The sequence below is a fragment of the Octopus bimaculoides genome, chromosome 2, assembly GCF_046866305.1.
Source record: "Octopus bimaculoides isolate indiv1 chromosome 2, ASM4686630v1, whole genome shotgun sequence".
In the NCBI taxonomy this organism is placed as follows: domain Eukaryota; kingdom Metazoa; phylum Mollusca; class Cephalopoda; order Octopoda; family Octopodidae; genus Octopus; species Octopus bimaculoides.
Window position 1 is genome coordinate 117,549,390 of NC_142929.1, and position 72,089 is coordinate 117,621,478.

At 37.1% G+C, this 72,089-nt stretch overlaps 1 protein-coding gene and 1 long non-coding RNA gene across 8 annotated transcripts in view; both read left to right on the top strand.

Moving 5' to 3' along the window:
- The first annotated feature begins 19,543 nt into the window (after positions 1–19,543).
- LOC106871499 (uncharacterized) lies at positions 19,544–56,489 on the top strand. Of its 7 annotated transcripts, none has more exons than XM_052965548.2 (4): positions 31,365–31,495; positions 44,286–44,381; positions 52,481–52,660; positions 53,661–56,489. In XM_052965548.2, exons 2-4 carry the CDS (start codon positions 44,375–44,377, stop codon positions 54,248–54,250), a joined length of 777 nt encoding a protein of 258 aa, XP_052821508.1. In that variant the 5' UTR covers positions 31,365–31,495; positions 44,286–44,374; the 3' UTR covers positions 54,251–56,489. The 7 variants fall into 7 exon arrangements, with proteins under 7 accessions (XP_014773474.1, XP_052821508.1, XP_014773473.1 ...); XM_052965546.2 differs by lacking the exon at positions 31,365–31,495 and adding an exon at positions 32,092–32,658; XM_014917988.3 differs by lacking the exons at positions 31,365–31,495; positions 44,286–44,381 and adding an exon at positions 19,544–19,715.
- A 9,343-nt stretch (positions 56,490–65,832) lies between these two features.
- LOC106871500 (uncharacterized) overlaps positions 65,833–72,089 on the top strand; it is a 17,167-nt gene continuing 10,910 nt past the window's right edge. The window contains exon 1 of the long non-coding RNA XR_001409662.3: positions 65,833–66,006. This is a non-coding gene — a long non-coding RNA (uncharacterized LOC106871500). The remainder of the gene's footprint in view (positions 66,007–72,089) is intronic.

Consider the following 72,089-nt stretch of genomic DNA (forward strand, 5'->3'; position numbering starts at 1 on the left):
CAAGACATCTATTATTACGTACTGATAAATGTCAAGTTGGAATTAATTACAAAGAATAAGTCTTATGCATGTCAAGTAGGAATTAATTCAGTATAAGCACACAAAGCAGTGAGTGTCTGTGTTTATCCCCCCCCCCCCACCTTCGCTTGATAACCTATACTGGTGTGTTTACGTCCCTGTAACTTAGCGGTTCAGCAAAACAGATCGATAGAATAAGTACTAGACTTACAAAGAATAAGTCCTGGGGTAAATTTCTTCGGCGGTGCTCTAACATGGCCGCAGTCAAAATGTATGAAACAAGTAAGAGAATAAAAGAATATTGACTGCTAAAACTTTAACTGAACATTGTATCATATCCTAGAGCAGGGGTTTTCAAACTTTTTGACTTGCGGAATCCTTTATATTTCAGGCTTTACCTTAGGGACCCTTATAAACGCTTATGAAATTTATACATAAATATTTGCTTAAAATAACATATATTTTTACATTTATTTATTTAACAGTATTTAACAAATAGGTTTATTGTCAATTAAAAGATTTCGATTAAAAAACATATATAAAATCAAATTGCCCATAAAAAGTATTTGCTGTCCACGGACACCCTGTCTTGTCCTTGCGGACCCCCTGTCTTGTCCTTGCGGACCCCCTGTCTTGTCCTTGCGGACCCCCTGTCTTGTCCTTGCGGACCCCCTGTCTTGTCATTGAGGACCCCCTGTGGTCCGCGGACCACAGTTTGAAAACCCCGGTCCTAGAGTATTGTAGAAAAATGATTTTGTAGGGTTCAGAGCCTTTTGAGTTTTGGGATTCTCATATAAATTGTCTGATGGAACCTGGGTGTTGTGTTTTCTTTTTCTTTGACAGTTTATGATGAGTAATTTTAGAAAAGTGTATTTTGACTGCCATTTCATAGTTTTTCATGTTGCTGTTGCTTGCACTTTAAATAGTGTTTCCCTGCTTCTTGTCTGGTTTATGTTGAGTAAACATATTTACTAGATTCTTGTTTTCCTTTGGTTTATTTATTTATTTACTTACTTATTCATTCATTCATTTCGTTAATTACCTGTTTACTTGCTTGAGACTGAACTTATTTCTATTCTGTGTATGGTGATTGCTGCGTTGTGTTTAAGCCTGTTCCTAGATATTATCATGGTGTCTATCATTCTTGTGTAATTAATATTGAATTGTTTCATTATTGGTTTTATTGTATGTATGTATGTATGTATGTATGTATGTATGTATGTATGTATGATAAAATATAAACATTTATTTTTAACCGTTTTCTGCACTCTAGTACGTGAATAGCATTCACTGCAGGAATTTGTCGCGCAGAACAAATTTCTCTCGGTAGATTTTGTGTGTGGAAGCATAACAAGCTCGAAACGACGTCAGCAGGCAATCAGATACGTTGTTTTCTGGCTTAATTTCGCCTTGTCAATGATAAATCATAAATCCCATCTCAATCTCTTTGTGCTAAACAAGAATTTATGCTTCTGTGTAGAAAACAGCATTTATTATTACGTACTGATAAATGTCAAGTTGGAATTAATTCAGTATAAGCACACAAAGCAGTGAGGGTCAACATGATGATGCGAACATATATTTTTAGCACGTTCTTGCACGCTAGAATACGAACCGGTAAATATTTTGTTTGCTGTTTTCTATGTAAGAGCATAAGTTCCTATTTAGCTCCAAATGAAAGCGGCGGTGTCTAATCATCGAAGACGCGAAATAGAGTCGAAACACTGTCCGCTGATGTTTTTCGGAACATGTTGTATAAAGATCAGGGGATGAGCGGAGGGAGGGTGAACATTTTTGGCAAAAGCAGAAATTGAAATTTCTGAGAGGAAACAAAATCCAACTTATACACCTATGTACCCACAAACAAATGCACACACATTCACAGATGATTACCGACACCTTGTGCCTCGTCGTTATCAATTGCATTTCTGACTTTCCGTCTCTGACTTCTCAAGATGTCTATTCAGTCCCGCTGCTTTGTAACTTTTTGGTTCCAGCTGGTTGGGTCATTGGACTTTTGATAGATGGAATGACAAATGACAAAGAAAGGCATCGTTAAGGGGCGTCTGTATGTCATTAGATTGTAGTGGTTATAGTGATAAGCACTTGTACAACGAAAGAACCACTCTCTGAGTCTCGTGACTAGCACTTAATGACAAGCCGAAGTAGGAGGACCAGTAATCACGTGAAACTGCATGCATGCATACATACTGTTGTGTCGACACCCCCAAGCGAAGAAGCAGGATCGCCCAAGACATATAAACAAAGGTAGTCTGGCCATGGTAGGAGTTGAGTAGCTCTTGGGTAGCAGTTGAGTAGAGATCATCCGAAGGTGCGAGATAGCAGTAGCTTGAGACATAACACATACTTACTTTCTGAGTAACATACATAGTTAATTTTATCCAGTTTATTTCAAAATATTTTGCCGTGTATATCAGCGTGACTAAATCGTCTTTTTAGGCGATTGAAACCGGTTTTGATAAAAATGCAAGTACTTTTTTTTTCTTTTATATACGATATAGTTCTGAAAACATTTTTATTTCATATATACATACATACATACATACATACATATATATATATATATATATATATATATATATATATATATATATATATATATATATATATATATATATATATATATGGATATGTATGTGTGTGTGAATATGTGTGTGTGTGAATATGTGCGCGTGTGTATGTATATGTATACACACATACCTACATACATGTATATTAATCTAAATCATCCTCCTAATTGGCTTTGCTGATATTAATTAGCAGCTTTTTAACTATTAATCTTGTTGTTTCTTCTCTCAGCCCCTCTTTCTTTCCGTTTGCTTTTTTTTTCTCTCTCTGTCTATTTATCTTTCTCTACCCTGCTCTCTCTCTCTTTCTCTCTCTCTCTCTCGCTAGATATTGTATGTGTATAACATATATAACATTATATATGCATATGTGTATGAGAGTGTATGTGTGTGTGTGTATTGTGTACTAATCTATGCGTGTGTGTGTGTGTGTGTGTGTGAGTGTGTAAAAAAATAGCACAAAAATAAACAAAGAAGATTAAAAAGAAACAATAGGAAAAATAAAATCTTGACAATTGCGTTTAAATCTCCATTGTCTGAGCCAATAACTACTTAACTCTTAATAATATTGCAATTATGAGGCCGGCCTTGAGCAGAGCATAACAGCAGAAAACGATGAAGGGTTAATCAATATTGGTAATAAGAAAAAACAGGTCAAGTCAACTGATGACTGGATCAATACTTGAAGATATGTTGTCCTTATAAGTAGTCATGAATACAATAAATGTTGTCAGGGTTATCTATGTATATGTGTGTGTGTGTGTGTGTGTGTGTGTGTGTGTGTGTGTGTGTGTGCACGCGCGTATGTGTAATGTATGTATGTATGTATGTATGTATGTATGTATGTATGTATGTAGGTAGGTAGGTAGATAGGTAGGTAGGTAGGTAGGTAGGTAGGTAGGTATACGGTAAACGAACGCTAAGAGAGTACTGAATACGTATAAAACTATACTGAGCGACTGGAACATTGTATAGTCTAGGTGTAGATGTACTAAAGAGAAGCGAAGAAAAAGACGAGGTTAAAGTGTTGCTTATGTTTTTACTCTGTTACAATTCAATATCACACACACACACACACACACACACACACACACACACACACACACACACACATACACACACACTTCGTTAGTGGGAATCTTTCAAGGTGGAACTCAGCACACAATACATAATGCAAATGTAGAATTTCAAGGAAAGACTTTATAGCATTCAAACCAAGAACACTAACTGAAGCTTACTGGTCATGCATAAACACAAACGCATGTACCTTTAATAAATCATGCAGTACTGGAGCGGTTATATATGAAGCAGAATTCATCTCCACCAAACCAAAGGGCTCCCTAAGGACATGCGTCAGCCTCAGACCCACGGCAGCGCTGTCTCTTCATTTTGCTCTTCCTATCGCTACTATAATGTTCTCTGTTCCTCGGCGTGTGGGTTGGGAATACTCTAGATATGTAGACTAGGAATACTTCAGTATTTCCAACTAACAAATCTCTATTCAACTCATCATCCTTCTTGTGCAGGACTCTCCCAAGTCCTGCACTAAAAACCACTCCCAGTCCTGCCTTTCCAGAACGTCGATCCTCTGGAATTCTTTCTGTTATTTCTCAACGCTACTCCTATCTAGCACCTTCGGATGATCTCTACTCAACCGCTACACAACTGCTACTCGACTGCTACTCAACTGCTACTCAACACATCTACTACGGCCAGACTACCTCTATTTATATGTCTTGGGAGATCCAACTTCTTCGCCTGGGGGCGTCGACACAACACTTTCCCTTTTCATCTTTCCCGCTAGTGTCGGTTTGCAATGGAAAGAGGAACATTATATACATCAATTTCACTGGTCTAGTGGTAACTATGGACGTTATGAGTACTGGCCCTATCTCAAGAGATAGCAAGTAAACTATAAAACCAAACCTTAATATTGTGAGTAAAGATTACTTAGATATATCGGAATGTAAATTTAAACAAGGATACTTCAATCCCTAAACTTCTTCAAGAAATTTAGAAAATAAGATTAGAACAAAACTATGAGTTGTGTCTTAAGCTTGGATGCTCATGTTATACATTTCAAAATCAAACAGAGGTTCCTTGAAAAGACTATGTAGAACTGGGACCAGTCTTTAAGAGAGAACGACAATATAGCTCTGAGAAGAGCATTAATTGTAATTAAGAACGTTTTGTTATCAGCACATCACCAGCTACCTGAATTGTCTGAATCCATTCCATTACCCTGTTTGAGCACACTCTCTATAATTATATATTGTCACACGTACGCACGCACGCACGCACGCTCGCACGCACGCACGCACACACATTCACTCCCTCTCTAACACACAAACTGATATATATATATATATATATATATACATACAAGAGGAGGTACTAAATAGTTTTAAGGGTGTCGCGAAAAGCCTGGCTGAAGGCCCAACCTTCCGAGTTCTTTTATAAGGATTAGAAAAACTGGAGAACCGCTGTAATAAGTATGTGAATCTGAGAGGGTAATAAGTTGGATAAAATCATAATTAACTGATCCTCCTGTATTTTCTTTTACCCAAAGCCAGGAACTTTTCAGCCACCATGTTGCATGTCTTGTTTCTCTGTTTTTTTTCGTTGTTCGAAAAAAAGTTCGTTTTCTATGTTTTTTGTTTTTATGTTTCCGTTTCTCATTGTGTTCAACGTTTTTTTGACGTCCTGTACCCATATATGCATGTATATATACATATATATGTAGGTATGTACACATATTTATGGATATATGCATATATTTATATACTATTTATATTATTATATACACAGCAGGAGTGGCTGTCTGGTAATGCTTACTTGTTCACGTTATTTTGAATTCTTCTGGTTCAAGAGGAGTGTCCCTAATATTTGCTTGTAACTTTGCAAATTTTTACATACAGATTTCAAATTTTGTCAGTGGGTGCTTTATATACTACTGGCTTATAGTTATGTAACTTAAGCTGATCTTGCTGAGTAAATTTCACTTTATGGGCAAGTAAATTTAATTAACAGGTGTAAAAGTAGCTTGCTTACCAACCACATGGTTCAGAGTTCAGTCCCACTACGTGGCACCTTGGGCAAGTGTCTTCTACTATAGCCTCGGGCCGACCAAAGCCTTGTGAGTGGATTTGGTAGACGGAAACTGAAAGAAGCCCGTCGTATATATGTATGTATATATATATATATATATATATATATATATATATATATATATATATATATATATATATATATATATATATATGTGTGTGTGTGTGTGTGTGTGTGTGTGTGTGTGTGTGTGTGTGTCTGTGTTTGTCCCCCCAACATCGCTTGACAACCGATGCTGATGTGTTTACGTCCTCGTAACTTAGCGGTTCGGCAAAAGAGACTGATAGAATAAGTACTAGGCTTACAAAGAATAAGTCCTGGGGTCGATTTGCTCGACAAAAGGCGGTGCTCCAGCATGGCCGCAGTCAAATGACTGAAACAAGTAAAAGAGTAAAAGAGATATATACACACAGAGGTGGGCACCATTAATCGAAAAGTTAATTTTGTCAATCTTTAATCTGTTAATTCTTCGAAAATGTAACGAAATTTTTCCCTTCTATCAATGTTCACAAAACACCTCAATACAACAAAGAATGAATAAAGAGGCAACTTTCATCATTAAATATCTTCCACAACTAAATATGAACACATAACATAATACAGAACACTACTAACCTTTCATTTAATATCACTAACCCCCATACATCCCATACACCATTCACATTACAGATCTAGATCTACCCAAATTGCACCAAATCCAGAACTACTTACCTCCCTTACACATAATCTTTTTACTCAGGGACTAGTAGACCTGACACCGTTCAGTATTCGGTGTGCATTCAAAGCAATGATTAGTAACATTATGATACCGGTACGCTTTTGAATCTCTTTAACAATTCACAATAATGACTTTTATTACTTTTATTCCTACCTCAATTCATCTAATTGTATATATCTATCGTTATTTTCATAAAAAACCTTTATTTTTTTAAAATTTCCAGTGTGCATTTTCGCTTATTTTTCTTCTTACTTTATAATATTCTTCTTACTTTCCCCCTATATATGTATATATATATATATATATATATATATATATATATATGTATATATATATATATATATATATATATATATATATATATATATATATATATATATATATATATATATATATATATATATATATATATATACACATATATATATATACACATATATATATACATACATGCATGCATGCATACATACATACATACATACATTCATACATATGCACGTTTGTGTGTGCGTGAGCAGATATTTATCGATGTAAACCATCATTAGTTTCTTCGAATTCTACTGTTCTACTGTTCTGTATAATATTCTAAATTATACTATACATTATACAACGAAGAGGTACCTAAAAGAAACCGAAATTTTCCAATATTATTTTATTCACTTAGTTTAACATGTTTACACTTGATATTATTCTCCATTTGAAGTAATGCATCGGTCCAGGCGCGTTTTCCTCTATTCGAAGCAGTGCTGGAATTCTTGCGAAATGATACCTTTTAACGTCTCCGTCGTTTTTTACTTCACCACTTCCACATTTGCAAATTCCGTAGCCCCAGCTTTCGTTACCAGTGATGACCTTCGAAAAAAGGTCCGGATCAACTTCCAACTGTTCTCTCAGTTCAGGACACGCATTTTGATATTCCCTGAGCAAGCGACGCACTCATATTTGCTGCAACTCTTTTCATTCGCAATTCCTCACTCAAAATTCGTTGGCAGGAATCCAGGACACATCAGTCATATCAACAAGTTCGTCATTTGTTCGGTGACGGTCCTCTAAGGTCAGTTCATGAATTTTCATGATGTTTTCATTCGTTCGGGGTGGGAGCTGGGAGTCGACGGTCGTCCTGAACGAAGTTGATCTTCAAGCGACAAGTGACCATTCCTAAAACGTGGAAACCACTCATAAGCTTGTGTTTTGCTCACGGCAGCGTCCTTGTAGGCTGTTTGAAGCGTGACAACTGTTTCGGTCGCCGTTTTCCCCAGCAGAGAACAGAATTTCACAGAAGCACTCTGTTCCTTCGTTTCAGTCATTGCAAAAATCGACGAACAAGGGAGAAGCACTACAAAACAAAGCACCACGTGGCAGTATGTCCTTAACCGAGGACACCAGTAGGCAGACTGATGATAGGGAGTCGTATCAAGCGGCAGAAGCCTGAACTACAACGGGTTTGTCCCACAGAGAACGTTTTTGGTTACTTTTGGGTACCCCCTCGTAAACCGCACTCAGCACAGCTATTTATTCTGAATAGCCCAGCCTACCGTATTGTACAAATGTATCATAAAATGCAAGCTCACTGTGTACTATTGATAAATATTTATTATCTTGAAGAGTTGAAGTCATACTCTCCCAAAGGAGAGGAATGAACTCCAAAACGCTGCCTTGCTTTTGAGACACAACATAGAGATAAAGTCATCAGTTTTGTCCCAATGACACACCATAGTGTTTATGATAAAGCTTGTGTTCTACGATAAGAATGTAAAAATATCTCTGGACACATTTGCTGTTTTTCACGTATCGTTTAGATTCCCTTGTATCAGATAACATTTATCTCCTCTCCTTATTCTTTCCCACTTCTCTTTCTCCTCTCTCTTTCTCTCTATTGACCTTTCACCTCCTTCAAGTGACCTTCAAGAGCCATTGCCGGTTATGATATGAATCTGTCAAATCTGCCCTTCATGTGTCGTAAGAAAGTCACTTCACACGAACAGGCAATAATATCACTTGCTGTATCACCACCTGTTTGGTACTGTGTCATTTTACAGTAAATACATATTAGCTAAGGTTAGATTCCAAACAACGCTTTCTAGAATAACAACTTCATTGGTGTTTGATTTTAGATAATTTAAAATTGAAATTGCTCAGTTTTCTGGCTTATTCTCCACCTTTTACTTTTTTTAAACATTTGTTTGTTGTTTATACTGTTGTGCAAGATTAAGCATAATTAAAACAAGACAAAAATTATATCTTAAAGTTCGTTTACAAAATTAGTTGTTTTATAAATAACTGTTTTACTGTTCTTCGCTTAGAGGTAATACAATACAACGTCCAGAAATTGGTTGTCTTTAGTTTGAGATTATAACTTGTCATTATAACAGAGCCGGTTGTCAACATATCAGGTTACGTTATAAGGCAACAGGTCTGTAGTTCGTATTACCATAATGGCGTTACCTGATACCTTAATAGTTATTTGTTGTTGTTGTTGTTGTTGTTGTTACCGTTTAGTCCCAGGTCAGCTTTAATCACGCAGGCTTATGAGTAAAGGCGTTCCAGTCATGACTATACCATCTTTTCAGACAGTTTATTTCAGACAACTGTAATCAATGCGTCCTTCGTCATTTTTAAAGACAGTAGAGTTTGATTTGAGAAATATTTAGCTACTAGGCGCAGGAGTAGCTGTGTGGTAAGTAGCTTGCTTACCAACCACATGGTTCCGGGTTCAGTCCCACTGCGTGACACTTTGGGCAAGTGTCTTCTACTATAGCCTTGGGCCGACCAAAGCCTTGTGAGTGGATTTGGTAGACGGAAACTGAAAGAAGCCCGTCGTATATATGTATATATATATATATATATATATATATATATATATATATATATATGTGTGTGTTTGTGTGTCTGTGTTTGTCCCCCCACCATCGCTTGACAACCGATGCTGGTGTGTTTACGTCCCCATAACTTAGCGGTTCGGCAAAAAGAGACCGATAGAATAAGTACTAGGCTTACATAAGAATAAGTCCTGGGGTCGATTTCCTCGACTAAAGGCGGTGCTCCAGCATGGCCGCAGTCAAATGACTGAAACAAGTAAGAGTAAGAGTAAGAGTACTATTTCCAGCAGGTCAAGCGATCACGTAGATGTTCTCTCATTAGCTCGTAATAGGTATTTAATATTTAAGAGTTCAGTTAGGCGGTGAGCTAGCAGAGTCGTCAGCCCGCGGGTAAAATGCTTAGCGGAATTTCGTCCGTCTATACGCTCTGAGTTCAAATTACACCCAAGCCGACTTTGCCCTTCATCCTTTCGAAGTCGACAAAACGAGTGCCAGTTGAAGACTTGTTGGCACTCCTTCGATTACGACGTCGAGGGTTCCAGTTGATTCGATCAACAGAACAGCCTACTCGTGAAATTAGCGTGCAAGTGGCTGAGCACTCCACAGACACGTGTACCCTTAACGTAGTTCTCGGGGATATTCAGCGTGACACAGTGTGACAAGGCTGACCCTTTGAATTACAGGCACAACAGAAACAGGAAGTAAGAGTGAGAGAAAGTTGTGGTGAAAGAGTACAGCATGGTTCGCCACCATCCCCTGACGGAGCCTCGTGGAACTTTAGGTGTTTTCGCTCAATAAACACTCACAACGCCAGGTCTGGGAATCGAAACCGCGATCCTATGACCGCGAGTCCGCTGCCCTAGCCACTGGGCCATTGCGCCTCCACCAGTTGAAGACTAGGATCAATGTAATCGATTTGCCCCCCCTCCCCCCGAACTTGCTGGCCTTGTGCCAAAATTTGAAACCCAAATTTAAGGGTTCAGTTGCATTAGTATGAAACCACGTACAAGTATACCTACTTATAAAGCAGCACCGTATCCCTATGGTAGAAACTGGCAGTAAAGGAAAAAATGTTGAATAATACGCTACCACGGATAAATATAAAGTCAATCCTCTCATTATTTATACCTCATTAACATAATTTTTCTCTCCATTTCGATCAACTCGAAATGACAAAATCTTGGCTGCAAAGCTAAGTAAAGTGTATTATGTTGTGGAGCTTCATCGGTCAAGCAGAAACCTTAACTATGGAGTAAAAGTTGACAAAAAAATAAATGTGTAAAATGGCAGAAAGCTCTAACTGAAAATATTCTAGTGTCGTATTCTGCATAAAAGGTTTGTTCTTTTCCATAACAACTGATGCTTCAAACAGCGGTACGAATTGTTTCCCAGTAATTCTTAGTTTCTTTCATTTTAAGAAAGAAGTGGAATATATGTTATTTGACTTTTACAGCGGTAGCAACGAATCATCAGAAATAACGAATCAACAACCACTACCTAAACTAGACACGTCAGGTCTGGATCTCAATAAAGTTTCTACATACACTGCTGACAAAATCAAGTGTAAACTATGGAAAACATAACAGAGTTTATTCAAACCTGAATATGGCTCAAAAGAACATTTTTCATAAAAATGGCTTAGCCTATATTTTGCAAAATACAAGATTTGCTACAGGAAAACTAGAATTTCATGTTGAAAATACTGTATACAACGTGTGTGGAGGCGCAATGGCCCAGTGGTTAGGGCAGCGGACTCGCGGTCATAGGATCGTGGTTTCGATTCCCAGACCAGTCATTGTGAGTGTTTATTGAGCGAATACACCTAAAGCTCCACGAAGCTCCGGCAGGGGATGGTGGCGAACCCTGCTGTACTCTACCACCACAACTTTCTCTCACTCTTACTTCCTGTTTCTGTTGTGCCTATAATTCAAAGGGTCAGCCTTGCCATACTGTGTCACGCTGAATCTCCCCGAGAACTACGTTAAGGGTACACGTGTCTGTGGAGTGCTCAGTCACTTGCACGTTATTTCACGAGCAGGCTGTTCCGTTGATCGGATCAATTGGAACCCTCGACGTCGTAAGCGACGGAGTGCCAACAATACAACGTGTACAACTATTTCAGCATCTTAACCTCCAGCACTCAGGCGCTCTACGCTCAACTCGTCTCCCCATCTTAGTATCCCTCGCTACATACACCTCCCTTTTTCAGTAACTATATCCAATCCTTCTTCCCCATAAGATCAGCTTCTTGCTCATGTCTTTCCTGCAAGCATTGACCTGCAACAGTTTAAATGGAACGGTAAAGTCACCAATTTTCCCAGTCTCGGAAGACTTGTAAGACCCATGAGTGCTACCTCTTCCTTTAGATTCAGCAAGTAAAAACGAAAAAGAAGCAAAAGGACTATACAGTTAAAGAATTTTGTGAATTTGCAGATATTGATAATTGTGATGTGTTACATCGTGTTGTAACGATCTCTCTCTCTCTCCCTCTCTCTCTCTCTCCCTCTCTCTCTCTCTCTCCCTCTCTCTCTCTCTCCCTCTCTCTCTCTCTCTCTCTCTCTCTCTCTCTCTCTCTCTCTCTCTCCCTTCCTTACTCACTTTCGCCATCTGTTGATGAAATACCTAAGTACTGAAAAGTACAAGAATGATATTTCCAAAGTCGAGTTGAAGAAAAGTCCCGAGGCGTTCTGAGAGTGATTTGGAAATGAAAGAAATGACGAATCGTCACAATCCTGTTTCTTTTTCCCCAGTCACACATTTAAATTGTTCTCAGACACCATTGAAGCTCTAGAAGCCGAGTCGTTCAGCGTAATTTTGCTATTTGAAATGTTTTAAGACAATGGCTAAACTGAAAAGCAAACCTGAGAGAATAATAAAGGACTCTAGTGTTTTTGGTGGTGATAGGCTTGGACTGAGCACCAAGGTTAGCCAGAGCTTGATCTTGATGTGTCTAAGAAGCGTGTTTTCTTTGAAAGAATCATGCAATATTTAGACTTTTCTGGAAACAACTTAACAAATCATTGAAGCTTAGCCAAACAAGCATCATCTCTTTTGGAGATTACTGCAATGCAGCCAAAGTTTGAAGCCTTCAGAATATTGGTATGTATGAATTATATGAAGATTATGTGTTTGCGGAGCCATTTATCAATACTCCTGAGATATTCGATAACAAAAGTGAAAGACGTCATTACTAATCAGTAAATTTCTTTTTCAAATCTGAAGGAGGTGAAGACATATATATTTTCTACTTAATGCAGTAATGCTCACTCAGAACAAGTTCTTTTTTCAATGATGACATTGGTGTGGAGTAACAAGAGAAACTGTATGCTAATTGGCACAGTAAAAAAACAAAGCTCCAAATGCATAATTTCTCAGAAGAGTTCTCAGTTATTTACAAGAAAATTCCTAAGAATGAGTAGAGAGCAAAAAATATAAATAAATAAATAAAAAATGATGATTGTAAAAAAAATTTCAGCTTCTCTTCAGTGAGCAGAAATTATTAAAAAAAGAGTGTAGAATGATGAATCTTTGAATAGGATAAGGCCTCTGGTGAAAATCTCTGAGAAATGATTAAAAGCCAGTTTGTTCCAGTTCACGAGTATCATTTGATAGAACTATTATGCAATAAAGCATAAATGATTTTAAAACCCCTCTTTTATGCTTATTCCGTTTTTATCTCATTTAAGCCTTTTAAAAATGCTTTTCAGAACAGCATTAAAAGTTTGGAGTGATTTATCCCCTTGTTGTATTCCTCTATCAACACTGATTTTTCATTCCCAATGTGAAGTCTTGTAGATGATGTTCACTAGTTATAATTTCTTTTTAATGATCACTATGTGAGTCTAATGTATTCTCTGATCAATAATAGCAAAGCAGAGCTAAAAATAAGTATGAAGAAGACGCAAATCATGTTTAACAACAAATAATATCAGCAGGAGTCACCTATGATACCATAACAACTAACAAATATATTTCACTTGGACAACTGGTAAAAGTGGAATGCGGTCATTTAGAGAAAGTAAAAAGACGAATCCACGCTTGGTGGGATGCTTTTGGTGAATAAAATGCCCTCTTGAAAAAAAACTGATGCAATTGTGTCTGAAGCACAAAGTATTTGACTAGTGAAACATGAGCAATAAGTAAAAACATAGCGTAATGTCTTAGAACAATCAAACGAAGTATGAAAAGATGCATGTTAGGAATCATTAAAAATGAAAGAAAATCATGTTTAAGGAGGTGAGAGTAAATGAAAGTAAAAACAAATTGAGAAGAGATACTGAGATGCGCGAGGCATGCAATCTGAACAAATAACGACAAATAGACAAAACTAGACACAGAATGAAGGGTAAAAGAGACAAGTTCATGCATTCAGAATAGATAGAAGAGAAGGCAGATGATGAGTTTATGGACGTTGCATGGATAAAAAAAAACGTACAGAATAGGACCAATTAGTACCACCTTGGAGAGGTTGGGATGCTGTGAGAAATTTTACTAGGCGGATCAAGATTGCTTTCAAACTCGGCGTGGGAGGGAGTCTCTTAAAACTCAAGGATGTTGTGGGGTGTTGCTTGGGAGGGATCCCGTATGATATTCACAAGTCTCTCTTTAGCTCTTTGAGAGGATTTCTCATTTCAGTGAGCAGATAACAGTTGAGAATGATAACAATGAAAGCCAGGTTTTTCTGAATCTATATAAGTTAAAATGGGTACTTTATTAGCATATTTATTCTTTTAAATAAAGTTAAATGTTATTTTTACAGTACTGTTTAAAATTGGTGAAAGCTCTCTGTCTGTCTGTCTCTGTCTGTCTGTCTCTGTCTGTCTGTCTCTGTCTGTCTGTCTCTGTCTGTCTGTCTCTGTCTGTCTGTCTCTGTCTGTCTGTCTCTGTCTGTCTGTCTCTGTCTGTCTCTGTCTGTCTGTCTTTGTCTCTCTCTCTCTCTGTACACACACATGCACAACACAACACATTTCTAAAACATATTTACATATGAACACACATACACATCCGGACATTTGTATGTGTATGTGACTGTGTGCACAGACGTTTATGGTACCCTATGGAGGCAGGTTTGAGATGTCCTCATTTTGGAAACTTGGTAACAGCCACCCTGATTATATAAGTTTAATCAGTTACACCATTTTAATCATTTACATATTTAATCAGTTACATATTTAATTAGTTACACACATATGGTCACATACCAAGATTAGCTATAAATAATTAATAGTGCAAATGCTTTTAAATATTGACCAGGTGTCACGAAATATGCTCACGTACATACGCGTACAGATAGTAAAACGTTTAAATACTGAACACACGAACGGGTGCTGAAATTTTCCTGGATTTTGGTAAAAGAAAGTACAGGAGGATCAGTTAATTATTATGTTATTCAACATATTTCCCTCTCAGATCCATACACTTATTACAGTGGTCCTTCAGTTTTTTTCTAAGCCCCGTAAAAGAACTCGGAAGTTTGGGCTTCCAATCAGACCTTTTGCGATACCCTTAAAGCCATGAACTTTTAAGCACTCCTTCGTATATGTTGAGAACTATGTTCATACATATACATGACTTAACCCGTCTCAGGCGTTGGTGGTTATAATTGTTTGCAGTGTAGTGTAGGCAAATATTTGTACATCAACACAATTTCATTCAGATGTCGATAGCTATGAAAAAATTTTAAATTGGCTTCAAATTTTGGCACAAGGTCTATAATTTAGGGAAATAGGGATAGTCGTTTACATTGACCCCAACGCTCAACTGGTACCTACGAAAGACAAAGTCAAAGCCGACCTCGATGGAATTTGAACTCAGATCGTAAAAACGGACGAAATTCCACAAAGCATTTTGCCTGATGCACTAACGATTCAGCCAGCTTTATTTAATATTAATTATAAAGAATAAAAAGTTTAGAATCGTATAACAATGCACTATAGAACAAAAAATGGACTATATACCTGTTGTAACTTGGTTATCTATAGTCCGATGATATTTCGGAATTACAATTCCTTCTTCAGATCTTATTTGCTGGAGTCTCATAAGATCTGAAGAAGAAGTTGTCATTCCGAAATATCATCGGACTATAGATAGCCAAGTTACAACAGGTATATAGTCCATTTTTTGTTCTATAGGGCATTGTTATACCATTCTGAACTTTTTATTCTTTACAAACAATACACAATGCTTCAAGCGAACTAAAATACTTTAATATTAATTAGTTACTTGTGCAAAATAGATCTAAATACAGATCACATATATAAAAGATAATTTCGCATATTTTGTCTCCATAATTATTCCATTCATATCTAGGAAGATTTAATGGAATATAAATCATCCAAAGTTTTTGAATGATTAGTTTATCGATTCTGGAAATTGAAAGGCAAAGTTGACGTCCTCGAGGTTTGAACTTAGAATGTAAAGTACCTTACTTCAGGTATTCTGTCCAGTGTTCTAACGATTCTGCAAGTTCAATGCAAAAATTGGACTTTCGTCGATTATGCAACGGAATGACAATTGTGGAGATTTAATATCGCTTAATTTGATTCCAATACCGGCGCTGTCTATCATTACTCTAAATAATCTAATGATTAGCCAGAACATAAACTGGAAGAATCCAAGGAAATGTCTGACAGGTCTGATACGTCTCAGATATTGAATACGATTTAGTGAAGTGATCTGACGGTGATGAGGTAGGCGATCTGTATGTAGTGGAAGTGACCATAATGTTCTTTTTTATCATTGTTTAGCCTCACAACTGACCTCTTAGAGCAAACCTACGATCAGAGATATTCCAGGAATGACACCTCAATAGTATATCACTAAGTGTATATTCTAAAGTATATATGTGATTTTTAAGGGAGATTTAGCTACTACTTCGAGCAGATTTAAAACTTGCGTAAAGGATCCTGTGTAGAATATAGTATATCGAGCATAACTAGTTACTGTTGGTATTTGTCTCGAACAGAAATATAATCAAAGCTATTTCATCCTTAACCATCCCATAATTTTTGTTGGATATAATATTTCTAGGAATTGTAATTTGGTGGGTGAATTTGGTGGCTAGCTCTTGCAGGCCGAGAGACTGATTGATTTCATTGCTGGTTCCGGAGAAATATAATTGTATGAAGTGACACAATGCTATCTCTATAATGGACATGAATTACTGCATAACTCACAGAATCATCAACTTTGGATTTCCAGTCAAATCGATATTATTTAACTTTTTCTGCTAAGCATAAATGTCACAACATCACAAATTCGATCTGAATGTTTGTTATGGAGTAAACTTATGATAAAGACGTCATCCAAGGTAGTCTAGCCTAAATGTTTGCTACCGTATTACAGAAATGGCACCGAAAGAAGTTAGTTTAGTCTGAATTCTTGTAGCGTAAACTCTGCTAAGGGCGTTATGAAAGTTTAGTTTTGAATGCTTGTTACAGAGAAAACTCTGTTAAAACCATCACCTAAGGTTGATACAAATAATTAGTTCGTTGAAGGTGATGCAATTACTCTTCATTTTGAATTGGTAAGCGATAGAAAGAAACTGAGTTTGTCGAATTCCCAAGATTTGGTTTCAATTCCTACCATCATAAATGCTCAAGTGTACGCCATGAACGTCATATTTCCTGTTTGAAACTACTTAGTGCAAATATAATCAATAACAAATCGATATTTAGTTTGAATTAAGGCAGCGAGCAGGCAGAATCGTTAGTATCTGGGCAAAATGCTTAGCGGCTTTTCGTCCGTCTTTTAGTTTTGAATTCAAATTCCGCCGAGATCGATTTCGCTTTCATCCTTTTGGGGTCGATAAAATAAGTACCAGTTGTGCACTGTAATCGGCTTACTCCTTCCTTGAACTTGCTGGCCTTGTGCCAAAATTTGAAATCAATATTTAATTTGAATTGTTTGTCTACTGACTTATCATAAACGGCAGATACCCGAGTTAATTAAATATTTTATCACATTTAGTTTCAGCTCTCTACATTCTGTCTGTCTCTCACCTTTCTCTATCTCCCTCTCTCTCTCTTTTTTCTCTCTCCTTCTCTCTCCTCCTGTCCCCCTATCTTTGTTTAAGTTTCTAGATAACAACACTCCTCGTACCTCATCGAATAATACTTTTAGATAATCGAATCAAAGAAAGAGAGAAAAGGAAAACAGAGGGAGTAAAAGAGAGAAAGAAACAGAGAAAAGGAAAACAGAGGGAGTAAGAGAGAGAAAGAAAGAGAGAAAGAAAGGACGGGAGGAAGAAAGAAAGGAAGGAAGGAAGGAAAGAGGAAAGGAAAGAAGGAAGAAAGGAAAGAAGGAACGAAGGAAAGAAGGAAGAAAGGAAAGGCAGGAAAGAAGGAAGGAAAGAAAGATGAAGGAAGGAAAAAAGAAGGAAGGAAAGAAAGGAAGGAAGGAAGGGGAAAAAAGGAAAGAAAGAAAGAAAGAAAGAAAGAAGTAAGGAAGCAAGGAAAGAAGGGAAAAGGAAGGAAAGAAGGGAGAGAAAGAATAAAGGAAAGAAAGAAGGAAGAAAGGAAAGGAAGAAGGAAAAAGGAAGGAAGGAAAGAAAGAAGAAAGAAAGGAAGAAAGGAAGGAAGAGAAGGAAGGTAGAAAAGAAGGAACGAACGAACGAACGAACGAACGAACGGAAGAAGGAAGGAAAGAAGGAGAAAGAAACTTAGATTCTACTGCTGTATAGGTTTTGATTCTTTGAATCACAAGTAAATACCTCATGATTTCATGACCCTTACAAGCCAATGAAAGAGCTTTTCCGTTTTCCTTCTATCGTCTAGAAACAGTGGCTAAATTTCCCTGAGATCGCGACCAACATGAAAAAACGGAACAATACATTCCTAAATGTCCGTTCGATCATGACTGATATGTCATGTTTTGGCACTCCGTCGCTTACGACGTCGAGGGTTCCAGTTGATCCGATCAACAGAACAGCCTGCTCGTGAAATTAACGTGCAAATGGCTGAGCACTCCACAGACACGTGTACCCTTAACGTAGTTCTCGGGGTAGATTCAGCGTGACACAGTGTGACAAGGCTGACCCTTTGAATTACAGGCACAACAGAAACAGGAAGTAAGAGTGAGAGAAAGTTGTGGTGAAAGAGTACAGCAGGGTTCGCCACCATCCTCTGCCGGAGCCTCGTGGAGCTTTAGGTGTTTTCGCTCAATAAACACACACAACACCCGGTCTGGGAATCGAAACCGCGATCCTATGACCGCGAGTCCGCTACCCTAACAACCACTGGGCCATTGCGCCTCCACCATGACTGGTATAAGGATAAACAAAAGCTACACCTATGCCACTTTTTATTTTCATTTATTATTTCTTTATGTGAAATCTACTTTTAGGTAGTCTTCGTGCTGTTCACTCTGTTACAGGCATTCGGAGCAATGCTGTGGTACCCCTCCTCTCCACGCGTTCCCCTGCAAATCTACAAAACCTACAAATGTTCGAACTGAACATTAACCAGCCAGGAAATACAAACGAAAGTCAAGGACATAGCTCTGTCTCCCGTCATCCAATTTCTGTAGGTAGGAGAGAAGACAGTAATCATGACCTTCTTCCTCGCTCCCACAAGTGGGAAAGAGGAGGAAGGTATCTCAAACCCAACTAGCCTGAATGCTTGCAAAGAAGTTAATTTGTACTTGGGGCACCCAAGGTGCTGGGTAACGATGTAAAACAGAGCGACGAATTAAGTCTACTGCCCAAGTTAATCGTAGCAGGAACTCGAAACACAGAGTTGGAATTTGTACCGTAAGGAATCTAGTCCAACATTTTAACAGTTCTACTAATCTGCTTGGTTGGTACATATCTATCGGCCTGGAAAGGACGAAAAGTAAATTTGAACTCAGATACGGGATTTCAACTCAGAGAGTCGGAACAAACATCACTCGGTATTCTATCCAACGATCTAATGACTTGGCCAATTAGAAACTAACGATTACCTCCAGCACGCCGTCCTTAATCTTAATAATAATAAAATCGCAATGGTCACCGTTTGAACGTTTTGAACCGTAGGTCTTTCATCAGAGCTCATCTAGAGGTCAGCAATAACAAAGGTGAACAAGAAAAGAGAAATAAAAGATTCAAAAAGAACACTGTACAACACACAAAAACAACGTTGAACAATAACAAAATAATAACTGATAAGATATTTTGAAGAATTAATAGCATTTGGTTGACACCTGCTGCTGTCGACACCGGGTATTGGCCGGTTTGGGGGAATGCAGTTTGGCTATGGGATAAGTAGTAGCGATAACACTGGAAGTAGCAGCAGCAGCAGCAGCAGCAGCAGCAGCAGCAGTAACAGTAGTAATAGTAGTGGTGGTGGTAGTGGTGCTAGTGGTATTTGTTGTAGTGGTAGTAGTAATGGAATATATCTGATTAGAGAAAATAGAAAAAGAATTGATAATATACTTAATTAGGTGTTCCAGGTATTATTGACGTTGATCAAGACTCACTTTTCACCTGTAAGTACAGCTCTATGTGTTCTAATGTACATACACACACACACACACACACACACACAAATACACACACACACACACACACACAAATACACACACACACACACACACACACACACACACGTATGCATTCATACAGACCACATGATTCAGAGTTCTATCCCACTGTTCGGCACTTTGGGCAACTGGCTTCTACTATAAACTCGGGAGATCTTCTTCCCGAGAGAAATTTAGTAGACGGAAGCTGTGCATGATTCCACAGTATATGTGTGTGTGTGTGCGCGCGCGCACACGTGTGGTGTTTGCGTATGTGCGGGCATCTGTGTTTAATTTTACAGTCTAAAACAGCTGTTCTTGGTTGTCTTTTCAAGTCTCGTAAATTAGCGGTCCGACAAATAGTGACGATAACAAGAATCTATTCTACTCTAGGCACAAGGCCCGAAATTTTGGGGGAGGGGGCCAGTCGATTAGATCGACTTCAGGATGCAACTGGTACTTAAATTATCGACCCCGAAAGGATGAGAGGCAAAGTCGACTCGGCGGAATTTGAAACTCAGAACGTAAAGACAGACGAAATACCGTTAAGCATTTCGCCCGGCGTGCTAACGTTTCTACCAGCTCGCCGCCTTTGAACGATAACCAGAAATGAAATAAGTATTGGGTTTGATGTGGTTTAGTAAACTCTTCAAGACAGTGTGCCAGTATGGCCATAGACCAATAATTGAAAGCTAAAAAAGTATATTAGCATATCGTTGCATACACTCGCACGCACGCGCACACGCATTGTTCGATGTTTTTATGTGTATATGCGTGGGGGAGTGGGGTGGTAAATGAGCAAAATCATTAAAGCGTTGGGATCGAGAGAAAGTGAGAGAAGGGGAGATAGATAGAGAGAGAGAGAGAGAAAAAGAGAGAGAGAGAGAGGGGGGAGCAGAGTGGGGATGGTTGGAATAAATATCCACACATGTATGTCCGTATTTCTATTAAAACGTATGTATTTCTATTAAAACGTTAAGCTAATAACGTTAACCTTTGTCCTTACTGTGTTCTCTATTTTTTCCTTGTTCTTTGTATTTACATCACCATATGTGTGTGTGTGCGTGTGTGTGTGTGTGTGTGTGTGTGTGTGTGTGTGTGTGTGTGTGTGTGAGTGTGTGTCTATGTGTGTGTTATAAAATTCGTTTTGACTGGGATATATATATTATTATTTTTTTTGCCTGGCCCCTTAGTACTGAGTTTTGCCATCTGTAAATGTTCTGTTATTGTTCTTAGAATTGCTTTAAAATAATAGTCTTAAATAATAATGATTTATCATTTTTACATCCAGTTCCAGTCTTGCGTGGGCTAGAAGGGCTCTTTCTTACAAGCCATCCGCCATTTGTTGCGTTCCTTAGTCATCTTCTTTGTAAGGTTCAGCATTCGAAAATCGGTCTTCACCCTTGGTCTTCCTCTTCTGCTGGTCTTCCTCTTCTGCTGGTCTTCCTCTTCTGTCATGGTCTTCCTCTTCTGCTGGTTGCGTATGCATGGATTTTCTAGCACTTCTACACTCACCTGACATCACCCATACGCATTACGTGTCCGTACAAGCTTAGCTGTCTGTCTTGTGCACGACGACTAATTCATTTTATAGCCAGCTTTTCTGTCAACTCTTCCGTATCTCGGCGTTCATGCACATTAACGTTGCTAATTCAATATTCATGTTCGCTCCGTTTCTTTCCAATCTTCGCAAATCTTCTGTATTCTCTGCCCACATCTCACTACCATGCAGCATCGCGTTTCGTACGCAAACATCGTACGATCCACCTTTGCTCGGAGAGAGAGAGAGGGGGGAGGAAGGAGAGCAAGAGAGAGAGGGAGGAATCCCTTTGTTGTCAGTAGATGTAATAAGCTCTCTGAAGTGTCTCCACTCTATTTTCATGCTGGCTTTTATGCTTTCAGAACAACCCTTTCCCTGCTAATTAAGTAGCTTAAGTAACAGAAGCCACCAACCATTTCACTAGGGTCTTCTGAGCATTGCAAGAAATACATTTGACTGGTGCCCTATTACTTGATTGACTGTGCAGGTGACTAACTTGAGCCCTACTTTTCAACATCGCGACTAAATCAAATGGACTGGTTACTTTCCTCAACCTCGTGTCCTTAATGACCATTTTGACTGTATTTCAGTTGCTGGTCCATCTGTTCTGGATACCTCGGGTAAGATCATCCTCCTCTAACAAATTTTCCACATCCAACAGTCTCTCGAAGTACCATTTCTAAACTTATTTCTACTCAGTCTCATTGAAAGACAGTGCGCCACCGTCGTCCCGAATACACTGGTCCCCAGTATCTTGGTTCACTCTGACACTACCATGCAATCCAGAACACATGTCACCTCATATCCCTCCAACACCGAACATAAGGAAACTTCCTTCTTTCGGCTTCCCTCCGTGCCATGAACTCTTGTCCAGCTTCTCTTCCTTCCACACACTACTGGTATTTGCTGCCCTTTTTCTTCCATTCTTTTCAAGCTGTCTTTCAGCTTTTATGGTATTGTCTACAGTTATATTCCACCTCCATATTACTCTTCATCAAGCTGAAGCCTTACTCCAGCCACAGCACTAGTCTTTAGCTTTCAGTGGGTTAACTTGTGAAAACTGCCAGTTGTCCCCTTCCTTCAGATTGTTTTTTGTCTCTTAGTCTAATTCTTATTCTGAAGTTTCTAATTAGTAGCCTATGTTGGGTGACATATATTCTTCACAAGAAAAAAAAACCCATTAGTCTATCTGGTTTGTAAGTTCACCTAACTGGAAGGTATCAAGCAGCTGGTCCGTTTCCTGTTGTTCGTGTTGCAGATGCCTTGATCCTCCTTCATGTCTTGAACCGTATCTCACAACACCATGTACAGTAGAGTAGCCATCAAATTGCTGCCGATCATGTCTATACAAGTCATTAACCATGATAATGATATCACTGTTATTTGTTATCGAGGCAGTTCACAAGAGAGCCTCGTAGAAGCAGCTCTTTCGTTCATCAGTTAGCCCCAATTGTAGTACGTAGGTAGAGGTAGCAGTTTCTGTTGCTTTACTTACAATTTGTCTAACCTTAATTAATCAGTCACATATTCTGGTTACTTCAATTTCATCATCTAGCATTTTTCAGCCACTAGTATCTAGACCATCTAAACCAGCATTGTTACCTACTCAGAAGAATAGTGTTTCTTTTGTTTGAGAAGTATCTGGTTGGCTTCCTTTGTAAAGTATCCTAGCAAAGATCTCAATGAAATGAATTCATTTTAAGAATAATAAAATAATGAAATTTAATGATGGCTGAAATGAAGGCCGCAAGATTGCTCAGTCAGTCTAAACAGTAACAGTAACGACAACAAAACAAATTTAAGATGAGCGAGAAAGCATGTAGGTATATGTCACTGTCTACACTTGGTTGATTGTTCCAGTATCCCCTTTCACTAACGGCTGCTCCATTCCGGACTCGCTACAGGGTCTCTGAGATGTACCTTCTTTGTGCTTCAACATACGCCTCCCAAAACAAATTGCAGCTTTATTGCTGGTTGTACCGGTATTGGGTGGAGACTGCAGTACATTTTTCAAACGAAGCCCTCTGCCTAAGGGCTGAACGGGTCTCTTGTTAGCCCACGCGACGGACGATGCGGTATGGTTATTTTTTCGAACCCTTTTCATATTGCAGGTTTTGGTGGTCTTATTCACGCCAAGCATCAAACTAGTATTTACACGCGAAATTCTCCAGTATTGAGGCATAGATTTCGCTCTAAGTGTCGGCGTCTCTTGTTTGTTATTTATGACTTGTTACATTCCTGCAACAGCTCAACTAAAGTTATTTCAATATTTCACCAGACAAATTTTTTCACGGTGCACTCCACGAAAACATTCTCAAGAACAACTATCTGTAATAGGTTTTAAATGATTTACTTTATATATTCATTTTTCTCCTTTTTTGTGTGAAAAATCTCGAAGTGTGGTCCATAACACTTAAAAAAAAAAAGAAAAGTTGGGGTGGGGGCATTCTATCCTTTTTTCAACATCTTCAGAAAGATAAGTAAGTAATAGTTGCACATATCAACATATATGCATCTGTTACACCCAAGAAGTATTATAGCCTTCTGTAGCTGTGTCAAGTTCCATGTCATGTCAGATGGAGGAAGAAAAAAATCTGCAACAGAAATATTAGTTTCCTTTCACTAGTTAATTATATGGATGTATTGCCGATCGAATTGAACTGAATATATTACCGATGGTTCTTTTATTGGCCCCCGGAGGAATAAAGACGAACGAAAAGTTGATACAGCAGTATTCAGGTCAGAATGTTGAGCAGCAATGCTAATTGCAACGAATATTTTATTATGCTGCTCCACCATTTTCGTAAACTTACCGCATTTTATTACCTAATGATTTCTAGCATGAGAACAGGGCTTCAAGTTTGGTGTGTGCTAAAAACGTTCGTTTCGCAATCACATTAGTTTCAGTTCGATCCAATTGCACAAAACTTTGATCAATTGTGTCCTATCATACCAATGCAGAATTGAGTAGATGGAAACTTTGCAAACCTGTCATTCTCTCTCTCTCTCTCTCTCTCTCTCTCTCTCTCTCTCTCTCTCTCTCTCACTCTCTCTCTATCTATCGATATATTTATCTATCTACCTACCTATCTATCTTTGTGTGAGTGCATATATGGGTACATTTGTGTGTGTGTGCATGTGGATGTGTTTGTGTGTGGATGTGCATGTGTGTGGATGTGCGTGTGTGTGTGTGCATGCGTGTGTGTATGTGCATGTAAGTTTGTGTGTGTGCGTACAAATATCATTGAGAAAGCTGAAAAATCTGTGCGATATTTGTTCTGCTCCGATTTCACAGATACTCCCTTGTCATGTTCGCTGTCAGAAATGCAATGAATAAGTGACTTGTTTGTAGGAAACCTTTAACCAATGACGTGATTGTTCACAAATTGTAAAATAATACATAAATTAAAATTATTAAATAATTAAAAAGAAGTCGATTATATTACCTTCAGTACTTTCATTTTATCTTTTAGTCAGAAGGCAAAGTAGTGGTCATGACCCGTTACAGGGTCTCCAGGACTTGTAGAATGGAGGAAGATATTCTCAAACCGGAGACCTGGCTCGTATGCTTGTATCAGAAGGAATTCTGTTAAAAGCACCAAAGGCGTCAGGTGGTGGTTTTAAACTGTGCAGCAGGTTAAGCTGCTCTTTAGTAGGTCTCTAGTGCGATTTGAGCTCATTACGCTAAGAATCGAAATGAACATCACTAAATATTAGGTCCAATGTGTTTACCTTGAAAGGGTAAAAGGCAAAATTAACTTTGGTGGCATTTGAACCTAGAACTCAGAGTGTCGAAGCAAATTCTACTAAGCATTCTGTCCAGCATTCTAATGATTTTTGCCAATTCACCGCCTTAATGGAGTTCTAGTTAGGGGGCCTGAAAGGATGAAAGACAAAGTTGGTTCCTGTGAGATTTTATTTTAGAATATAAAAAGATGTAACTTAATACAGCAAAGTATTTTGTGCCTCAGTTTACCGAGTGCTCATAACTGTAGCGAGTAGCTGCATGATTTCTAAGCCCGGATTCGCAACTGAATCAACATTTTCGTACAAGTTCTCTGCCTATTGTTCTCGCCTGTTGTACTAGGACATTTATGAGAATAAACTGATCTCTTAACCTTTTCGAGTCATACATGAGTGAAAACTGATAACAGCCTGATCTAGTTTGGTTAGAAAGGATATAAATAAGCAGCCTCAAATTGGTTCGCTCTCTTTGGTCCCTTGCCCGCTGGTCAAAGGACATCTCTCTTTCCCACTTCAAGTATGGCCTTTCATCAACATAACTCTTAATCTATCTCTTACTCTTTCTGTCTCTAGTAGTCACTCACAGATGAAGCTAACTATCATACAGAACAGACTAAAGAAGAAAAAAACTGGCATCCCATCTGTTACGACGACAAGGTTTCTAGTCGATCCGATCAACGGAACAGCCTACTCGTGAAATTAATGTGTAAGTGGCTGAGCATTCCACAGACCCATGCACCCTTAATGTAATTCTCAGGAAGATTCAGTGTAACACAGAATGTGATAAGGCTGGCTTTTTGAAATACAGATACTATTCATTTTTGCAACTGAATGGATCGCTGCAACGTGAAATAAAGTATCTTGCTCAAAAACACAATGCGCCGCCGGGGATCGAACCCACAACCTTTCGATTGCAACCGAATACCCTAAGCACTAAGCTACGCGCATTCACACTATATAATAACAAATAACCTGTGTTATAACTTACTTTGTAACGACGATAATAACGATATAAATAAAGGGCCATCTCAACAACCAGTTAAAACATTGTTCTCTCATATTTATTCGGTGTATATTACCACTACACATGATCGTTATAACTGGTGACCTCCGATGTTTATAAACTATTAAAATTAGATCTTACACTTAACTGCTACAAACAGGTGACTTCCGACGTTCATTGATCGTTATACTTAATCATTACATATCAATTTGGCACTCGACCAGTACAAAAGAATTTACTTTGTGTTGGTGCTCACCTGGAATGAGTTGAGCCCTAAGCAACCACTGAATCCACAGCATCGGGATCAGATGCCAACCACGCTCAGCGATGACAGACTTGCGACTTAGACAGCATCTTCCAGTCGCGATTCCAACAGCGAACACCTAAAATGCGAAAACCAGATATCGATTCAAGATGCCACTTGATTGTACTAATACACGTATCACCATCTTCGTCTTTCTAAAAGATATTCTAGTGCAATTGTGTCGCGGTTGAGTTCGTCCCGTAGACGATAGCGTATATAACCAAACAAATAGTGGTTTTTTTTTGTGTGCACGGAAGTAGTTTTTAAAGTACCGCATATATTACTAATGTGGAGGCGCAATGGTCCAGTGGTTAGGGCAGCGGACTCGCGGTTTCGAGTCCCAGACCGGGCGTTGAGTGTGTTTATTGAGCGAAAACACCTAAAGCTCCACGAGGCTCCGGCAGGGGATGGTGGTGACCCCTGTTGTACTCTTTCGCCCCAACTTTCTCTCACTCTTTCTTCCTGTTTCTTGAGTAACGCTGCGATGGACTGGCGTCCCGTCAGCTGGAGGGGGGGGGGGTCACATACGCCATAGAAACTGGGAAACCGGGCCCATGAGCCTGGCTAGGCTTTAAAAGAGCGCATAAATAAATAATAAATATATATTACTAACTCATTGTAACTGAATTATTGGAATAATTTGTAACATTGAGAATGTATGTGTGTGTGTGTGTGTGTGTGTGTGTGTGTGTGTGCGCGTGTGCGCGCGTGTGTATCAGTGGTGACTAGTGTATAGGCACTGCGGAACTGCAGCACCCCCTATTTCCACTCGATATTATTGATAACATCCAATATAATGAGTTCTTTTTTCTTTAATTCTTTCTTTATACTTGTATAATGTCAATAGCTTAATGTCAGTAGCAATCCCCTACAAAAATCCTTGTATAGAACTGTGTTTTTCACAGTGCCAGCGACGTGGTTTTCGGATGTTGTGCGCATGCTCACGTGTCCGAGATAGGAAGCTGCACGCTAGAGAGAGAGAGAGAGAGAGAGAGAGAGAGAGAGAGAGAGAGAGAGAAAGAGAGAGAGAGAGAGAGAGAGAGAGAGAGAGGAAAGAGAGAGAGAGAGAGAGAGAGAGAGAGAGAGAGAGAGAGAGAGAGAGAGAGCACGTACTGTGGTTCACGCAGTGTCGATCCTGGTGTGTTGGTGAAAGGTAGTGTTTCTTTTTTGATTCTGCGTGTGTTGTGCTTAAAAACGTATTTATATTCTTAAGTGTTATAAAGTGTAGAATTAGATTATTATCCAGCTTCCAGTTACAGTATTGTTGCCAGGATTTGACAAATAGACCAGATTTTCTTCCCTTATTTTGTGGCTTAGGGGAAATTTTTGAAAAACAAGGGGGAATTCGCGGCGATGTTCAGTAAACAAATTAAACACACTACTCAGCAGTGTCTAAAGCGCGAACTGATCTAGTTTATGTACAAATTTTCTTTTTATATGTTTGTTTCCTTTTACACAATATTAAAACAACAGCTAAAAATTTTCTGAAACAGTACCCCAGATCAGGCGTCTGGTAACTGACTTAGTAGACACCATAAGATTATCCAACAACCCTGTGTAGCTTTTTGAATTCCGTATGACAAACACTCGTGGACATGCTCACAAAATCAAAAAACAACACAGCACCTATGAATTTCGCAAACATTTTTTTCACACTCAGAATTGTTGAAGCATGGAATAAACTACCCGCATCAATCGTTAGTTGTCGAGACACTATATCCTTCAAAACTTCCATGCACCCTGAAATTCGCCAACAGTACATCTGATGTATCTTTTTTTTTCTTCTTAGTTGTAGTGCACATAAGCACTGTATACAAGAATTTCTTTTATTAAAAAACATTCCCTTCCATATCGGCTAACTCTGATGAGCGTAAAGTTATATAATCAGATTGTTACCTAATACTTCATTGTATTCTTAGTGCGAAACCGATTGGTAAGATCAACCGTGATGGATATATAATACTGTACATTTCATATATATATATATATATATATATATATATATATATAATGCAAGAGAGTTAGGGGTTGAGAATTCAACCCACTAAGGGATAGTATCTATCCAATATACTGCTGGGAGGGTACCCAATTATTGTTACACTAGTGTTATACCAAGTGTAATAAGTGGGAGCGGGTAAAAGAGGGGGTTGTTTTACCCTAAATTTATATATCAATTAGAAAATGGAGGATAGTGTGCTGTACCCAGCGACTTGCAGACAGTGTATCCCGTTGAATTCATTAACTTAATTTGTAACTAAAGTGACAAAAAACCACAAAGTACAAGTGTTTATGACAAACCATGTTATATTGACAACCGGGTTTACAAATAAAAGTACATAAGGAATTTGAGAATAAACATAAACTTTATTCTCAAATTCCTTATTTACTTTTATTTGTAAATCCGGTTGTCAATATAACATGGTTTGTTATAAACACTTGTACTTTGTGGTTTTTTGTCACTTTAGTTACAAATTAAGTTAATGAATTCAACGGGATACACTGTCTGCAAGTCGCTGGGTACAGCACACTATCCTCCATTTTCTAATTGATATATATATATATATATATATATATATATATATATATATATATATATATATATATATATATATGTATGTATGTATGTATGTATGTATGCGCACTTTAAAGGATAGAGACACTAAATATGATATGAAATGGGTAATTATAAGTTACTCTTTACCGTATACTATTGGTTATTCGAAATGTAATCTAATATTGGAAAAAATATTTCATATTTTTACCTCTTATTGCAGGTTACTAAATTGCGGAAACGAATTAACTCTAAAATGCGCTCATTCATTTAGAAAAGTATTTATTTTCTAAATAAGGATTTTTAATTCGAAATAACGTAGATAGAAATGCATATAAGTTAACCCAGTCAAATAATCGCAAATTTACTTCAGTTAGATTTTAATAAACTTACACTAAACCTCAAAACTTTGGTTAATTAAGAAAATATATGATTAGAATTTCAACTTAGCTTGTTCATCTAAATAAATACTAAACATATAATATTCCAAAAAAAAAAAAAATGTATAAAGCTTTTATTACTATGGACTGGTCTGATTTCTCAAACAGAAACGATATTTGCTTCCTCTTTCTTTGGAGCCCTTTTCAATCTCTCCATTTATCTTATATGGTATAATATTATTCTCATTATGTGAATGCATCCTGGCCTAATTAAAAAAAATTTCCCTTTTATTAAGTATATAAAATAGTCTGTTCCTTTAATATCGTGAAAGGCCATTCATTCTAAGTTTAAGTGATACCAGAACTATAATCATATTGTATTTCAACGCATACTCTATTGTCATATTCTCTGAAATTTTATGGTCCTTCACCTAGAATATACTTTAAGAATGACTGTTTAATACTTCGCACCACCCACCCGAATGGGTAAAACCACGAACAAAATTACATAGCATGCCTGCCTTGGATGAATATGTACTGCAAATGAATCAACTAAATGCACATAAGTGCAGAAACGCGTGGTAGATTGGAACTTAAAGAGAATAATAATGTTATAAATAATTTTTGAAGGTGTATGATTATCCATTCTTCCTTATGGTGCCTTGATTATATACTCTGTATGAAATCCAATGAACTGAACTCAGGATCTACGAATCTAATGAAGTACCATTTAATTGTTTATCTTAAGCAATTCTGTATGTTTCATATTCGATGAAGTTAGCCAGATCTGGACTTTATCAGAGTGCTAATAAGGTACTTGCCTGGATTCCAGATCTTTTTTTCTTTTACGTTATATCTCTTATGTTTTATCTTTTACTTGTTTCAGTCATTTGACTGTAGCTGTGCTGGGGAACCGTTTTGAAGGATTTATTTTAGTTGAACAAATTGACCCCAGCGCTTATTTTAAAGCCTGGCACTTATTCTATCAATTGCTTTTGCCGAACCGCTAGATTACAGGAACGTAAACACACCAACACTGGTTGTCAGGCAGTGGTGAGGGGACAAATACAGACACAAGGACGGACACACACACATGACTGTTTTCTTTCAGTTTCCGTCTACCAAATCCAATCCAAAGCTTTAGTAGGCTCGAGGATATTATAGGAGATACTTGCCCAAGGTACTACGCAGTGGGACTGAATCCGGAACCATGTGGTTGGGAAGCCAACTTCTTACCACATAGTCACGTCTGCACCTTTGTGTGTGTGTGTGTGTGTGCGTGTGCGTGTGCGTGTGCGTGTATGTACTTATGTATATATGTATGCACGTATGTAAGTTAGTACGTACATACATACATACACACATACATACCTACATACATACATAAATACATACATACATACATACATGCATACACATGTCTGAAGTTTTAAAATCATTAACACTTTCTATTGCTTTAAAATTTGTAAAATTTCATTCAAAAAATAATGTGTATGTATAATGTATTTTGGGGTGCTTTTTTAAGAAAAAAGAAGAAACAATTTTCAATCTTATACACAAATTATTTGGAAGGCATCTTTTGAGTGGACAATCTTGGAAAACGGGGAAAACAACATTCTAAAATATGAAACATGAGATTGGTGGAGGTAAAAAAAAAATGGCTGGAAATCACTGGTATAAATGCGTGTTAGCATGCACAATTTCAAGTGCGCACACAAATGTTTGGAACGTTTGAGTTATTAATCGATTAATCAATCAATACATATGTGTGTGTGTGTGTGTGCATGTGTATGTGTAGGTATATATATTCACACACATGTGCGGAGATATATTCATGCATACAATCACACGTATACACATACATACATATGTGTGTGTGTGTGTGTGTGTGTGTGTGTGTGTGTGTGTATCATTTTACAATAGACAAAGAGATTTGCTTTTATTAAAAAAGTAAAGTGTTTAGTAAAATAATTATATAAGCACAGATACGTACACATTCACATATCTTACTTTTAAATGGGGGTGTCTTCTAGTTCTAATTTATTCTATGAGCTTCGATGAGTTCAGCAGTAATTGAGCGTCATCGGTTGTGACGTCAGAAAAGCCAAGATGGACCAGAACAGGCACTGCCTCGTTGAAAGGAAACTGAATACACACGAGCAATGATATACAATATTCGCCATCATCTTCCTCCACCTAACTTGACATAATTTCAGTTTTTACAGGTCAGTTCCATATATCAAAATTTGTACTTTAACATGCGTGCCTGCTGAAATCACAATGATTTTATTATACATAGTAACTGTAAAGGTATCGGCTGTGATATTTTGAGAGGCTTCGTTATTGATGTTGATGTTTAAATCACCTTAGTGTACGTAGATTTCTTTAAACAACCTTGTCCCACTGATCTTTGATTTTTGTGTTAATAGCTGTGATGGTGGTGATTTTTTTACCCTTTCGTTTACAACGACAGTTGTCTAAAATTTCATTAGACTAATTTATCATCATTATCATCATCATCATCATCATTATTATTAATGTTCCGTTATCTAATTTTTATTGCGGGCGACTGTTACTGTTACCTTATCAATTGTGGAAAATACAATAAACATCCAAATTCACAAACACGCGCACATACAGACATACACAACAAGTCAGTATCTAAGTGTTTTGTACAACCAACCTTGTTTGTTACACAGATAACCTTGCACACCTCATGCATATAATAGACGACAACAGCATATTAAGTATTATGTTTTTCTACAAAAAAAATAAAATAAGAAAGTGTAAACATATTTGATATATATATTTGCATAAAGGTTGGAGTTTTTCTCCACACATAGTCACTTTGAGAATGTCACGCCTGTTGCAAATATAGTTGAAGTTTTACGCGTATGTAGCTACAATTGTATATGTATTGGAGTACGTATTTATCTCCTAATTACTATACACGTAATACACTGATTCAGAAAACTCTTTGTTTCATTGGTTGCTGAAAACCTTGCCCCACTTATTAACGTTTATAAGAAACTTTGTAATCTGGTGGTCACTTATTTTAAATTTTCATCGAAACTATTAACAGTATTATATTGAGGGTGAATTTAATTCCCTACACAAATCAGTCTTGTATCGCGACGAATGAAATCAAAAAATATATCGATTATTTAACCTTTTGTACATATATGTGTGTGTGGACCATACAAATTATCACAGAAGAGACAGAACTGGCTTAACACCGTTTGGCTTTTCTCTTTTTGGACACTAAAAAAGAAAAGAAAAGAAAGAAAGAAAAAAAGCGGAATATTCTGTTTTATAAATTTATACGTTTTCATCTTATATTCTTCCATTATGTCAGCTCTTGTTGACATTTCGAATTTTGTGGAACAAGGTTGGTGATGCTTTCGATTTCTTCACGTCTATCATCATCATCATCATCATCCATGCCGTCTTGATAGTCTTCATCCTATATCGATTTTTATTTTCATTTGCCAAGTTATGTAGCCTTGAATGACCAGACCTATGATCAACGACATTTCATCCGTAACCATCCTGCCTTTTTTTTTCTTTTTTTTTTTTCGGATAAGTGCATTCAATGCCTCTTTCTTTTTCTAAAGCAGTAGAAGGTAATGTTAGAAAGAGTTACCTACTTTTTCTAGCAAGTCAAGTGACTTTAATAAAGTTCTGTTTGGTGCTGGTAGTGGTGTTGCACTGAGATCAGTCGAGTAGATTCACCGTTCCAGAATATTTTTTATAAATACGTTTGAGTCTCACATTTCTAATATAGTGATAAGTTGAAAATCCCCGATGTGTTTCCCCTTCAACCATATTATATTACACGTATCCAAATTATTAGTAATTGCAAACTCCATTGTCCAAAAATACAGGTGAAATCTGCAATAGATACATTATTTTGTAGTTAAACAATATATTTAATGGAAATAACGTTTTTTTTTATCAACTGGAGATAACTTGTGATGATAATCTGGCGTCTTATTTAGACTGACTTTGTTGTTTAGCCCTTAGTGAACCCTGCTCATGTTCACATGCATTTCATTTGTGACTCTTTCCAAGTAATTTGTCTTGGCAAAATTAAACCAATCTTTTCTTCAGGTGCCAAACAAATTTTGGGTTTCTTTAAACCAAAATAAATAAAAATAATAATTTGCTAAGATCTCACAGTCGAATGAATATTTACACTTTGGACTAACAAAATTGTTATTCCATTTTTTTTTTTTTTGAGACTGTAAAATGTAATTTGAAAGTGATTTAACTGCTATTTTTGGAGAATCGAGCGGCTACAATGGCTCTTATCTAGGTGATAGAAGAGTATTATCTTTAAGTATCGTCTCTTTACGGATCAATGTATCGATAGGCAGAAGGGTTAAATATTCACCAACAGGAGAGATGGAAAGCCACATTGATTTCCTACTGATTTTCAATACAGAAGCATGAAGAATTTATCTAAATTTAAAGTACCTCTCTGTCTTTGCAAGAAAATGAAAGAAAAAGTCATGTATCTGTGTTAGCATGAGTTACATAGATTTTGAACCTGTTTTCATGTACGTTCAAGGGTTTGGGTGATTTACTAAATTTAGATATTTACAAATGAATTACTGTAAATTTGTTAGAATGAAACAGCGCATACCCCCACACACACACACATACACACAAATGAGGGCTTCTGCAAAGTTATTTGTAATTAATCAGTTACTGAATTTTTAAGAAAAATATTTTTTCTCCTAATTTCCAATAATTTTCAGTCATTCATTTAGCGACTTTGAGTTGTGTCCCTTTATAGCAAATTTTCTGGGCCATCGGATATAGTAAAAAAAGGAATAAATAATAAATGATGAGATCAATGCAATAACCTAAAAAGTCTGTTTGGATCCAATCACTGAACTTGTGAGAGTATAAAATTATGATGCTTTTTTTTTTTTTTTTTTTGTATTTTTGGTTTAAGCACCCTGTATAACCCCTCATAACTATCATTATTTTTTTTAGAATTTTCAGAAATTTTTTGCGAATTTGTTTCACACACGGGAATTCCCACGACTATAAAAAAAAAAAAAATGAAACGAAAAGAAATGTTGTGCGATTTAAGGGCGATTTAGCTGTTGTTTTCCGCACATCTCGTGACCACTCGATGCCTTTCTCGTTTCTTTGTCGCTCTGATATGTATTGATGTTTTTCAATATTTTCTCCCCATAGACACATTTAAGTAAAAAAAATTGGCATTCTATGTATTTTAAACGCCGATTAAAAAGAGGAAAAAGAAAATGGAACTTTTAGGGTTTATTGGTGGGGGAGGGGTTTAAAAATTTTTTTAAATCTTTTTTTTTTCCATAATGGTATGAATTCCTATGTGTAGAACACAAATTCGCTAAAAAATTTTGAAAATTCTAAAAACTAAAAAAGTTATGGAGTGCTTAAACCAGAATTCTCTCTTAAAAAAAAAATTTTTTAGCTCCAGTTTATTATTGACTGCGTTGTTCTATCATCATCGTTTAACGTCCGCTTTCCATGCTAGCATGGGTTGGACGATTTGACTGAGGACTGGTGAAACCAGATGGCTACACCAGGCTCCAATCTGATTTGGCAGAGTTTCTACAGTTGGATGCCCTTCCTAACGCCAACCACTCAAAGAGTGTAGTGGGTGCTTTTACGTGCCACCGGCACGAAGGCCAGTCAGGCGGTACTGGCAACAGCCATGCTCAAAATGGTGTGTTTTATGTGCCACCCGCACAAGAGCCAGTCCAGGGGCACTGGCAACGTTCTATGATCAAAAGTATTTCTGTTAGTACAGTGGCTCTAAGTCTGTTATTTGGTGTGTCCATTCTTAGCAACCCAGATTCGGCTACTGTTTCTAGCAGTTCAAGTTAGGTTCCGAAACTTTCCATGATTAATTGGATACAACTTACATGTATGTGTGAGGGCACACAAAGTGCATGCTGTCTGAGATGCTTTATTTGGACAGTTCACTCTACATTTTCTCAAAAATAAGGATTAGTCTACTTTTACTTGTGTAACTAAAGCATGAAAATAAGAACTATACATCTTTTAATGATTATTTCAAATTTTGGCTCACGGCCAGTCCAATGTACTAATGATTTTGTCAGCATTCTGCAGCTTACCTTATTTTGTTAAAAGCAGATTAGTTATCAATTAATCTGTTTTTATTTTCCGGATTATCACAAAGATTTATGAATCTAACGGGATTTTGGTGTTGTGTTTTTGTCATGGGAAATGTAAAGACATGATCCAGCTCGTTTCTTCACACAAAGTAGGTTGTGGCCAGTGTAGGCGACATGTAAAAGGCACCTGTATTAGTGATAGGTAAAGGACACCCAGTACACTCTGTAAAATGGATGGTGTTAGAAAGGGCATTCAACCATAGAAACCAAACCAAAACAGACGACTGGAGCCTGGTGCAGCTCTTTAGCTTACCAGCTCCAGTCAAACCATCTAACTCATGCCAGCATGGAAAACAGAAGCTGAATGATGATAATAATGAACACATGCACACATAATGATATACACATACCCTTACATCTACATACACATATTGACACATTACATACATATCTACTGACTAACGTTGCAAATTTGAACATACATACAAATATTTAGGGATGAATGCACATTGATATATAAGCCACACATACGCAGAGTTAAACATTCACTGGGATACCTAAAATATAATGTTGGGATTAAACTGAGTAACTTCTCTTCTTTAACAGGATTTGTTATGAGTACTATACCAACCCAAGTGATCATTTTTTTCAAATAGTCATGTCCCAGCTTGTACCCAATTGAAAAATCAATACAATTAACAAAGCAGTATAAGTTTGTGTTGTGAGAAAAGAAACCCAACATTTTGGTCAAGGTTCTTCATTGATGAAGAGTTGAGTTCTTGAATGAAGGGCCTTGCCTGAAACAGATCAGTGTTCATCTCGTGGTACACAAGCTTATCTTATTTCTTGACTTAATTCATTTTTCTTAAGATTGACTAGTTACCTTGGACTTCAGTGTTTTATTTTGAAGTAAAAGAATTCTCATACCTTAATACTTATTTTATGCTCAAACCTACCAGGAATTCGCAAGGTACTTGTTTTCTATGCTTAAAAGTTTCTTTTTATGCATGAAGAACTATCTCCTCTTAATTGACTTTATAAGCAATAAGCTGGTATCTTATGAAAGATTATTTCTCATTTCCATGCTGAATTATGTTATATAATGTTGTGTGACATATGAATGTGTTTATTTGTAAGAGTATAGGAGGTTGAAATGGATTTGGCAGTTATATTGTAATTTAGCCACTGGGTCAGTTCTGTTTGACTTGATCTACTTGTTTATTTTCACTCCTGACCCTCCTGTCTTTTCAGACATGGTGTATCTAATGTGATCCATATCAGATATATTGTCTACAATGTATCCTGGTATGATCTTAGGCAAATTCATTAGCTATTTCTTGCAGATCAAGCTGCTGCTTAGAACTTACCTCATTCACATTAACTACATTGAGCTGCTGAGTAGAAACTTCTCAGATTTGTGTTTTGTTTGTTGTTGATATTCTTTAAACAGTTGTGAGGCATGTTGCATATGTTGTAGCATTCTTCATTCATCAACTTGTCCATTGTTCCACAGAGCTATTGAAAATAGGCAATCCACTTCCTAAATATAACTAGCTTAATTTCTTAATTGTGCATAAACACTATTAATTTGTTATTCTTCCATTGTTTTTCTTTCTTTCCAGGCCATAAATAGACTTTCTTTACAATAGTAATTATTTACTTAGTCACTGGTTTTAGTTGTTTGTTATAATCGTTTTTCTTGTTTCAAACAAAATGCTTTTAATTTTGGTGTAAAAACTGTCAATGAAGTAGTTGTAGGTGGTATACTACATTGTAGTAAAATACAAGCAATGGATGCAGAGAACATACAGCACAAGGAGAGTAGTTGATTAGGATCAGCAAGATATGCAATTTAATTTTCTACTGATGGTTAATAAAGTGATTGCTCATCAGACATCAGTTCCTGTATGTAGGAGAGGAAACTGCATCGGTGCAGATGTGTAATGTAAATAAATGGTACATGAAAAAGTGCTGTAAGTTTTTGATATAGCTTGCAATGGAGTTGGACTATAAAAAGGTTTTCGTCTGCTCTATGAAAGTTTAGCCTGATGCAAGAGATGACTCATGATAAGACGTGGAGAAGAACACTGTATTATAGACTTAACCAATCCATACTAATATACAGGGTGTCCACAAAGTTTGGCTACATGGAGTAAATAAAATCATAACATAAACAGTTAAATATAAGAAGTAATAATTTCTTAAAGTATGTGTTAATCCTCATGTACCCAGACTTTGTGGACACCCTGTAGAACACCTTTCTCTCTTTTCTATCAGCCTCTCACTCTGGTTATCTCTCTTCTGTTTACCCTCTCGGTCATGATGAAACACTGACAATATAAGATAAGGAGAATTCTCCACTTTTACCTGAGACAAGACAACCTCTCAAGTGCTAGTGTCATGATGAAACGCACCAAATACATTCTGTAAAGAGACATCTCTGGTGCTGGTACCATGATAAAATGCATGTGGTTGGCACTGTAAAGTGCATGTTAGGATGGGCATCTAGCCATAGCAACCATCCTCAAAATGGAATGTGCAACTGAGCCTTGGTCTTTGATCCAACTAGGAGGACAGTAACTTCATATTAGAACTGACTTAGAGTGTGTGTCTTCCTTTTCAACCCATGATAATTATGGAAAAACTGGCACAAAATGATGATGATGTGTCATTTAGTTTATCTGTTTTCAATGTTGGCATCTTTAAATTACCACCTACTTCAGTGCCACATGGTAAATAAAAATATAAAAAGTTATAGCTGTTATTATTTAATCCCAGTCTGCCTTCAATCAAGGTGACATGAGTTTCCTCATTGATACTTTGATATGGCAGCTACTCAAACAACAGTTAGTGAGCTTTTACATCAGAATACACTGTTTTTTTTTTTGTTTTTTTTTTATCCCCCATGATTTGGCTTCAACACATGATTACGTGATACAAGCCACATATGAATGTTTGGTGCAGCCTAATGTTCTGACATTCTGTGAGAGGATCTGCAAATGATGCTAAACAAGTCTGAAACATATCTCACTTGTTTCTTCTTTTAATATATGTTCTTTTTTTATTTGTTCATGAAAATGTTTACACTTGTACAGGTGTTTTAATGCCAGCATATCACTTGGCATGAACTCTGTTAACTCAGCAAGTTACAATCCCACTCACCATACCATTTTTTACTTTTGTCTAGCACCACCACACTGTACATTCTGGTTATGTGGCATTGTAATATGATTGTTATACTGTAGTTCTTTTCATAGCCTCTGACAATGAATCCACATCACAAAAATTGACATAATATAGTTGGCTGTGCATACTAATTTGAATTTCTTACAAATAATGTCTGTTAGAGGATGGATTGATGTCCCCCCCCCCCCCCATCTATGCCTTTGTGGCAAATAAAATAAATTATTATTATTATTATTGCTGGCAGAATTGTTAGCATGCTGAACAAAATGCTTAGTGGTATTTTGCCTGTCGCTACATTCTGAGTTCAAATTCCACCAGGGTCACCTTTGCCTTTCATCATTTCAGGGTCGATAAATTAAGTACCAATTGAGTACTGGCGTCGATGTAATGGATTTGTCCCTCCCCCCAAATTTCAGGCCCTGTGCTTATGGTAGAAAGGATTATTATTATTATTATTATTCAACATTTGAATTTCAGGCTGATTTCTACTGCATCACCTGCTACAAATCCATGTTGCTGGTGTGTGTGTGCAGCATTGTGTATTCTTTGTTATTGGGAGAGTACAAACACTTCCTGGTATTATATTACATCAGACTGTATTGTTATGGGGTTTGGTTACAGTCTTTGTTGTATTGTGTGTTGTGTGTGTAATGCGAGCTGTGTTCTTCTGTTGGGTATCTGGCCTGTATATTACAGATAGTGGTTCATCATCATCATCAACATCACTTAACATCTGTTTTCCATGCTGGCATGGGTTGGATGGTTTGACTGAAAACTAGTAATGTGGAGCTGCACCATGTAGTTTGTTTCTGTTTTGTATTTTGTCACCTCCTTGTGTATAGAAGAAACTATGGACAATTTTTAGGCTTTTTTGTTCTGTGGTATTTTCAGTCCTCTGTGTATTGGAGATAATTTATTATTTGTTCATAGCATCTGTAACTCATGGTGGTTTCAATTAACAAGTTTGTTAGTGGGGCCAGAGCAAGGCAGAAAAGTAGAGGTGATAGTGAGTCTTCTTTGGAAATTCCTCTTCATATGGTTATAGGGTAGGTTTTAATGACTTGTCATACATTTTTCAATGTTATATTGGTTTTCCAATTTACCATTGCATGGTTGATATATTTTAGTTGTGTTGGAGCTACTTTGTTTGGAGAGATTCCAGTATCCATGAGTATGGAATACTGTCTAATGTTTTCTGGTAACCAATCCAAGTCATATTGAGGTTTGTCTTTCCCTTTTATTGTCCTCTATAGTGGCTCGATTTACTGGAAGCTGCTCTTTACAACCATACATCCTTCTCTGACACTCCTTTTGTTCTTCTGGTAAAAATTTGTTATTTTCCAGGTGTATTACAAGCCAGTTATTGACAACTGGTGTGAGGGTTTTGTAGGTTACTAATAGGCATGTTATTGGCCTATAATTTTGTGGGTATATAGTGTCTTTGTTTTTTGGATTTAGGGTGTTTTTCCCTTCTAGCATCCAGTTTGGTGCTATTAAACTAGCATAATTGTTGTTAGCATGCTGGGCATAATGTTTAGCAGTATTTTGTCTGTTGCTGCGTTCTGAGTTCAAATTCCACCGAGGTTAACTTTGCCTTTCATCCTTTTGGGGTCGATAAATTAAAAACCAGTCAAGTGCTGGGGTTGATGTAATTGACTAGTCCCCTCCCCCAAATTTCAGGCCTTGTGCTTATAATAGAAAGGATTATTATTATTATCATTGTTCAAATGCCGCTGGGGGCAACTTTGCCTTTCATCCTTTTGGGGTTGATAAATTAAGTACCAGTGAAACACCTGGGATCGATGTAATTGACTAGCCCCCTCCCCCAAAATTTCAGGCCTTGTGCCTTTAGTAGAAAGAATTATTATTATTATTAGTGATGAGGATGGAGGAGTCAAAAAAAGTGAAGGTACTTTAGCATAGCTAAAGTTCAGTGCTGTAATATTCTGAATTTGAAGTACACTGGATAAGGTCAGCTTAACTTCTCAATAAATAAAAACCATTAGACAGGAGGATTCAGTCAAGTGCTTTCCCTTACAACCATTTGCCTGCTGCCTTCAGAAAGAAATTATTATTATTATTATTGTTGCCATCTATTTTTATCTATAGCTGTGTAGGTGTGTCTTTGTTTTATGATTTATTGTATTGAGTGAAGCTGCTTTACCTTGGTAAGAAGTTAGTTGTTGTCGATAAACCAGCTGCATTAAAGATGGTTAGCTACAGGTTGTACGTACCTTGTCAGATTGTCTTGCTGCCAACCTTTAAATATATTTCTTATATATACAATAAGGAACTGGTGATGTGTGATTTTTAAAGGTAAGTTATTGCAGTTGATCTTCTTAACAATAAGTGATTTTTCTTTTAAAATTTGTAATCCTCTTATTCCTCTATACATTGAAAGCAAGATAATGTTCATGTTGTTAATGTATTGTTTACATGTTGTTGTTGTTCTGATGGACTATTGTTGGTGGATATGTATGTGTTTTTGATAGAGTATCCATATAATTAATAGCTTTTCAATCATGGTCACTCCTTCTTTTTTCTTGGCACAGTTCAATGTAAAAAGATAGTAAGGTGTGAATTGAAGTGGATTTGGCTGCTATTTCTTGCAAGTGAAGCGACAGCATTGAGACATTGTTTTGCTTGATGAAGGGAAAATGTTGTCATTCCGAAAGAACTCCTGCATGAGGAATTGGCTACTGGCACAAGAGCACGAGGATGACCTCATCTTCGTTTCAAAGACGTCTGTAAGAGGGATATGAAGTCACTGGATCTGGACGTCCTGAGATGGGAGGAGGTTGCAAATTAGTGCCCACACTGAAGGCAAATACTGTGAAAGGGAATGGAGAGAGTGGAAGAAAAGCAGGAACTCGCCATCAAAGAAAAGTGCACTCAGCGGAAGGAAAAATCAGTAGCGCCACCAGAGAGCTCCTTCAAATGCAGTTGCTGTATGCATGACTTCCACTCCTGTGTGGGCCTGTACAGCCACAACAGATGTTGCACCACCAGCTGTCTACTTAAAGTTATATATAGTTACGATACATCCACTCTTACAGTTTTCATCTCCAGTTTAGGACCCCCATCTTGTCCAGAATAAATATTGATCTACTGGAAGCTGTCCAGTGTTATGTAACCAGACAAATACACTCTTGTGGTCAATTACCATATCTTGAACATGTTGCACACTAAAATATCGACACATAGCAGCTGACCCACAATTTCCAACAATTTCGGCCTCCTTTTTGAATTCAGTACCTCTGCCACCCATGGATATGCTTATAAAATTGAAAAATGGTGCAGCACCCATGTTTTTTGGAGACATCTTTTTATCTGCTCAGAATTATCAATGTATAGAATAAACTACCTGTGTCAATTGTTAGCAGTCAGAACACTGCATCATTCAAAAATTCTATGCTTCCTGAAATTCACCAACACTAATCCTCATGTCCGTGCAACCTTTCTTCTTCATGGTTCTTTTATTGTTCACTTTCCTGTCTTTTTGTATTTTGTGTCCTGTGCTTGTCCTTCTGTCATTGCTGTCTTCCTTTATTCCACATATGGCTGCTCCCTGTCCCTTCTTTTCATCTTTTTTGACAATTTGTTGTGCATCTGAGCACTGTATACAATAAGCTCATTATTTTTATAGTATCAATACCAATCTCCCCTCTCTCATAAAGTATAGGCCAGTGCCAGTGTTAACTTTGTTTTTTTTTTGTTTTTTTTTGGTTGGAACTATTTTTTTAGTTCAGCAAACTAAAAGAAGCAGTTTGATGCCTTGCTTATTGAGACTACTTATAGCTGCAGTAGTTAGGCTGGAACTCATGGCATTGTGGTTAGTAGTCTACTACTTTGCCTCTACTATGTTAATTTTCATTCAATACACACTTTTTTTTTATACATAATATGCCTAAGAAACTATAGAAGTTTATCTTTGAATACAGTTCTGTATGCTAAACACTATGAGCAACACGTCTGTTAGCTTAATGTAACCTCCTTGTCTCGCTGCTTCACAGCAATGTTTGGACCAAGCATTCAGACTAAAGTTTATTCTCCTCTAATGACATTTGTAAAACTGTTCTGTCGTCTCATATATCATCACACGTCTGAAGTTTCTTATGGTTTTCCAAGTTATTGCAGATGTTGTCTTAGTTAATCATGATCCACTGCTGTACCATATCTTATATTTCATATAAGCATCATACAGTTGAACAAGAATGAAGACCTTTATAAAGTTGCTCAACCTTCTAGATATAGCAGCTGAAATCTCAAATGATACTACTGTCTTTAAAAAAAAAAAAAAACATAGAAAAAGCAGGCAAATTGGATAATGTAGAACAAAATATATTGTGTGAAAAATAAAATGAGATGGCACATCTGGAATGCTTTTAGTCATGGGTTACTTAATCATCTCAGGCCTTGGGCTAAGTAACAGCAGCAGCAACAGCAGCAGCAACAGCAACAACATAGTCTTCCCATTTGCTTCACTGACATTCATTACAAGTTCTCTGCTTTCCTAGACCAGTTTTCACTGGTGCAAATGTGTACCCATATGTATGTATTTGCACAGTTAGAGGTGTGTACATGAAGGCTGGTATGAATAAACACAAACATTTTTGTATGGGTTGTACATGTTTGTCTTTATGGAGAGAGAGAGAGACAGACAGACACTGGCTCACATACCTGAAACGAAGTGGGTTGAGAAGCTTTGATTAACTGAGATTATCTATACAGCCTCTGTCTAATGTTGATTAAATTTTAAAACAAGCAAAAGGGATAACTCCAATAAAATCAGTTAATTGAAATTTTGGAAAATACAGAAAATGCAGCAAAATTGTTGAAAACAATTGACATGATTTTAGCCTTAGACCTCCCATTAATTGATTCTATTGCAGTTATCTCTTGTAGCTACTTTTAGATTTTAAGCATTCCTACAGGGAAATTTTATCTATTAATCGCATGGATAATCTCAGTTAATTGAAGTTTTTCAAATTATCATGTTAATTGTGTGAGACCCTATTGTATTTAGTATGCAGTACTTTCCCTTGGGCCATATTGTTTATGCATGTGTGTATGTATAGATACACATGTGTGTAAGTAGACACACATATACACACACACACAGATATATGAAAAAAAGGGGTATTCAGCCAAAGAAAGTTGTCTGTGTGGATAAGTTGTATCTGCTCATAGGGTACATGCTCAGACATGGCAGTAGCTTCTTTTTTTTGTGTATTTAAAAGCATTCTGCTCACTTCACTTCCAGAGAATGTTAATCTCTGATGGACTTAGCACGTTATCTCATCAGAGAGAGCATGGTTGTTGCATTTCTCTAACACACACACACACTCTTTCTCTCTCTCTCTCTCTCTCTCTCTCTCTCTCTCTTTCTCTCCCTGTCAGCATAATTTAGTCATTTTAAACTGGGCAGGCTTAATTCTGTGAAACTCTCTCACCATGTATTTCTGTTTGTCGCTTTCTTTTCCTTCCCTGTCTTTCAGTTACTTCCTGATTGTCAATTTCCCTCTCTCTCTCAAATTGGCTTTCTATTAACTTCTTCCTTCTTTTACTTTTGAATAATCTTTCTTCTCCATCCTCTCCTCACTGTCTCTCTCTCACATAGTCCCAACCCTCTCCTCTTCATCAGCATCTAATTATATTTCCTGTTTAGACCAGTTTAAATATTGGTTTCTAATTTTAGCACAAGGCCAGTAATTTCGGAGGAGGGGGCTAGTCAATTATCTCAACCCCCAGTGCTCAGCTGGTTCTTATTTTATTGACACCGAAAGGATGAAAGGTAAAGTCAACCTCATTGAAATTTGAACTCAGAACATAAAGATGAACAAAATTTCATTAAACATTTTGCTCAATGTGTTAACAATTCTGCCAGCTTGCTGCTTGACCAGTTTAACCTTTTTCTTACCAACCCTGCTGAAATTGGCTCTGGCTTTGTAATACAAATGTTTTGTTTTCATAAGTTTTGAATCAAAATTTTCCACCAAACCTTAGTCACAATTTATATTCCTAACACTAGCTTAATGATAACTAAGTTATTTTACTAAATTCTTAGAATAATTGAAAGAAACATAGAGCATCTCAAAATGAATACGGTAACGGAAGGGTTAAATATTGACCAAGCGATGATACTGACCAACAATAGCTTTCAACAAGGTCAGGATATATCTACACTCTCAATCATTGCTCATCCAGTTATCAAGAACTGGATATTTATCACCATGGTGATAAATAAATCAGGACATTAACTAAATAAGACATGGGTTCAATTCTTACTCTGCACTAGAAAACAGAATGCCAATTATTGGCTCATTATTCTCATCAATTGCTTTTCATAAAATTTATCTCATTCAACTTTCTATTTTGTTCATTATCATCCTTTATGTCTTTTGTGGTGAGGTTTCGTAGAATCTAGTCTGTTTACTCTTGCATCCACTAATTGTTACTTGTCTTCTGTACATGTCCAGCCCAGTACCATTTGTAGGAATGTCATTTAGTCTTGTTTGTTCTCTGATCCATTTCATTTGTTTTAAGGTCCTCCTCTGATTTTTGAACCGTGTTCTGTTATCAATTGAACAGAATAAATTTATATTTTGACTAAACATTTTGGGTACTTTATTGAATTAGTTTTTGTTGTCTTTCACATATGCACGCACACACACACACACACACACACACACACACACACACACATCCTAGTCACTTTGGACCCTCCTGTAGATTTCTAATTCCTATTATTATAGAATTGCATTGTAGAATTCTAAATTCTAGTATTGATATATTGTAAATACTGTTATTGTAGAATTCTTAATTCTGTTTTGTAAAATTCTTTATTTCTTTTATTGTGGACTTCAAAATTCTGTTGTCAAATTTTTAAATCTGTTATGGTAGAATTATGAATTCAATTATTGTAAAATTCTAAATTCGATTATAGAATTCTTAAACCTGTTATTGTTGAATTTTTAATTCCATTTTTGTAGAATTCTAAACTCTCCAATTTTAGTTTGATATTAATATTGTTTTATTGACTTTATTTTACTTTTTTGTTCTTTCTGTTTTATCATCACTATTGTCATTTCTTTTGTCATCATTGCTGTTTTTAAAATTTATTTTGTCATTGCGATTATTAGAAATATTCTCTGCTTCATCCCACATAAACATCACATAAAGAACACATTGGTTTTATGGAGTTAAGCAAATGAGAGAGAAATCTCTTGGCTATGGAACCTATTTATCACAGCTAAAGCTGGTATTTATTCTTCAAGATACATGAGCTTAAAGCATATAGATTCCAATGCACTGCTCTTATACACAGTGGACCACTTGCCATGCACTTTATCTTGAAGTCTGAGCAATTAATCCAATGCAATTATTTCATTTTATATGATTCTATAGAACCACTTCACCATAGACATCTGGTAGTTTTGACACAATTTCCTGAATATATAATTATCACCTATGTTTAAGTATTCAATTTTAATTAAGTTTGGATTACTAGAAATATTGTGAAAACCTTTATCACTGTCCTCACCTATTCTCTATAATTATCTGCTTCATTAATATATGCCTCCTAAGTCTAGAAACTATACATGTCTTAATAATTTTTGAGCAACATTTGGGTTTATCTGGACTGCCCTGGGCTGTTGGATTATCTTTTATCTTTATCTTTTTCTTGTTTCAGTCATTTGACTGTGGCCATGCTGGGACAGCACATTGAAGGGATTTAGTCAAACAAATTAACCCCATGACTTATTTATTTTTCTTTTTGTAAACCTAGTACTTATTCTATTGGTCTCTTTTGCTGAACTACTAAGTTACAGGGACATAAACACACCAACACAGGTTGCCAAGCAGTGGTGTGGGATAAACATAGACATAAAGACACACACACACACACACGCATAAATAATTATATATATATATATATATAATGTAGCTACACACACATATATACAACATGCTTTTTCAGTTCTGTCTGGAGGCTATACGAGAAGACACTTGCTCAAGGTGCCATGCATTAGGAATCCACCTGAAATCATGTGGTTGGGAAGCAAGCTTCCTACTACACAACCACACTTGCACTTATGCCATGTCTGTTGAAAAAATATATAAAACTTATTAATTAGTAAGCTTTTTAAGAATGGCACACAACTAATCTACTTATTTCTTTAAAACTGGCATTAAGGAATTTCCTTTGTAACAACATGGTTTCGGGTTCAATATCACTGCACAGCATCTTAAATATCTTCTGATATAGCCTCAGACTGATCAATGCCTTGCAAGTGGATTAAGTAGACAGAAATTGTAGAAACCTGTTGTGTGCATGTGTGTGAGTATGCATTTGTCTTTTTTCTGTGTTTGTATCTCACCACTTGACAACCAGAGTTGGTTTGTTTATGTATCCTGCACATAGTGGTTCATCAAAAAAAATTCTGACAATAGCTATCAGGCTTGAAAATAAATCCTTGAATCAATTTGATCAACTAAACACTTCAATGTAGTGACCCAGCAAAGTTGCAGACCAATAACTAAAACCAGTAAAAGAAAATACTTCATGAAAGCCATCATCTTTGACTGGCTGACTGAATCACATATAATTTGGTTCTTTGTTTATGGTTTTTGATTCCATGCAACAGTTGAGAAAATTTTGGTCTTGTCTCTGATCCTCAGCCTATCAATAGATTATTCAGTCTCTCCTTCTTTTGTATTCACTCAGCTTAATGATCTTTCTTTATCTGATCATAATTCCCGTCAACATTTGAGGTTGATAATAATAATTATAACTGAGGCAAGTTAAAGTCCCTAAGGACTGTTATTTATTTCAGTTGATATTGTAATCAACAGATCACTCACACACATGTACTACAGTGAAATATCTCGGATATCAGATATTTCATTCAGTTCATGAGTACCTAAAATAACACACCTCATCATGTGTTCTACTGGTTAAGATTGTTTTTCCCAACAAGCGACAGTATTAACTTAAATGTATTTTTTAAAGAAGTTACAGCTTACTGCTGCTACTACTGGTGATGATGATGATGATAATGATGTTGTTGTCATTGTCAGACTACACCAATTTTTATCTTATGAATGTAAATTGAGCCTTCATTCTTTCAAAAGTTTCCTTCTGCTTTAAACATCAGTTTTAATGTGTATCAAGTATCACTTTCCAACTTTCTTCCTTCATTTGAGGTCATCAATCTCTGACTCATTTATTTAAAGAGCATTTTGCATGTTTGTCCTTGGAATTAGTATCTTCTCACTGTACCATAATGTTGTTTTAAAAGTATATGAAGTTAACCTATGGACTGGAAAGAAAATTTTAATCAGGGTTGGGTGGGATTAATACCATCTAGTTTTGAACCTAGTTGGGATCATCTTCAGAAGTCATGCACCTGCCTATTCAACCCATGGAGAGACATGTGGAGCTTTATAGCTATTTATAGCCACTAAATCAGTTGGTCTGATTTGCATAAATAATAGTTGGCTGACCATTTATTCACTTAATCATATTTGCAATAAATAGCATATTATTATTGACTTTTCTAGGTTTGGCACAGTTTCTCTAATCTCAAAATTACTTTCTACTGGTACTTCTCGTAATTTAGCATCACTCACTTGATGCAGTGAGTATTAAGCATCTAATTAGAAAATATTAATGCTATAAGGAAAAGATAGTGTAAGCTCAATGACTAATATTATTTTAATCATTTTGGCAGGTATGAGAGATGAATCTTGATATGTTTCAATCTTATTGTACCTCCTTGGTGAAGCCTAGACTTCATTATACTACCAAAGAGGTGATGAGAGAATAATATAGAAGTATGTTCACTGTCTATAGTGCTCGGGTGCACTACAACTTGTTAGAAAAGAGTAAAAGAGAGGACAGAGAGCAGCAATAATTCAAGTAAAGAAATACAACAATGAAAGTCAAAAGTGTATGCACAGCACACAAAAAGATTGAAAAGTGAACTGTAAAAGAGCCTTGAAGAAGAATGAGTGCATAGGCATGTCAGAAGCATTGTGGATCAATATCTAGTTGTTTGTTGCTTCTAACTTACAATTTGAAGGTAATCTAGTAATCAGCTGTTGACTTGAAAGGAAAGACGAACAGATTTACATAGACTGCTTTTGGTTCTTCACTTGTGCTGTTTAGATTCAGATTATCCTTGATCCAGCAGATCTGTGTTCAAAGCTGTTGTAGCCATTACCATACTGACTTTTATCCAGACATAGTATTATCAAGTTTTATGTTGTCCAGTGTGTCTTTTCTGTTTTTCAAGATTGCAGTGTGATTTGAGAAAAAATTGGCTGCTATTTCTAAAAGGCCAATCAACCACATAGAGGTTGCTCATTGGCATGAGTTTCTTCAATTTGTTTGAATATGTAATTGTTATGTCTTGCTTAAGAAGACCCATCAAGCCAAGCAAAATCATAGTTATGACAAATGGCACCTGTGCCGGTGGCACATAAAAGCACCCATTATATTCTTGGAGTGGTTGGCGTTAGGAAGGGCATCTAGCCATAGAAACCATGCTAAATCAGACTGGGCCTGGTGCAGCTTGCCAGTCTCAGTCAAACCTTCTAACCCATGCCAGCATGGACAACAGACATTAAATGATGATGATGATGACTAATTGTTAAGTAAAAGAAATTATCATTATATAGGGATGAACTACCATAGAGTATATTGTTTATATTATATTTATGTTAAAAAAAAACATCATTTGTTATTAATGACATTCATAAAACTATGACCATCACTACTTAAATTCTCTTGTCCTAAATACTGCAAATTTTGTAACAATGAAAAAGCAAGTTATTCAGATACTATACAACAAATATTATACAATAATTCTTTACACCACCACTCTCTAGGTACTACGTTCAAATTTTTTTGTACATATATGTAAAAGAAAACTGATACATGTACATATATAAGTATGTACATATATAGGTACATACACAAGTATATAAGTATGTACATATATAGGTACGTACACAAGTATATGTATATGCATAAAAGTACATGTATTAGTTTTTTTTTATATTTTCCACATACTGCTAGAAGTGGTTTAGGCTAGTACACTACATCAAAGTAATACAACGTGACATATCCATTTAAAAGGTATGAAATTATAGGTTTGAAAATAATTCAAGCATTGAAAATTAGTGTTAATGCAAAAAAAAAGTTTACAAATGTGTTTGTAAAGACAACTGAGCAGTTCATGTTTTATAGAAAATACATGGTGTTTTTGAATTAAAGTTTTTCTGTGTCATATTGGTTAGAGTAGATAATGTCCCTATGGTGATGAAGGAAACAAGATAAACTGGGTTTTTAATGGAAAACTGGTACAAAAAGAGATACTGTGAATTGGTTTTTTATTCAGCTTAACTCTTTTGGTACAATATATCTGATTTTATACAATCTGTTTCAATTAATTTTGAAGTTGGTATTTGGAACACACATTAACATGAAATTTTAGTGGAAAGTTTTAAATAAAGAAAATTTTGCGCATAAAACCAGGTGCAGTCGTAGGTGGGTTAATATTAAAGGGGTTAACCCTTTAGCATTCAGATTACTCTGTTAAATGTAATGCTTATTCATTCACATTGCTTTGAATTAATTTTGTAGCTTCAAGATTTTGATGATGTGATTGTTTATTTTTAGAATGACCTTATAGGGTAGGTGTGAAAGGCCAGATATGGCTGGTTTGAACATTTGGGCTAGATATGGCTAGTTTGAATATTTGGGCTGGGTATGGTTGGTTTTCAGATTAACTGAAAAGTAAGTTCCATATAAAGATGTATGGTATATAACAGCTGTTGAAGTTGCAATGGCTTGTGGGCATAAGGCTATCTGTTTGTATGGTACTAATTATTTGACTGTAGCTGTGTGCATTTTAAACTGGCATTGGAGTGTGTCACTTGTAACAAGAGGTATGACGCTGCTGCTAAATAAACCTTGGACAACCCACTCTGTTGAAACATGATTGGTTACTAAAATCAGTTAATAGAGGAAGATTAAGCAGTATGATAATCTCTCAAATGATGTGTAACTTATATTAATTGCTGAAACTGCAGTAGACTGTTGCTGTAAAACCACTGTCTCTGACCAAAAGGTTGTGCGTGTGACGTGGAATGTATAGCTTATAATAGCTGCTTAAGTTGAAATGATTTATATCTGTAAAGGAAGGGAGCATACTGTGCTTTGTCAAGGTGAGTCACATTGTTGTTCATTTGAGCAAGACCTTCCTTTCTGCTGAATCAAGAAAAAAGCTTTGAGCATTCTTTTTTTATAATAGCATATCAAAAGTAATCACAAATTGTACAAGCAATTTTCAAAGGAATGTTGTATTTTGTTCTCACTACATGGGAAACAGTTTCCAATGGAATGTATTCTGTGTCTTAATTTGCAGCTGTTTGCCAAATAGAACCTTCTTCTTGTAAATATGATTTATAATAATGGGGGAAAGTTGAAAGTCACAGTTTTGTCTGAATTGTTCGTCTCTCTTAGGTTTCAAATATAATGTAAAAAGAGTTTTTTTTTTTTTTTTGTATAAATACAGTGATGTAGTGAGCTTGTGGTAACTGTTTCAGCAGTTCAATTTTCATTAGGTTCAACTTTAACTTTCTGTAGCTCATGTCTTTGGGTCAAGAAATGACAAAGACTGGGTGTCTTGGCATCTGGAATGTTGCTAAACGTTCACCATTTTTTATTAGAAGGGTAATATAGAGTTGATAGAAGTTCCATGTTAGTAATATATAGTGGAATAGTGGTGGGAAAAAGTGACACCATTGAAAAGTACAAACTGGTTGGCCTGTTCTTGAGGATTTTCAGACCAGGAACTACTATGGATAACTTCCAGAAATCCTTACCCTGGCAGTGCTACTGAGGGACATTGTCAGTTTGCGACAAACTCTACAGACACATAAGTGCTATCAGATAGGACTGTCCAAGACATACAGAATGACTCGTTTAATATTTGAACATTTCTGGCTTGTAAAGTTATGTTAAACTGTTGTTTTTGCATGGATTGTAGGTCTTGCAATCAACTTAGTCCATTGAGGAGATTGTTAAACTGCCCTCCTTTAATCAGGCATGCAAGCAGCTTTCCACTCTCTGGTGGCTATGATGAAAGAGGTTGAGGTGGACAAGGTTAAGAGGATTAAGGACAAACTCTTCCCTCTTTAGTCAAGGTCTCATTGGCTCTTTACAAGCTCTACCTGGAAAGGAAGGTGAGTATGGAGAGAGAGAGAGTTGCTCTCCTCTCATGAATTTGTCAAAAGGTGGTGACTGTGGCAAAAATAACCAGTAATCAAAAATGCCTATTTAAGCAATATACCTGTCAGACAATGACAGTTGGCAGATGGCATTTGCCTTTGGTGGTCAGTCTTGAGTCTGTGGGGTTCCCTGATTAGCCCTAGTTGAAAACCCATAAGTATCAGGAAGAAGGTATGATCCTTGAAGCCATGTCATCATGATGATGATTTGAATATTATTTATACTTTTTATTCCCTTTTCTTCCCATCTCGTCTGGTTTCATGTAAACCTCCTATACTATATATAACCTGTTTTGTACTGTTCTCTTGTGGCAAAAAAATTACCATCATCATCATCACCATCATTATTAAGTGAAAATGATGGCACTATTGGTTGAGCTTCAAACCAAATCCTTGAAATATGTAGTTATTTATGTCTTTTCACATTTTGAGTTGATTTGCGAAAATCAAAGTAGGCAGTAAGGAGCTATTTTGTTGACAGTAGTCCTCTATGCAATTTGTGGTCTTTTGTCTAATTAGAAACCCTTGTTGTTATACTCAAAATGTCTTGTTCTTTCATTTTTAATACATATTTTCTATTTAATTATTTTGCAGATTTATTTTACTCATTATTTCCCGATTTCAAAATGAGTGGCGGACAACCAAAGTCTTTGAGTTATGGAAATTCCCCTAACATTCCAATCTTTGAAATTGGAGGAAATGAAAATGAATTCGGAGTGGTCCAGTCTCCACATAGTGACAGTTATATCCATTCACATCTTCGAGACAGACAAGGTGAGATGATACTTTTGACAATGTTCACATCAGCTGATACTGCTGTGTATGCTTTCACAAACTTAACCTATTACTTGGTTTAGCTATCCATCTGGCTGTTGGTTACCATTAGCAGATCCCACTTTGCTGCAAGTATTTGTTGCTAGGTCCCAAGTCTGAGAGAAAGATTGTCTGCTTGGTCATGGAACATGCATAATATAACAATACTGATGAACTTTTTCTAGTCCAGTGTGTTGAAATTTTAATTTTTTTAACTTTCTTTCTTTGGAGTGTCACATATATTCATGTATTTTAGTTTTAAGTAAATACTTAAAGATATGCAGAGTAGTGTTTCTTCAAAGTCCATCATGTATCACCTAAAATTCTGCAGTGTGATTGATATTTTATAAACAGAACTGTGTAGAAGTCCATAATGTGTGTGTGTGTATGTGTGTGTGTGTAAAAAGCAGTCATAAAGTAGGAATGATAATGTTGATGATGACAATGTATCAACTTCAATAGAGTCAGTATTTTTACATAAACTTTTTCCATATTGGCATGAATTGGACAAGACTTCATGAAGTAGCATTATTCTACAGGGAGAGTAGATTGCCAGGTTGCACATTGTTTTCTTGAACAAAACACTTTATTTCACATTGTCTCAACCTACTCAAGTGAAATGAATTCCAACAGTAGCTGGAGTTGACTTTGCAGTGGATTAGTTTCCCATCCAGAGAGGAGTCTTGTAACATCAGTTGCTTAAATACATGGGAGATGGGGTTCAGCTGCAGTCTAATGATTGTTTTGAGCTCAAGGTAGACTTTAACTAGATAATGAATGCTTTGATGACATGTCATTCAATGTTGGCTTGATAGTAAACAACAACAATAGCAACTATGTTGATGATTTAAAGAAATGTGAGCAGATGAAGAATTTGTGCATTGTATTAATTATATTGCTTAAATCAATATCAATTTTGAGGCCATTTCTAATGTATATTCTGTTTTATTTTATGTTTCAGCGAAAGGACCATGGGTAGATAAGGAAGCATTAAAACCAATGGAAATTAACCTGAAACCCACCAAATTACCATCGTTAGTTCAACAAGAAAACAATCCACAGTTAACAAAGTCACAGAGCTCCAAAGAATTATCAGTACCAAAATTTTCCTCAGTCTTTGATGAATGTCAAGAGGAAATGTTCCAACTTGATGATGAGGCTGAAGATCTAATGCCTTTGACTCTCTCTCAAGCAACAAAACAAAGGAAAATGTCAAAATCTCATGATGTATTGAATGAAACCATATTAGAGATGTCTCGATCATCTGAAACATGTGAAAAAAGCAAAAGTTCTTTGTATCGGTTCAAGAGCGATTCAAACTTGAATCATGAGAGGTCCGACATGACCCTTGTAGAGAAAGTTTCCTTATTGAATTTAACGGCGGCAAAAAATTCAGGAGATGTGAAACCCATGACCACTCGGCGCCAAGTATCCCATGAAAGCTTTGACTGTGACATCTCTGATTCCGAAAGTAAACTGAAGAATTGGTTCTTAAAAAAGCCAGTATCAATTTCAAAACGAGAGATCAATGCCATTGCACCATTTCCCTGATCTGCTGTTCATGTCTTGGTATTTGCTTTGTCGTTAATGTTCTGTTGGATCTTAAGATAAACTAAAACAATATTAAAACAGGAAGTATATTCTTCTGAACTCAAATATTGCTTTTAGTATGACAATCTACAGAAGAATCTCCAGAGATGTTAAAGCATCCTCTAATGTCAAGGCTTTTCATTATTGGATGTTTGAACTAAATTTTCTTTCTTTGTGATATTAATTTAATTTATCTATTTGTTTCCTTTATTTTATTTTGAAACGTTCAATTATGAAATTCCAACATGTACAAAAAAGTTATATGTGTATGCATACCACAATGTTTGGGTATAAATTACTGTGTGCATGCTTATATATATATATCGTGAAAGAGAGAAAGTGAGATGTTAGGGCATAAATGTATGCGTATACACTCACACACACATTACTGCTTAAACTTTAAAACCCAGTACAGTAATATAATAACTGTATAAAATGAAATGACTCCTGAAACTGTATGTTCAGAAATTACCCCAATTTCACAGAATGTATATGAGTAAATAACAAAGAGTATATTTTAAAATTCTAGTTTATTATAAAACATTGGATCATTGACTTGAACAGTTGCTCTTTGGTCCTTCTGATTTCTTATTATTTTCTGAAATTTTTCTGAGGAAAGTGTTGCTCTGCTAATAATTTCTTTTATTTATTTTAATTCTTTTAAACATTAAAACAGGGCCAATATTTGTCAGCAGAATTGCTTCCACCTCAGACTAAATATGTTTCAAAAATTACCTCCAACAAAAAGAAACCCCCTAACTTGTGCCTCTTGCAATATTCAAAAACCTACTGACCATTAATTGGTAGACTTAGAAAAATGCTCTTATGACTGATTTACAAATTATCTGAATTATAAAAATATTTAGAGGATCACTAAGTTTTACAGTGTGTGTGTGTGTATATGTGATTTGCATAAACATGTAGGAATCAAAGAGCAGGATGAAATAAATTCCTGTATCCAGCTTAGCACATGAGTACATTACCATTTTGTTCAGTTTTATGAGCAGATGCCATTGTATTGTTCAACTGTGCAAATGGTTTATTAGAATCCTATTTATTGTCTTATTTTATGTGATCCCACAGCGAAGACTTACCAATTTGTTAAGGCACTGCTCACCAATGAATGAATGAATTGTTTGCTATATGGATTTTGCATTTTCAAGAAATAGAATTCTTTTGTTTGTGAGAATTTCTGCATTTTGGTAGTTCTCTACTCTAAGATATGTAAAGAATAAGTTTTGTAATCTCTGTCTTTCACATACATCTGTATTCTGGATTGTTTGTGTAGCACAATGGTTCATGCTGAATTCCCTTCCTTATACCAGCTTTTGTGATACTGGAATGAGCTATGTCTAACATAAGTAGAAAAATTCATGTTGCCAGAATATGCAGCATTGTCAACTCTATACTGGTTTTCTCTTAGAGTTTCTCATTTTCCTAAATATGTTGCCTTAATTATGGATACTCTTTGTTGAAAGTTAATAATTCTGTTTCCCTCCTTCAACCTCATTATCCATAACAGAAGAAATTTCCACTATAACTGAATATGTAAACCAATTAAATAGACTTTTGTAAACAAGGGTAGAATCAGGTATCTAATGATAGATGCCATCAGTGAATATGTTTCTTACATTAGTTATGTTATCATCAGAGTATATCACCCTCCTAGTTATTACTGGATGTCTTATGGTCAGGGTTTAAGGAGGTGAAGTTCTTCATCGCTCACTGATCTAGTAGACAGGTGAAATTTCTTCAAAAGGCTAGAGAAATATGTGGATACTGGGGACCTTTCAAGAAAGATGAGTAGACCAGTAAGTAGATAGATGACAAAGAGTAAATTTAGCTTGCTGCTGCTGTTTCTTGAGAGAACCTCCCTCCTTGATTGTGTATATTTATATAAGTATGTATATAGAATATTATATATATGCATATATCTATGTATATATATGTATATATATGTATAGCAGTAAAAACCTGTTCTAAAGTTACATTTAGTTTCTTAATACTAAGGATACTGCTACAATAACAGTATTCCATTAAGAAAATCTTACGAAATCTACCACCTACGATGTCTCCTAAAGAGAGAGAAAAAAACAAAAAACAAAGGAAATTGTTTCAAAATCTGGTGACAATCTAATGTTAAATTGTGAAGAAGAAAAAAAAAACCTGTAAAGAATAAAAAAACTGCAGTTTAACATAACTATTGTTTGGGTCTTTTATAAAGCTTTGTTGTCAAATTTTCTTGTAATGTTAATGTGTTTGAATGATAGTGGTAAAAAATAAGCATAAGCGCTTTATCAATTGTAGAAGGAAAGCTGCACTAGTGTGAATATATTTTGAGTGTGAAGAAATAGTAAGGTCTGAACTCAGACAAAGGAACACAAGTGGTAAGACAATATGTGGAAATAGGCTAAACTAGCTTGGAAAAGCAAATGTAAAAATGATGATGCTGAGTTATACAGTTCTTTATTGCATAGTATGTCAATATATCATGCCTGTTATGTTGCCATTAAAACATCAATTTTTTTATAACCTGGGTCTACCCTGGGGTTAAACTTCAATCGTCACAACAATTCTAATAATTTCTACTTTTTTATTGGATGAGAAACATTTCTCTAACAAGCAATATTTTAATGAAATCTTTGTTGTTTTAACATGGGCGACTGATAGGACAAATAAAGAAAGATATCTAACAGGTAAAGGGAGATAATTAAGGTGGGCTTCTAAATATTTTCTTTTACTTTTGTTTCAGTCATTTGACTGCGGCCATGCTGGAGCACCACTTTTAGTCGAACACATCGGCCTCAGGACTTTTTCTTTGTAAGCCTAGCACTTATTCTATCGGTCTCTTTTGCCGAACCGCTAAGTTATGTGGACGTAAACAGACCAGCATCGGTTGTCAAGTGATGGTGGGGAGGATAAACACAGCCACAAATACATACATACATCATCATCATCATTTAACGTCCGCTTTCCATTCTAGCATGGGTTGCACGATTTGACTGAGGACTGGTGAACTAGATGGCTGCACCAGGCTCCAATCTGATTTGGCAGAGTTTCTACAGCTGGATGCCCTTCCTAATGCCAACCACTCCGAGAGTGTAGTGGGTGCTTTTATGTGCCACTGGCACGAGGGCCAGTAGGCGGTGTTTTTTACGTGCCACCTGCACAGGAGTCAGTCCAGCGGCATTGGCAACAAACTCGCTCGAATGTTTTGTTCATGTGCCAGTTAGGCTACGCTGGTAATGATCATGCTCAAATGGTGCTTTTTACATGCCATCGGCACGGAAGCCAGACAGTTGCTCTGGCAATGATCCTGCTCGGATGGTGCTGTTAGCGCTCCACTGGCACGGTACTAATCATCGAATTTGGTTTGATTTCGATTTCACTTACCTCAACAGGTCTTCGCATGCAGAGTTGTGTCCAAAGAAAGAAAGGTATGCATAAGTAGGCTGGCTACACCCCTGGTAAAGGCCACAGGTTATGGTTTCACTTGTCTTGCCGGGTCTTCTCATGCACAACATATTTCCAAAGGTTTCGGTCATTCGTCATTGTCTTGGTGAGGCCTAATGTTCAAAGGTCGTGCTTCACCTCATCCCAGGTCTTCCTGGGTCTATCTCTTCCACAGGTTCCCTCAACCGCTAGGGTGTGGCACTTTTTCACACAGCTATCCTCATCCATTCTTGTATATATATATATATATATATATATATGTATATATATATATGTATATATATATATATATATATATATATGTATATATATATATATATATATATGAAATGTGCTGTGCGTGAGAAGACCCGGCAAGCCAAGTAAGATCGTTGCCAGTGCCCCTGGACTGGTTCTTGTGCGGGTGGCACATGAGATGCACCATTTTGAGCGTGGCCATTGCCAGTACCGCCTGACTGGCTCCCGTAGGATTTTCGAGCGAGATCGTTGCCAGTGCCCCTGGACTGGCTTGTGCGGGTGGCACATAAAAGACACCATTTCGAGCGTGGCCGTTTTCGTGCGGGTGACACGTAAAAGCACCCACTACACTCTCTGAGTGGTTGTTGTTAGGAAGGGCATCCAGCTGTAGAAACTGCCAAATCAGACTGGAGCCTGGTGTTGCCATCCGGTTTCACCAGTCCTCAGTCAAATCGTCCAACCCATGCTAGCATGGAAAGCGGACGTTAAACGATGATGATGATGATGATGATATATATGTGTGTATATATATATATATATATATATATGTGTGTATATATATACAACAGGCTTTTTGTAGTTTCCATCTACCAAATCCACTAGCAAGACCTGAGATTGTAGTAGAAGGCACTTGGGACTGAACCCGGAACCTTGTGGTTGGGAAGCAAACTTCTTACCTCACAGCCACTCATTTTGTTTAATTTTTTTGTATTTTCTTCATATGAACCTTACACAGATGATCACATACATTAACTATACAACACATACACACAACAGTACATTTCTGTGTTACTCTTTTAAAACCTGGGAGAATCAGTTTTAAAGTGAAAGAAACAGCCTAGTTGTGTAAGATAAGAATTATTTTGAAATATAATAATTCTGCTTGTCAATCCATTACTTAGCTTGTTGGCAGTGCTTTCACGTGATTAGTGAAGAAGATGGAGAGAGAAGCATCAATGACATGAAGTAGAAGGAACATAATATTTTTTACGTGGTTAAAAAAGTTAGTTGAAGGTAGTGATATAGGGTAGGAGAGTTGAAGATATAATTTTAGCAGAAGGGTGATGTTCCGATGGTTAAAGAAAGGCACAGAGAGAGATGATGGTGGTGAGTGAATATTGAAAAGTGTATTCTTCTTTTAATTGAACTAAGTTTTTTTTATATCACATATCACTTAACGCATGCGCATAAGTGCAATTCCATGAAATATTCATGCTTATTTACATGGCATATATATACAATTTAACTAAAGGTATCATGTACAGCAATTTTTTTTTCTTTAAGGGAAAAATGGAAAAATAAGTGAATATTTATTTTGTGAGTGCTGTGTATTGTGTCTATAAAACTGCATAAAATATATAAGGTGCATTAAGTAATCATCGTATTTTAATTTCTTTCACTTTTCAATGAGTGACTATCTTTCTATACAGACACAACATGCTATGCTTTTAGCTTTTTTTTTATAAAGTTTACCAAAATAACTCAATAGGTTTACCATTAATTCTCTGAAATATTCACAGGTCCTGATAGTACAAATGAAATTGCAAATTGGATTCAGAGAATCAAGCAGAAGTCACAGAAAGCACTTCCACATGAAATCGGCTATCAGTTAAATTAAGATTTAGTTTAACTTGTCTATGCAACTGAAAACCCAGGATACAGAAGTAGTAAAATATTCCCACAAAGAGTAAATAACAATCATAAAATCAAGAGGTATGAGAGATGAATACAAATTATTTCCAGGATGCCATCATCATCATCATCATTATTTAATGTCCAATTTCTGTGGCATGGATTAGATGGTTTGACTGGGGCTGGCAAGCTAGAGAGCTGCACCAGGCTCCATTGTCTGCTTTGACATGGTTTCTATGCTTAGATGATCTTCTTAAAGCCAACCACTTTACAGAGTGTACTGGGTGCTTTTTATGTGGCACCAGCATTGGTGGGGTTGCCTAGTAATTTGCAAGACAAAGATCTCTTAGCTGAGAGATAGAGTGGAATCATGGGATATGGCTCTGTGTCAGGCAAAAGATTAAAGTATAATAGAGGGACAGAGATAGTTGTCTTTCTGTAGAGGAGATACATGGCTACTCCAGTAGGTCAAGGAAAATGGGAGAAAGGTAGAGAAACAGAGAGAAATAGACAGTGTTGGTAATATATTGAGGTCTACACACAGGAAAAAGTGGATAGGTGAAGTATAAGTAGCACAGAGGGGATAGAGAGGGGTGTTCCATGAGAGTGTGAAGGGATATGCCTGTAGCAAGTGATGGTGAGAGGAATTGCGGTGGCTGGAAGGGGGATAGGAAAGATATGTGAGGGGTGTGGAAAGAATGCAGATAGGCACATAAGAATGATATTATGGTGTTATAAAGCACCTGCAGACAAGGGGTTTAACCCCCAAGGACATTCATGCTGACATGGTTACTGCATTAGGAGATGAGGCTCCAGCTTTATTAACAGTGCAAAAGTGGGTAGCTGAATTTAGGAGGGGAAGGGAGAGCCTTGAAGATAACCCAAGGTCTGGACATCCTGCAACTCCCATAACCAAGAAAAACATTGAATGTGTTCACCACATGGTGATGGATGACAGGCAATTGACTATAAATCAAATAACCAATGCTATTAGCATATCCTGTGAGAGAGTTGAGAATATTATGCTCAAGGAACTTGGCATGATGAAGGTTTCTGCTTGGTGACTGCCATATCTTCTGACACCTGATCAAAAGTGCACCATGCTGGTCACATCACAGAAAACTTTGACATTGTTTGAGGCAGATCCAATTGGTTTCCTTGAACATTTCCTAACCCAGGATGAATATTAGATTCAAGAAATTTGATGAGAGGGAGGAGGAGCTACAGACCTCGGACATAGAGGGTGGCTGGAAATTCCTAGGGGACAACTCACTAAGTGCCACAGACCAAGTCTGCGGATGGTGCAAAGTCCCCTCCAGACCTAGAGTAACGTGGTGGTGGAATAATACAGTAGGCAAAGCCATTAGAGCAAAGAAATAGGCATGGAAAGCCTGGAAAAGTGAGGTAGCAGGGAACTGTGCCAGATAGCCAGGAGGGAGGCTGGGTGACAGGTATACATAGCCAAGGGAAAAGCAGATAAAAAGTTTGTCATTGTCCAGCGATGTGAGGACCAAACAACTGAAGTATTTCAGATTGCAAGACAATGTATGAAAGAAAATTGTGATGTCACAGGAGAGAAATGTGTCCGCATGGATGATAGTGTACTTGCTTTTAATGTTTCTGAAAAGAAAGAAGCTTGGAGAAGCCATTATGAAAGACTGCTGAACGTGGAGAATAAATGGGAGGAGGAGAGCCTGCCAAATGTTGACACAGTAGAGGGACCAGTTATCCGAATAGATAAAGAAATTAAGGGTATGAAGCCAGGAAAGGCCCCTGACCCATCAAAAACCCCTGTTGAGATGCTTAAAATATCTGGTGGCATGGATAATGGCCTATGCTTAGATGAGATGCAGTTCAGTTTTGTCCTGGGTAGATGCTATATTCCTGGTATGGCAACTGCAGGAGAAATACCTAGCCAAAGATAAACCCCTATACTTGGCTTTTGTTGACTTGGAGAAAGCCTTTGACAGGGTCCCCCATTCCTTTATCTGGTGGGCGATGCAGAAACTAGGGATTGACGAATGGTTAATAATGGCTGTACAGGCCCTATACAGAGATGCTGCTAGTAAGGTTATGGTTGGCAATGAGTATAGTGAAGAATTCAGGGTAGAAGTAGGGGTCCACCAAGGATCAGCCCTCAGCCCCCTCTTATTCATCATAGTCCTCCAGGCAATAACAGAAGAATTCAAGACAGGTTGCCCCTGGGAGCTCCTCTATGCTAATAGCCTGGCCCTCATAGCAGAGTCACTATCAGAAATAGAGAAGAAATTGCAAGTGTGGAAGCAAGGTTTAGAATCGAAGGGCCTTAGCGTCAATGTCGCAAAAACCAAAGTCCTAGTAAGTAGGAAGGTGAACATATCACACACCCCTTCAGGTAGATGGTCCTGCTCGATCTGTAGAAAAGGTGTAGGTAGAAACTCCATAAGATGTACCCAGTGTAAGCTATGGACACATAAGAGGTGCAGCGACATCAAAAGAAGATTAACTGGAAAGATAGCTTTCGTGTGTGGCAGATGCACAGGGGCAATAAACACCACAGATGCTCAGAAAACAGATTCCATCACTTGCCAGGGGGAGAAACTAGAAGAAGTTGATAGCGTCTGCTACCTAGATGACCAAATCTGTAGTGCTAAGAGAGTGTTAACAGTAGAATAAGAATAGCCTAGGCGAAGTTCAGAAAGCTTCTAGCCCTACTGATAACAAGGGGCCTCTCAGAGTGAAAGGTAGATTGTATGATGCATGTGTGCAAACTGCCATGCTTTATAGCAGTGAAACATGGGCTGTGACTGCTGACGACATGTGTAGGCTCGAAAGAAATGAAGCTAGCATGATCTGCTGGATGTGTAATGTCAGCGTGCACACATGACAGAGTGTAAGCACCCTGAGAGAAATGCTGGATATAAGAAGAATCAGATGTGGCATGCAAGAGAGACGTCTGCACTGGTAAGGTCATGTACTACAGATGGATGAGGAGAGCTGTGTGAAGAAGTGCCACTCCCAAACAGTGGAAGGAACCCGTGGTAGAGGGAGGCCCAGGAAGACATAACCAGTCCACTCAAAAAGTACCTTTGGAACGTAGGGCAACATGCCGTGCATGAGTTGACCTATTGAGTCAAGTACAACAACATCAAAATCAAATCAAACCACAATCAAAATGGAAATTGTAGTTGTGGATGATACCAGCGTCGCCTGTCTGGCTCCCCATGCCAGTGGCACATAAAAAGCACCATCCAAACATGGTCGATGCCAGCCCCCTCAGCCCAACTGGCTCCTGTGCTGGTGGCACGTAAAAAGCACCATCCGAACATGGCTGATGTCAGCACTGCTTTGACTGGCTCTTGTGCTGGTGGCATGTAAAAGCACCAACCAAATTGTGGTCAATGCCAGCCCCCTCTGTCTCCCATGCCGGCAGCACATAAAAGCACCATCCAAACGTGGTCGATGCCAGCCTCCTCTGACCCCTGTGTCTTGGAGTGATTGGCATTAGGAAGGGTATCCAGCTGTAGAAACACTGCCAGATCAGATTGGAGCCTGGTGCAGCCTCCTGGCTTCCCAGGCCCCCTGGAGCTGAGTCTGAGGTTGAAGACAATGCACACACATGCATGCATGCACACGCGCACGCATGCACGCACGCACGCATGCACACACACACACAATATGTACAAAAGAGACTGATAAAAAATATACCCGGTTTTAAAACAATAAATACTGTAAGTCACTTATTCAAGGTGGTGCCCCAGCATGGCCACAGTCTAATGACTGAAACAAGTAAAAGAAAAGACAAAAGGTGTATATGTGGCGAAGAAATTTGTTTCCTAACCATATGGTTTTGAGTTCATTCTTACTGTGGAACAAGTGAACAAGTGTCCTCTACTTGAACAAGTGTCTTCTGCTATATTTCCATGCCAACCAAAGCCTTATATATAGATTTAGTAGATGGAAACTGAAAGAAACCCATCATAATGTCTGTTTTCCATGCTGATATGGGTTGAACAGTTCAACAGGATCTGGTGAGTTGCAGGGCTGTACAGAGTTCCATTGTTAGCTTCGGCATGTCTTCCATGACCAGATATTCTTCTGCATTCTAACCATCTTACAATGTATACTGGGCATGATTTTCATACCATCAGCATGAGTTAGATTGCCAAGTAATTTGCAAGACAGAAAAAGAATAGAAAAGGAAAAAAAAAAAAACAATCTGGAGGGTTGGGGAATATTAAGGAGGTGGGGTAGCTTTATTCGAAGGGGTGATAGCAGGATAAGCACAAATGTCTTGCCATAGAGGAAATACATGACAGTCAAACATTCTACAAGGATGAGCAGGAGTAGCTGAGGAGAAGTTACAGATGGTAGTGATGTGGTGCCAGAGCAAACTCTCAAGATGCAAGAAGGTGAGCATAAAAGAAGAGGAGGAGAGGGTGTATATTTCAAAAGTGTGTGAAGAGAGAGATAGCGGCAGAGGGGAATGTAATGAGTGATGAGCAAGAATGGAGGGAAATATCAATATAGAGAGGAGGTACAGAGAGAGAAATAGAAGTGGCTCAGGAAGGAAGATAGATAATAAGATAAGGGAATAATTGAGGAATGGCAGAGAGGGAGATGTGGAGGAATACTTGATGGGGTAGAATGGGTTACAAGCCTACACAGGATGCTTTTAGTATATATATATATATATACATATACATTTTTTTTTTTTTTTTTGTGCGGGTGGCACATGAAATGCACCATTTTGAGCGTGGCCGTTGCCAGTACCGCCTGACTGACCTTCGTGAGGGTGACACGTAAAAGCACCCACTACACTCTCTGAGTGGTTGGCGTTAGGAAGGGCATCCAGCTGTAGAAACTCTGCCAAATCAGATTGGAGCCTGGTGTAGCCATCTGGTTTCACCAGTCCTCAGTCAAATCATCCAACCTATGCTAGCATGGAAAGCGGACGTTAAACGACGACGACGACGACGACGATGACGATATGTATGTATGTATATATACACATACACACATATATATATATCTGTGGATAAAGATAGTTATGGCCAGTTCACAGGCAAGACATGTAAAGCCAAGCGCTTTAACCTTGGGTTACCCTTTCGGGATAATTAATCGTAAATGAGTGACATTGACATACACGCAGTATTATTCATTTCCAATGTTCTGCAAAAACATGTCTGTTCATGCGAAAATATTATCTTCCTTGGATACAGTTAAGGGTTGGCAACAGGAAGAGCATCAGACCATAGAAGATCTACCTCAATAAATCTTGCTAGCATGGAAAACATGGACCTTATATCATCATTTAACGTCTCTTTTTCGTGCTGGCATGAGTTGGACGGTTTGACGGAAGATGACTAGCTGAAGGGTTATTCAGGCTCCATGTCTGTTTTGGCATAGTTTCTAAGGCTAGATGCCCTTCCTAACGCCGTATATATATAGCTTACTGTTCTGCTAAGGTAAGATCAACAAAAAACGTACTCCATTCAGTGAGAAATAATTACCATTTGATGTTCACAGTATGAGGATACAACCTGCCTAGACCTGCATCCCTAATGCAAGAAACTACAAGTAGCTCATATCTTTTTATTATGTACATTAAATTATATATATCATATAACAGATAGATAGATAGATAGATAGATAGATAGTGGTTGGCACTCCGTCGCTTACGACGACGAGGGTTCCAGTTGATCCAATCAACGGAACAGCCTGCTCGTGAAATTACTGTGCAGTGGCTGAGCATTCCACAGACACGTGTACCCTTAACGTAGTTCTCGAGGAGATTCAGCGTGACACAGTGTGACAAGGCTGGCCCTTTGAATTACAGGCACAACAGAAACAGGAAGCAAGAGTGAGAGAAACTTGCGGTGAAAGAGTACAGCAGGGTTCGCCACCATCCCCTGTCGGAGCCTCATGGAGCTTTAGGTGTTTTCGCTCAATAAACACTCACAACGCCCGGTCTGGGAATCGAAACCGCGATCCTACGACCGCGAGTCCGCTGCCCTAACCACTGGGCCATTGCACCTCCACAGATAGATAGATAGAGCCCTTCAATCACTTTTGTAACTTTTTGCTGACTGAAAAGAACAATAAAAGAATGTAAATATATAAAATGTATATGTGTGTGTGTGTACCTGGCTGTGTTAACAAATAAACTATAGCTATTACATTCTTCTACTGCAAGAGATTTTGAATAAATAAATAAATAAATAAGAAAAGAAATAAACACTTTGAAAATTCCGTAATTTAAGACCGGCTCTCATCGACTACAACTCTGTGAACTTCGTGAATGTTCGTAAATGTTCGTGAAATTAAGCACTTCCGCTTTTATCGGTTGTCTTCAAACCTCATTTTATTTCTTAAAAAGTTCTTTCTTGGATGTATTTGCTACAAAAATGGAATTGGTAAATATATATATATATCCATGCTTAATTGCTTTCATATATTTAATATTCTTTAATAACCTAATTTATATAGTTTTTTTTCGTTTAAATGTCTGTTTTTAGGCTTTGTCTAAAAAATTCCCTTTATAAATTTTTGCGTAATGTCGTTATTGCAAACACCCATCCATCCTGGTTTATCATGATTTTTACCTGATTTTACCATAATTCTATCTCGCTATCAATCTATTTATGTGAAATTATATATATATATATTACATGCACTAAGTAAAAGCTTTGTGAATTTTATTTATTGCTTATGTTTCTATTTAATCCCTTTGCCGTAAATACTATTGTTCACTGTTCACTTTCTGTCACACAGATGTATGAGCGTGATGACAGCGGTCTCCAAACTTATTTTATCGTGAATTCCTATATGATTTTCCCCTAAATTTAAGAACCCATATTATATGGACAACCCCTCGCCACTCTAATTTTAATGAGACATGAGACATAGCGTGAGATATATTCATAAAAAAGGGTGAAAAGTTTCATTACTTTGGAATGGTGAATGCCATTTTTTATTTACAGAATTGTATTTAAGAAATTTTTTTCGAAACTCCAGGATTTTTTTTTTTTGTGAAAAATACTGGCATAAGGTGACAATCTGGTTGTTTTCTTGGCCCTTATCTTCCTGATTGAGTAGATTTTAAGATTAAAAAAAGCATTCCAAATGTAATTATGAATGTGATGTTCTTTTTTTACTATTTTAAGAGGGTAGAAACACCATTTTATAATCACAAGTAGGCTCACATTATTGTATTTATTTATCTCATATAGCTGAAAGTGACTGGAAATTCAGCGCTGTACAAACCTTTGGCACTTTTCTCTATTACTCGACAGATTTCCCTACTCATCAAACATGAAGCATAATGGGGCTAATTAATATACTCTTCTAAATTACCCTGTCTCTAGTGTGTGTGTGCGCCCATGTATATATATATATATATATATATATATATATATATATATGGTACTATTCAAGAATATATGGTACTATTCATATAGTACCTATATATATATAAGCTTATAGCTGATTAAGTGCTGGGTATTGTTCAAGGAGCGTGTTAAAACGTCACCACTATGAGGACACATTCTGTCTCATAAATCTTAATGACGTGAAATATTTTCTGTTAGTGATAAACTTTTTAATAAAAAAAATCAGTGTTGGCTGAATTCATAATGTAATTAATTTGTTGAGGAACTTATATCCCATGGACTCGCCTTTAACTATATAAAACGTATAATTCGATTGGTTGGCATCTCACTCGCCACCTGTTTTACATTGCATCATCAGATCGGTTTTACAAGGGTTTCTTGGTATTCAGTGATAATGCTGACACTAAAATAAATCACAGATGCTATCGCTGAAGTAAACAACGATTACGGACAAAATCCTGGCTAAGACAGACATAGCTAGACTTTCATTTATTCTCATGGAGCGTCGATGAAAAATGCCTCTCGGCACTTTATATTCTGGGTTCAAATCTCACCAAGGTGAACTTTCGTTCTCCCGGAGTCAAAGCACCAGTAATGTATAGAGGGCGATATAATCGACTGATCCCCTTCCTCTCAAATTGTCAGCCTTATCCCTGAAATTAAAAATAACGAGAGGGTAATAGATTGGTCAGATCGATGAAGCGTCGGAGAAACTGCCTCACGGTATTTGTTTTGACTATTGACGTCCTAAGTTCAAATCCCGTTGAGATCAGTTTTGCCTTCCAGCTTTTCGAAATCGATAAAATAAAGAGTAAAGTACCACTCATGTACTGAGGTCGATTTAATCGACTACTAACCGCCAGCCTTTTGCTGGCCTTGTTCTAAATTCGAAACAAGAATTATTATTGAAATCAATAAACTATCTATGACCCCATCCCTCCACCAAATTCGTAGTCATGTGCCAGTATCAAAAAAGTTAATCGTTATGCCTTTTGTTTCGTTATTTACGTGTGATTATCACAATGTTTCGTCATAGTGCTGTGATTCTCTTAACCGATTACCAGAGATGATTGTGACGACACATAAATAAGGAAACTCATTGTTAAACGGTGAATAATAACCACACAGTCAGATCGTTTTGTTATCCTTTATTTATGTCTCCACAAAACAACTGTTTGCTATTTTCTTTTACTTTTTGTATGGCTTAACAAACATAATCCGCCTTGTTTGTTTGACAAAATAGGCATAATCCATTTGGCCTTGGTATGTTATTGGCAAAGTTCATTTCGTAGTAATCATCAGGCCCGGTGTGATTACACATCTACAATTTGTTCTCCATCAAAAGCTTCCCACCAGATACAGTGGAGTCTGATCTCGTAGAGGTTGCTTAACAGGCCCACCTCCAACTATCGACTTCAAGCTAGGTTATTTTACAGGGATCGAAGTGGCAGTGGTTAATAACAAACTGGAGTCTGATATCGTCACTCTTTAGCAGTACTTTAAGGTCCTGTAAAATGTTACCCTTTCCCCATTTCACTAATCCATAAAAAAAGAAAAAACATCTAATTAACTTCATTCTTTTTTTTTTTTGGGGGGTTGTTTACGGCAGGGGTTTTCAAACTGTGGTCCGCAAGGACAAGACAGGGTGGGGGGTGGCTGTGGACAGCAAATACTTTTTATGGGCAATTTGATTTTATATGTTTTTTTAATCGAAATCTTTTAATTGACAATAAACCTATTTGTTAAATACTGTTAAATAAATAAATGTAAAAATATAATATTTTAAGCAAATATTTATGTATAAATTTCATAAGCGTTTATAAGGGTAAAGCCTGAAATATAAAGGGGTCCGCAAGTCAAAAAGTTTGAAAACCCCTGGTTTACGGCGTTTCAGTCTCCTTTCAATGTTAGCTGCTCGACTTGTAGAAATATCAGCCTAAGTCCGGTCAACGTTCTCATGAAGAGAAAGCACAATTGAATAATGCAGTAGGATATTGAATACAGTTTCTGAATAAAATATGTGATAGTCCCGGTTGGCATGTTGTTCGATAATAGGTTCTGCTCGGTGAGACCTGACATGTATCTAAATAACCACCACCAACTATTAGGGCCGTGGTAGCTTTTATTATTTTTGATTTAAAAATAAAGTCTCTTAGTTCAAAAGTAGTTTGAGACTATAATACATCCACGAATATGGAACTTCGTGAAATGAAAGCCTAGCTTAGAAAATTACTGAAAGCATTATTCATCTCGAGATGAAATGAAAAGTATCAGACGAATGTTTTCTTGTTGCTTTAACCCCAAGTTAGCTCATATCTGGCAGAACAAGGATCAAAAGCATTCTAGCTGTGGGCATTTCGTCTCTTTCCATGTCAGAGTTTATTACTGTTCAGTATATCCTTATTTATTAAGGCCTGGCTTTGGTAGCTGTTATAAACTTGTTGAATGGTTAAATAAGGCCTCTGTCATCGGCTTGCCTCAGCAGGTAATTTTGGGTCAAACAATAGGAGAGAGAGAGAGAGGGAGGAAAAAAAGGCGGATTTCCTAATCGAAGTACATAACTGGCTGTGAATTTTTTTTTTTTTTTTACGCCACGCTGTTGCACGAAATTGTACGTTTTCGAGTCCTCCATCCGTTATCGGGTTGTTTCTGCAAGTGATTTTAGGTTAAACAATAAAAGAGAGTTCCTCTATATAACTGACTGTAACTTTTTTTGAAGTAATTTCACACACATTCCCACCAACACAAAACCATAGCTGCTATTTTTTCTCATGCAGCGCAAAATTGTGCGTAACTTTTCCGTTTTCGATTTCTACCATTATTTTGAAATTTAAAAATGAATTGTCAAAAATTTTATAGGCGCAGGCGTGGCTGTGTGGTAAGAAGCTTGCTTCCCAACCACATGGTTCCGGGTTCAGTTCCACTGCGTGGTACTTTGGGCAAGTGTTTTCTACTATAGACTCTGGCCCACCAAAGCCTTGTCAATGGATTTGGTAGACGGAAACTGAAAGAAGCTTGTCGTAAGTACTAAGCTTACAAAGAATAAGTACTGAGGTCAATGTGTTCGGCTAAAGGTGGTGCTCCAGCATGGCTGCAGTCAAAATTTTGAAATGCCGAATTGTTTTTACAGATTCGGAATTTTCGCAGTCGAAAAAGTGGGTTTCTGTAGACCCCCCCCCCCCCAAAAAAAAACCGAAAGAGGTGCGGTCCATGTCCTGTACACCCGCCATCATTTTTACTGTGGCCATGATGGAGCACCGCCTTTTAGTTGACGAAATCGACCCGAAAGGGAGTGCGGTCAATGACCTTTACCTCCGCCATATGAGATTAACAATTAAGATACGGACTGTTATATGGTGTGCCTCGCCGAAACTTCGCAAAATATACAGTTGTATAAAACAATTTATCGTTCGTTAAGTTATCTATGACTGAAATTTGTACACCCCTCTCTTCAAGCATCATAAAACATATAATACGTAAAACTCATAAGCAGAATATTCAATGTATATTACATCTGTATGTATGGATGGGCTGCTAGAAATAGACACTGAGGGAAAATGGCCGTAACTTTTTTATTTTTTGATTTTGACGATTTTCGTTTTCGATAATGTGTTCTATATGTCACGGTCATGCGATTCCCCCCTAAAAAAATTTTGGACCACACACGGGGTGGGGGGTGGGGGGTTTGGCGATTTTCATTTTTAACATTGTGTTCTACATGTTCAGGTCGTACGAATAGCCTTCTCGCAACTTAGATGTGAAAATGAACGGCTTACATTTATATTGAAACAGAAAAAGGATCATATGTGGAGTCCCCACCACGAAACTTGATATGTTAGAAATAACAGCTAAACGCGGACAATCCAAATCTTGCATTGGTCCAGATGGACTATATGTAAATAAATATGAAGGAAAAAATGCGCTTTGGCAAACGGGGTTAGGGTAAACCTAACCCTAACCAGATTTGACTGTTATTTCTAGCATGTAAATAGCCTGCTTGGTGAGGGGGGGGGGGAATTGAAATTTTTCAAACAATTTTTTTTCAGAATCGGAATCTCCATAGCCTAAAACGTGGGATTCCGTAAAAAAAAAAATAATAAAAAGGGGGGGAAAGGTTCAGATTACATATAGTCCATCTGGACCAATGCAAGATTTGGATTGTCCGTGTTTAGCTGTTATTTCTAGCATATCAAGTGTGGGGTGGGGAGGGGGGTCAAAAATTTTTTTTAGGGGGAATCGCATGACCGTGACATATAGAACACATTATCGAAAACGAAAATCGCCAAAATTAAAAAATAAAAAAGTTACAGCCATTTTCCCTCAGTGTCTAATTCCAATGTCCACCTCTCATTCAAACTATATCCTTAAAAAAAGACACTGAGTGACGTTACAGGGAGGCAGTGGAAGTACACTATTGCTGGTGAGCGGGGTGATGGAATGTCTTTCATCATATGTTCCTTTGGTCTCTGCTAAACAACTGCGAAGTATCCTATAGTATTGTGCCCACTGTTACACGATTTTCTCTTTAGTTCTGACGTGGATTGTTTAAGAATTTCTTTTAAGATGTATGAACTTGTTTTCCTACATAACAAACCCATCTATATACTCACCATGTGATAAAGCTAACTGAGGGACAGAGAAATTAACTCAAGATAAGCACGTTGTTAACGAAAGTGAGTGACGAGAATCTATGAAGTGCCGATTGCATCTCCTCAGCCATGCCTGTATCTCAGTCTAGTTGAGGACCATACTGCGCACTCTAACTTGCAGTGATTACTTCATATGGAAGGTATAGTGTGACACTCTACATATATTACTCTCTTTCCCTTGTTCTATCTCTATACGTCCATAGATTCTGATGTGGGCCACAGCAGAAGCAAGCGAGGTGAACTCAAAGCCCAACAGTTGCTGTTTGTGTACATTTATTGTTAGATATGAACCCTGTGGTGGTTGAAGCATTCTGCAGTAAGAAGCTCTACTCGTCATATGCCCAGCTGGTCTTTTATTTTTAATATATTTTGTTTCGTTTTGTAGAAGTTGTTTTAATGCGTAGTTATATGGAGAATTCAGACATTCCTCCTCATCAGTAGTTTCACGACTATACAGTG

Coding starts and splice junctions, on each gene's coding strand:
- LOC106871499 (XM_014917983.3), top strand. CDS start 50,776: ATGATTTATATCTGTAAAGGAAGGGAGCATACTGTGCTTTGTCAAG. Junction 50,822..52,480: donor GCATACTGTGCTTTGTCAAG/GTGAGTCACATT, acceptor ATTATTTTGCAG/ATTTATTTTACTCATTATTT. Junction 52,661..53,660: donor ACATCTTCGAGACAGACAAG/GTGAGATGATAC, acceptor TTTATGTTTCAG/CGAAAGGACCATGGGTAGAT.